Source organism: Zea mays, chromosome 9, assembly GCF_902167145.1.
Source record: "Zea mays cultivar B73 chromosome 9, Zm-B73-REFERENCE-NAM-5.0, whole genome shotgun sequence".
In the NCBI taxonomy this organism is placed as follows: Eukaryota; Viridiplantae; Streptophyta; class Magnoliopsida; order Poales; family Poaceae; genus Zea; species Zea mays.
Genome location: NC_050104.1, coordinates 118,378,825 through 118,448,662, shown reverse-complemented (window position 1 = coordinate 118,448,662; position 69,838 = coordinate 118,378,825). Strand labels below are relative to the sequence as shown.

At 50.1% G+C, this 69,838-nt stretch overlaps 5 protein-coding genes across 6 annotated transcripts; all 5 read left to right on the top strand.

Moving 5' to 3' along the window:
* The first annotated feature begins 10,759 nt into the window (after positions 1-10,759).
* LOC100857067 (NAC transcription factor) lies at positions 10,760-13,660 on the top strand. 2 transcript variants are annotated; one of them, XM_035962383.1, is made up of 5 exons: positions 10,760-11,506; positions 11,967-12,244; positions 12,353-12,571; positions 12,646-12,923; positions 13,040-13,589. In XM_035962383.1, exons 1-5 carry the CDS (start codon positions 11,350-11,352, stop codon positions 13,131-13,133), a joined length of 1,026 nt encoding a protein of 341 aa, XP_035818276.1. In that variant the 5' UTR covers positions 10,760-11,349; the 3' UTR covers positions 13,134-13,589. The 2 variants fall into 2 exon arrangements, with proteins under 2 accessions (XP_035818276.1, NP_001358358.1); NM_001371429.1 differs by having other exon boundaries at positions 10,782-11,430; positions 11,969-12,244; positions 13,040-13,660.
* Positions 13,661-17,943: 4,283 nt separating this feature from the next.
* Positions 17,944-20,152, top strand: LOC103640216 (probable inactive purple acid phosphatase 24). Its single transcript, XM_008662846.2, has 9 exons — positions 17,944-18,113; positions 18,312-18,405; positions 18,477-18,601; positions 18,707-18,893; positions 18,980-19,047; positions 19,211-19,304; positions 19,421-19,612; positions 19,805-19,885; positions 20,057-20,152. Exons 1-9 carry the CDS (start codon positions 17,944-17,946, stop codon positions 20,144-20,146), a joined length of 1,101 nt encoding a protein of 366 aa, XP_008661068.1. The 3' UTR covers positions 20,147-20,152.
* A 1,059-nt stretch (positions 20,153-21,211) lies between these two features.
* On the top strand, positions 21,212-21,890 carry LOC103640215 (putative transcription elongation factor SPT5 homolog 1). Its single transcript, XM_008662845.4, has 3 exons — positions 21,212-21,415; positions 21,509-21,664; positions 21,753-21,890. Exons 1-3 carry the CDS (start codon positions 21,242-21,244, stop codon positions 21,861-21,863), a joined length of 441 nt encoding a protein of 146 aa, XP_008661067.1. The 5' UTR covers positions 21,212-21,241; the 3' UTR covers positions 21,864-21,890.
* A 16,491-nt stretch (positions 21,891-38,381) lies between these two features.
* On the top strand, positions 38,382-41,380 carry LOC100191522 (uncharacterized). The gene is made up of 7 exons (NM_001349817.1): positions 38,382-38,748; positions 38,862-38,942; positions 39,081-39,228; positions 39,340-39,410; positions 39,721-39,817; positions 39,874-40,061; positions 40,601-41,380. The coding sequence occupies exons 1-7, from the start codon at positions 38,473-38,475 to the stop codon at positions 40,877-40,879; spliced, it is 1,140 nt and encodes a 379-aa protein (NP_001336746.1). The 5' UTR covers positions 38,382-38,472; the 3' UTR covers positions 40,880-41,380.
* Positions 41,381-43,787: 2,407 nt separating this feature from the next.
* On the top strand, positions 43,788-46,728 carry LOC109942247 (plant intracellular Ras-group-related LRR protein 5-like). The gene is made up of 3 exons (NM_001351093.1): positions 43,788-44,406; positions 45,342-46,255; positions 46,345-46,728. Exons 1-3 carry the CDS (start codon positions 43,860-43,862, stop codon positions 46,486-46,488), a joined length of 1,605 nt encoding a protein of 534 aa, NP_001338022.1. The 5' UTR covers positions 43,788-43,859; the 3' UTR covers positions 46,489-46,728.
* Positions 46,729-69,838: the final 23,110 nt, after the last annotated feature.

The following is a 69,838-nucleotide window of genomic DNA, read 5'->3' as shown; positions in this document are numbered from 1 at the left end:
ACAAGCTGGCCAACAGTCAAGGCGAGGTCTACGGCAACGCTTGGAACATCCAACAGCTACGTCGCTTCTACCCTTAAGATGTTTTCAAGTCGTTCATATACCTCGCACCCACACAAAGTTTAGTCATCAAGGAAGGGTCGGCCTCGCCTCGGCAAAGCCCGACCCTCCCTCGGGGGCTAAAAGGGGGGTAACCCCTCTGCGTCGAAATTTTCCTCGAAAAAAGGTCTCTTCTGCCAGAATATCTTTCGTGCTTTTTGACTACTTCGAAAAGTGGATCCTGAAAACGACGGAGTACACGTAAGCAGCCAAGGCTGACCGAGCCGAGGGACTCCTACGCCTCCGGGATACGGATACCTCACTCATCACCTTCTGCGATAAGTAACTCGCGTTCGGACAAAGTGATTCCGCGGACCGAACAAGTCTTCATGTTCGGAAGTTCTTCTGCCGAAGCAATCCTTCGAGCCTTCTCGACTGAGTCGGTGGCAGGGCCTCATGGACGGGTGAAAGTACGCGTAAGCGGCAAGGCCGACTGAGCCGAGGGACTCCCACGCCTCCGGGATACGGATACCTCACTCATCACCTTCCGCGAGAAGCAACTCCCACTCACACAAACATCCCTGTTACCGACAAAAAAGTCCAGATACTCGAAACAAGAGGAAAGGAGACGCAGCTTTACAACACAGCGAGGGCGTGTATTCTGGCCTCGGCGGCTGCAGAAGGCACACGCTACAAGACACTCTGACCCTGCAGGCTCGGGTCTTGACGCTGGAAGGGGGCAGCAACACCCTCGGCATCGACGACACCTTCGGCGAGGCCCGACCTAGCCTCGGACGGCGACGCGGTCCGAGGATCTCCGCTCCGAAGGACGACGTCATCACCACGCCCGGGCAATCGCTGCCAGGGACTTCTCCGGGAATCCGGCCCGAGCAGGCGGCTCGGCCGGTTGCCCCTGGGGCCTCGGCCGACCATCTCCCAAGTGCGCCAGCCCGACCTGAGGCCTCGGCTGATCAACTCCGACGTCGGTCCCGCCAACGGACAACCCGGCTAGGCTCCGGCCAACCAGGTTTCATTCTCGAGCCGACTCCGCCTCTGTTCATACTGATATCGCTACCCCTGGCCTCGGCTCATCGAAGAGCGGCCGAGGGGTCCCTTTAACTAAGCTAGAGGAGCCTCGGACAGCAAGGCCGACCGAGCCGAGGGACTCCTACGCCTTCGGGATACGGATACCTCACTCGTCACCTTGACACAGGGCGACTCATGCTTGGTGAAGCGGTTCAGATAATCAACAGACGAGTCTTAGCGCTCAAAAATGAGGAAAAAACACGGCTCCGTGCCGAAATTACATACATGTTCAGGCCCCAAAAGCCGAAATGAACAAAAAACACCGGCATTCGAAGTGCCGTCACAAACGGAACTCCGGTTCCCCCCTCCGCAGGTACGAACAGCCCCACTCGATAGGGGTGGGCCTGCGGAGCAACAGAAGACTGACGAGCGGCTCGCCGCCGCCCGCTCTGACTACGGCGACAACGGCCCCCGCTCCGGATGGCCGAGCTGCAGCAGCGCAGGCCTCGGGGTGGGCGCTGCTACGAGCTTGCCCCGCCCACGACGACGCTCGAGGGGCGAGGACAAGTACGAAGAACCGGAGGCCCGAAGCGTGGATGGTGGCGGCGATCCCGTCGGCGACGGGGACTTCTCGAGCCGTTTCCACCTCGGCACCGACGGCAGGGGCCATCAGCCCCCCGGCAGATCCCCACTCAAATCCTCCCGGATGAGTGGGGGACCGGCCTCTGCGCGAAGGCGCCATCCCGGTGCAAAGGCAGAACCACCCCAGAACACGAACGCCGCCCTAGCAGCGCGCGGCATCTGGGGCGGTCCTCCCGTGTGCACGGCGCGGCAGCCACCCCCCGGCAGAAGAGGTCGCCGGGAGCCAAGCCGGCAAGCCCGACACGCTGGGGATGACGACGTCCGCCGTCGACCAGCCCCGCGTTGTCGAAGTCCGGGCCGCCCGCAGGGCCAGTGAGCGCCCTCTCCCGCGAACACCGCAGGAGAGGGCGACCCACGATCCCGCGCGGGAGGTAGAGCGCCGGCTCAGCCCGGCCCCCACCTCAGCGAGGATGATGAACATCCTTGAAGCTGAGGGTGGGACCAAGATCGCAGCCCGGCTTGCTTCTCCCCACCCAGGAGCTGGTGGTCACTGTCTCGGGTGACCGCCGGTGGAGGGGTGCAGCCGGGCTGCATGATGAAAATCCTTGAAGCCGAACGATGGCTGAAAGGTACCAATTTCCACGGAGTTGCTTTCCTCCAACGATGAGGAGAAAAGACGGCGGGTATCCCCCATCCGGGGGCTTGGAAGCTGGAAAGACGCAGTGCATAAGGGAGCGAGAAGACATGGTCGCCTTTCGAAAGGGGTCACCCTCCTTTTAAAGGCAACTCTCCCTGCTCGCACCCCCAACCGTCACGGGCCGAGCCTTCTCCAACACGCTCCAAGGCCCTCCCCTGCGGCGCGGGGGCTGGGTCCCGCATGTCATGCAGACCGGCTCCGAGCAGAAGAAGCCAAACCGCCGCGCGTGGTGCACGTAACCACCCAGCGGTTACAAGTGACCCTCCACTTTTGCCCAGACCACCGGGCGAAAGAGGCGGGCAGCCATGTAGGTGGCATGCAACCGCGCCAAGTGGACGCGCTTCTCCGACTCCCGACACGCCAGCATGGAGGCCCAGGCCCACGCGTCGCGCAACCGGCGCGACCGGATGCTGCACGAAAGCAACTGCACCGCCACTTGCGCCACCACCGCGCCTCCTCGATTGCGGAACCAATACCGCGACTCGAGGCGACCCAGCGCGCGACCCAGCAGCGCCAGCCTGACGCGGCGGTCAACGCGGCCAAAAGTGGGCCGGCAGTAATGACGGTGGCAGGCGCGCGGGAGCAGCGGTCACGTCGCCAGCCAAGCTCACGTCCCATCCGGGGGCAGCAAGAGAACCCCCTCTCACGGCGTGAAGACAACGCGCCCGTGATCCGTTCCTCGAACGACTCGCGCACGCGCAACGGAAGCCCCGCCAACTACTCGCCCCGTCGCATTAACTCCGCGGCTGGACAAGCGGCGCTTCTGGCAGGAGCAGCGGGCGACGCTTCGCCTTCGCCGAAACAACCGCGCCAAAAAAGGTATGCCGCGACGTTCGGTTTCATATCCTTTTCCCTTTTTCCTCTTTCTCTATCTCTTGCGACAGGGACCGGGAAAGGGGGATACTCCGAAAGGGATCCTTCCCCGTGAAGGAACCAGGCTCCGAGCCTCCTTACTGATCAGAGGTTCGAAGGCTGGCCCCCCGAAGGGTTCAACAGCCGCCTCAGATCGCGTGGGCCCTACACCCACTACTGGTCAGAGGTTCGAAGGCCGGCCCCCCGAAGGGTTCCACGGCCGCCTCAGGCTACTCGGGCTCCGTGCCCATTACTGATCAGGGGTTCGAAGGCTGGCCCCCGAAGGGTTCACAGCCGCCTCAGACGCCGAGCGAGGGATGACCAGGGGTACGTTCGATACATAACCAAGGCTCGGGCTGCGCTCCCGAGGTACCCTAGGACATTTCCGAGACCAGCGGGAGCGATCTTGTAACGGAATCCCATCGGAGGGAGGCATCGAGCCCTCGGACCCCGTCGCCAGGGGACCGGGTCCGGCAGATCACCCGCAGGTACTTTTGGGCGTGCCTCTGGGCCCCTAGCCGACCCCTAACGAACGGGGCACGGACGTCCACTCGGATTACCCGCTTGCAGCTCACCGGAGAAACCATGTTCGGCGCCCATCGAGGGTAACATGGCGCTCTCCCCCCTCCTCCTTGCGGAAAGGCGACACAGGGGCGTATGTAAAAAAGTCGAGTCTGTCCCTGATCGCCCTCTTGCCCTGTGCAGAGGCTCGGGGGCTGCTCTCGCAAACCCGGCTCCGGCCAAACCGTTGACAGCGTCAACATACCAGCCCGAGAACTTGGGCCCCGACCGTACACCCGGGCTACGGCCAGCTCGCATGAGGGAACAACCAGACCAGCCAAAGCATTACGCAAGGCATTAAAACCTCGAAGGAGTGAAACCACTCCTCCGAGGCCTCGGGGGCTACACCGGCGGGTGCGCTCGCGCGCACCCACCGGAACAAAATGCAACCGAGAAAGGCTGGTCCCCTTGCAAAAAAGTGCGACGAAAGCCTCCAAGCGAGTGCAAACACTCCCTTCGAGGCTCGGGGGCTACTGTCGGGGACCATAATTAGGGGTACCCTCAAGACTCCTAATTCTCAGCTGGTAACCCCCATCAGCATAAAGCTGCAAAGGCCTGATGGGTGCGATTAAGTCAGGGATCAGTCCATTCGAGCGACTCGATCACGCCTCGCCCGAGCCTAGCCTCGGACAAGGGCAGCCGACCCCGGAGGATTTCCGTCTCGCCCGAGGCCCCCCTCCAACGGCGGACACATCTTCGGCTCGCCCGAGGCCCTGCCTTCGCTAAGAAGCAACCCTGACTAAATCGCCGCACCGACCGACCAAATCGCAGGAGCATTTAACGCAAAGGTGGCCTGACACCTTTATCCTGACGCGCGCCCTCCGGCAGAGCCGAAGTGACCGTCGTCACTTCGCCGCTCCACTGACCGGTCTGACAGAAGGACAGCGCCGCCTGCGCCACTCCGACTGCAGCGCCACTTGACGGAGTGATGCTGACAGGAAGCCAGGCCCTGCCAAAGGCACCATAGGAAGCTCCGCCCGACCCAGGGCTCGGACTCGGGCTCAGCCCCGGAAGACGGCGAACTCGGCTCTGCCCGACCCAGGGCTCGGACTCGGGCTAAGACCCGGAAGACGACGAACTCCGCTTCGCCCGACCCCAGGGCTCGGACTCGGGCTAAGACCCGGAAGACGGCGAACTCCGCTTCACCCGACCCCAGGGCTCGGGCTCGGGCTCAGCCCTAGAAGACGACGAACTCCGCTTCGCCCGACCCCAGGGCTCGGACACTGCCCTGGCCTCTACCGACGACCTCCGCCTCGCCCGACCCAGGGGCTCGGACTTGGCCTCGGCCATGGAAGACAGACTCGACCTCGGCTTCGGAGGAGCCTCCACGTCGCCCAACCTAGGGCGCAGGCCAGCCACGTCAACAGGAAGCGCCATCATCACCCTACCCCGAGCTGACTCGGGCCGCAGAGAACAAGACCGGTGTCCCATCTGGCTGTCTCCACCAGATAGGCAATGATGGCGCCCCGCATGCCCTGTGACGACGGCGGCTCTCAGCTCTCTTACGGAAGCAGGAGGGCGTCAACAAGGACACAACCGCTCCGACAGCTGTCCCTCCGCCAGGCTCCGTCGCTCCTCCGACGGCCACGACATCACACTAGTTGGGCTCCAAGATCTCTCCGGCTGCCACATTGGCATGTACTCAGGGCACTAGCTCTCCCTCGCTAGACACGTAGCACTCTGCTACACCCCCATTGTACACCTGGATCCTCTCCTTGCGTCTATAAAAGGAAGGACCAGGGCCCTCTTAGAGAGGGTTGGCCGCGCGGGACGAGGACGGGACAGGCGCTCTCTTGGGGCCGCTCGCTTCCCTCACCCGCGTGGACGCTTGTAACCCCCTACTGCAAGCGCACCCGACCTGGGCGCGGGACGAACACGAAGGCCGCGGGATTCCCACCTCTCTCGCGCCGGTCTCCGGCCGCCTCGCTCCTTTCCCCCCTTCGCGCTCGCCCACGCGCTCGACCCATCTGGGCTGGGGCACGCGGCACTCACTCGTCGGCCTGAGGGACCCCCCGGTCTCAAAACGCCGACAAATACTGCACCAAACATTTTGATTAACATGTGCTTGAAAAAAAATCCAGGTCAGAAATATGCCCATATATAAGAGAAGATAATCTGATGTTCAGGCTACCACCAATTCACCAGAGAACAGGAAATCATGAAAGCAAGGCACAACAGAATGCACACCGCGAGCATAAAAGCAGTTCTGTTATTTGGAGCCCACGTTACACTATATGCATGCTCTCATAACATAGGATCAATAGATGCTCATGGCCTCGAACGAAACCGGCAACGGACACGCACAATTGCAACAGCCCGAACTGAGTACTCGAGACACGATCACACGACACTGCATTTATTCCAACTGAATCATGTGTCTAGGCTACATATGTGACACCTATACACATACAGCCTGGAAATCATACAGCCGATAAAAATCTGAGATCTGAAAATGAAGTAACCTAAGGTAAACATATCAAAGGCTAGGTACTATGAGCACAAACTGAACATTATATTGCAAATTAGTAAACATTATGAGCGAGCTTCAGTTGCAAAGGCGCAAGTTTCAGTTCTAAAGGGAAAAAATGAGCGAGTTGACATACTTTTAGACCAACAAGTTATTTGGAAAAATCAATAAATCTGATTCGAACTATTTGGATCTAGGACATGTACGGATGGATAACAATAAGAACTATCGAAACTATTTAAATAACTGTATTTTTATCTATTAATTTTTTTTGCAATGATGTTATCTAAAAAAGCTTGCCTTAATTTACTTTCTTTGTGCACTACTACCATAATATAATAGATACCATTTAAGCAAAACTGTACCTATTATTTGACATTAGGAAGCAAACATTAGTTGTCCCCAATGAGCTAACCTGACTGCAGTCCAACACTGATTTAGAACAGTTAACCAAATGAAAAACTTGCATTGGAGGTGCAGCCCAAAACTTCCAGATTTATGTCAGATTTTAGAGAACATGTACAAATTTTTTCTCTGAGACAGTTAGTCGCAGATTACAATGGTTGGGTGTGCGATCCCATTTTCTATGCGCATTAGTGGACCCGTGCAAAAGGTGACGAGGAACCGGTTGCACTTCAAGCTGTTGAGTTCTGGAGCGCTATCTGTGATGAAGAGATTGCACTCCAAGATGAACATGAGGGATCTGAGGATGGCAACTCTGCTATACACTTCCGCTTTATTGAAAAGGCCCTCCCTTTACTTGTTCCGTTGCTGCTAGAAACTTTGTTGAAGCAAGAGGAAGATCAAGATCAAGATGATAATGCTTGGAATATTTCTCTGAGTGGTGGGACATGCCCTGGACTCATTTCTAGAACTGTTGGTGATGCAGTTGTCCCTCTTGTGATGCCATTTGTCGAGACCAACATCACAAAGCCTGATTGGCATTGTCGTGGGGCAGCTAGCTTTGCATTTGGTTCTATCCTTGAAGGCCCTTCTGTTGGGAAACTTGCTCCACTGGTCCAGGCTGGTCTTGATTTTTTGCTCAACACGATGAATGATGCAAATAGCCAGGTAAAAGATACTACTGCTTGGACTCTTGAGAGAGTATTTGAGCTCTTGCATTCTCCAGCCGGTATAAACTCAATCATAAATGGTTCAAACCTTCCTCGTATAAACTCAATCATAAAGCCGCGTCGCTGTTGCCACGCAATTATTTGGCTCGTTGTGTTGTGCTGTCCTGCAAGTCCTTGTTGGCTGGGGACGGGAACATGTTTATTACTGGCGGCTAATGAGACGCTGTCTGCAGCCCAGAATCCACTAACGCTGGCGAAACGCATACGCAAACTCTAGCTCCGACCATAAGTGGATGGATCTTTGTAGGGCGAAGGTTGTACCGTCGGAGATCCTGATCTTCCGGTGAGTGAGACACGTCCACTTTGCTAATCACGTGCAGGTTGTACCGTCAAAGTTATGTTTAAATTAGTGAACAGATCAATGTATTACGTATTCCTTTTAATGAAAGCACTAAAAATTCAATCAGTAAAATTAAACAAAGCCAACCAGGAGACAGTTTCAACAGCAGAGGCTAGGAAACAGCTTGATACCTTCACCGTAAGGGGACACACGAGTGGTGATGTGGAGAACCTTAGTAGGGATCCTGACAGGCCCCTTAACCCTCAAATGCTTGTCCTTGGCTCCCTTTACCAAATCCGCACAATCTGAAATGTACCAGAAATCGCACAAATTTGTCACTTCAATAATTCATTGAAAATAACTCTGCAACGACAGTCCAATACTATGGTGTAGCCATCCAACTGGGCAATACAAATCCGTCATACGCAATCATGCATGCCATCCACCTCTGCATGAGCCGCAGACTCGTGAACGACAAGCCTTAATCACAGTCACACCTACAGTCTAAAATAAGTGCTCAACCAACCAACCCACATTGCTCCTATGTCGTGCTATATCAATGCATTGGACCATTTTACAATTTAGTTTAAAATATTTTCAAATGATAAAAGGTTTTGATGGAGCCAGCTGTATTGAACCGTACAAGAGTTGCATTGGACAAGAAAAACATGATGCCTATGTAAGTTATATTATAAACAATAGTTAACACAAGATTTCGCTATCAAATTTATGAACGTTATTTAGTCGTATGTTGAATATAGCTTCAGGTTGTTCGACGACTATAGTGATGAAGATTTTTATGGGCTACAACGGAAGTATAGTATTGTCGCTCGAGTTGAAGTTAAATTCCCGATTGGCTTAAAAGGGTATTTTCTCAACACTATGTTCTCAACAGTTTAAATTTTTTCTATGATAACCATTGTATATAATATAGTTAGCCAAACATTATTCTGTAGGGTTAATATCAACTACTTCGTTCTATAAGTTATGGTCATGTGGGGGAGTGCTAGACGAATGGAATTTGATAGGGTGAGTGGAGTACGTTTGTTTCATGTTAAAACATATATTTCAGTTACATAATATAAATTTTTGATGTTTTGTTCTCTTATGTCTTTGTGTGTAGGATGCAAAGATTCTTCGAAGGAACTTTGTAATTGATCTATTAAGTTACGAGGACAATTCATGCCGCTATGCCATCCCGCCAAACATACAACAACGACTTATCAATATCGCTAAAAAAGATTAGATTAATGTACGGTTGTCGATATATTTGCCTATTATTAAAAATTGTAAGACATCACATTTTTAATTGATGTTGCATCAATAAACAGGTTGATGTAGACCAATATGGTTTGTGTGTGGTTTACATGTTTTAAATATAAATATATGTGAGCAGCTAGCACATCTAAATGTCAAACAAATCCCTTTTGATCTTTGAGCTTACAAGTTTCTTCGATAAAAAAGTAATTTGATTACCAAGCAACTACTATAACTTTATGTATGCCAGACCTCTGAACTGAATGTTGTTTAAGTCTTTTGTGTGCATTGAGATATTAAGTTTATACAATTTGTATGCCTATATTCTACTATACTTGATTACATGTTCATGTCATACATCTTAGGACCTGGCAATCTATTTTGACCTGTATTGCTCTTCTTGTTTATAGGCACATGATGTTTCGGCGATTTTGAATTTTAGTGAGAATTGTACACCAGAATTTTTGACGCCTTACCTGGACAGAATCGTGAATAAATTACTTGTTATTCTTCATGTACGCAATTACTTGTGTTGAATTAGGTTTCAGGTTGCTTCAAATATATTTGTTATCATGGTTAGTAAACAATGCTAACTGCTCATGTTCATATTCTAGAATGGCAAGCAAATGGTGCACGGGGGAGCATTGACAGCTCTAGCGTCAGTAGCAGATTCATCACATGCGTTGTTCACTTGGGAGTTTTATGCATAGTGGATCTCTGTTATTGTGCATCATGGCCTCATGGGGTTGTCGTATTGTTGTAGCGCTTTCTAACTTACTCGTAATAACAACTTTATATATCATTTACATTGTTTTTTTGTTTGTCTATCTGATCATAAGTTTGTAGCAATAACATTTTTGTTTGTCCATTTACGTGGGGCAGCAGGCTGCTGCGCTCTTGGGAGAGCAGCCCGTCTACCACGTCGTACAATGTTCCATTGGCTGCGGGGCCGTCATGCCCCCAGTGGCGCTGCCCGGCAAGGAGGTTGGGTATTTGGGGGATTATCGGCCAAACATCATGGCTCCCGACGAAGCAGGGGCTACGACCAGCACGCTGGACGTTGCTGGGGGGCCGCCTGATGCTGGCGGCGGCTGCTGCCTGGAGGCAGCGGCAGAGCTCATGATCGTCGAGACCTTTGATACCAGATTGGTAGGAGCTGCGTTCTCTATGCTGATGATATGTTTCCGTTGCAACGCACGGGCACCCACCTATACATATATATGTCACCATTCTTTTTAAAAAGGTCCTCCAAGTCATTGCGTCAGCACTTCAGTCGCATATATAACCCATGACGTTAGAACCATTGATAGCGTTTGGTTTCCAAAGCTATATAGTTGGAAATAGAGCGGATCCATCCCTGACGGCGAGAAACTTGAATAGATTACGACAAAGGCGCAGGAGCGGTACACACACAGCAGCACATGACATTGCACACCGCACGCGTGCTTTCTCCTTTCATGTGACCTGGCGTCCTGCTTCGGCTTCCTAGTCGGCGATTCAGAACACTGCCTTCAACGTCTGAATGAATGAATTGGAAATGAAACACCAAGGCACGTGCTGCTGAGCACGTTGCCTGCACTGCTGGATGCACGCACACGTACGACACGAGGGCTTGACACGTTGCGTGCGTTGGTTAGCTAACCGAATCCCAGCCAGCGGTTTTGCCGCCATAAACGTGTGAAACAGGAGGCGTACGTCTGCTGCTTGGCGGCGCGACAACAACGACGACGAGGACGACGACAAGGGCGAAGTTTGGAATTGCTTCGCTCGGACGACCGTCGCCCTCGCTTTCCATTTCCAGTTTCCGACCTCCGTGTCCGTGTCCGTGTCTATATAAACGGCATCGCCCCGCGGCTTCTCACCCCCCTCCTCCTCCTTTCTCCCTCTCCTCGCCTCCTCTTCAACTTGAAGCAGCATCGTCAACCCTCAACAGCCCTTAATCTGGCTGGCTGGTAGCTTAATCTAGCTAGCTAGGCGGTGAACCTGATAATGTTCTTGGACTCCGGCAGCTTCTTCTTCAAGTTCAACACCGCCCCCGCGCAAGCGCTTCTCCTCCTCCACAGTAGGAAGAGCTTCTATTTCTGGATCTTCCACGTCTTCAACAGACACCCCCTCCTCCTGCTCCATTGCCATTAATCCAAACAATCGCCGCTAGCTAGCTAGCTCTAGTACTGTCGTCTACGCACACCAGCTGCTCCTAATCACCTGCCTGAAATATTTACCTGGCAGTTGACATTATATTCCAGGTCCGTTATTAGTGTTGGCCTGTTGGGTCGTCGTCGGCGGCAGCATTATTATGTTTGCTGCTGCTGCGGCCGCCGCCGCTTCTTCTTCCTCCTCTTCCTGTCCGTGATCGCGTCCCACATATAAGTACTCATCTTTCAGCTCTTTCTTACCATCCATATCCTGGCTAGCTGTTGCTGCCTGAACCAAAACACACACACACACAAAACACGCAATGGGCGCCATGACTCTGCCGCCCGGCTTCCGCTTCCACCCGACCGACGACGAGCTCGTGGGCTACTACCTCAAGAGGAAGGTGGACAACCTCAAGATCGATCTCGAGGTCATCCCCGTCGTCCATCTCTACAAATCCGAGCCATGGGAGCTACCAGGTGTGTCCTGTTGTTGATCTCGTTCCCAGAAACAAGCTAGTGAAAACACGAGATGCATGGTTGAAATGAACACAAAGGAACATGTTCGACGAATGTCACTTGGATTGAATCAGCTAGCACTAGCAGAATAGAAAGTAAAAAAGACCACCTCTCTCCCGGGCATCTGCCCCTTTTTTCTCTAGGCCGGTTTCAGATAAGAGTCGCCTTTTCAAAAGAAAGAAGCATGTTGCTCAGAGCAGAAAAAACGATACTCCTATATATATAAAAAAAGTGTTTTTTAATAAAGCTTCCTTTTTATCGAAAAAGGAAAATGATACTCCTATATATAAAAATGAGAGGACAATTATACTAGTTTTTACTCAAAGTTTGTACTGTGCGGTAGCAATTGATTACTGTAATTTGTATTACATTTACATGGATGATATATAATTATATTGCCGCCGCGTGTGCGTGCGTGCAGAGAAGTCGCTTCTGCCGAGGCGTGACCTGGAGTGGTTCTTCTTCTGCCCGCGCGACCGCAAGTACCCGAACGGGTCGCGAACCAACCGCGCCACGTCCACGGGGTACTGGAAGGCCACGGGCAAGGACCGCCGCATCGCCTGCGACGGCGGCGTCTACGGCCTCCGCAAGACGCTCGTCTTCTACCGCGGCCGCGCCCCGGGCGGCGAGCGCACCGCCTGGGTCATGCACGAGTACCGCCTCTGCCAGGACCTCGCCCACGGCACTTGCAACTTCATCGTTACGTCTTGTTTTCTTCTTTTTCTTTTCTTTTCTTCTCTTTTGTTATACATGCATGCATATATATATACCTATAACCGTTACGTTGTGTATCCTTTCGCTCTGCAGGGTGCTTACGCGCTTTGCCGCGTGATCAAGCGGCACGAGGGCGGGCTGCCGCAGGGCGAGAGCTACGCGAAAGGAGCCGCCGGCAGCGCGAGATCAGGGCAGATGAGCAAGGTCTCCAGCAGCTCGTCCCTCGTCAGCAACGACCAGCTCAGCGCGTCGTTCACCCCTCCTCCTACACTGGACGTGGGCACCATGGCTGGATCCGGCAACGCGTTCCAGGTACCACAAGGATCAAGAACCTCTCCCTAGTATATAGTAGAATGAAATGAATTGCACCTGATACGATTCTGCAGAGCCCCGTTGGGTACGGGTACGGCGTGACGACGACGGCGACGGCGACGGCCACCACTGCGGGGCTGCCGTCGAGCGCACTGGCCACGCCCCTGCTCATCGTGCCGTCTCCCCACGACACGTTTTCCATCGGCGGCGACGGCGACTTCCTCCCCGCCGCGGCCGAGTCGCGCGCGTTCGCACGCGCACCTGTTCGACACCGTGGGAATGGGGATGGGCGGCGTCTCGGAGCAGGAGCTGAAATGGGACAGCTTCGCCTGCCCAAGCACGTTCTCGAGTGGTAGGTGTACTACTCATCCTAGCCTGAAATGAAATCGCCTGTTTGTTGGTTACTCGATCGGTCGTGACCTCGACGGCGGCCCGGCCGGCCGTGCGTGTATGGACGTCTCTCTGCAGGTGCCGACATGGCGGCGGCGAGTCCGGCGACGCTGTGCCGGCAGGCGAGCGACGGCTTCGACGACCTGCTGGCGGCCTTCTTCTTCTCGGATGACAACAGGATCGTCTTCTGAACCCAATGCACAGCACAGGGGTAAATGCTGCTCTGATCAACTCAAGATGTTCATACTGGGAAATAAAAAGTGACCTCTGCTCTCCCAGAAATGGCGATTATATTTTTCACAGCCAGGGAAAGGGAGATACTACGTACTGGGGAGTTCACTCGTGTTGGCTACAGACAGAGTGATGGCATTTTATTTACCGTGCGGTCTTCTCTGTAGCACTGGTGCTGTGTACGACGGCCGTGTGTCACTTCTTCCTGAATTCTCATGCGTGTGTCATTTGCACCACCACCTACTACTAGTTACATGTACTAGCAGTAGTACTTGTGTGATTGACCTGCCCTGTTCTGTATACGACAGAGCTAATGCAGTATTGCCATGCTTTGTAGCCTTACTAACCATTCTTAATTCCATGGCATATCGTGTTAAAGCACACATGCTGTTCCCAATTGCCATGTATCTTGTATCACGCCTAAAAAAAAGGCATGGGATGCATCAGGACAAGCAACGCAAAATAAACTGCCAATTGGCACATGAACTGATCTCCCCACTCCACCCAGTACGCTCACAATTGGAAGAAAAAAAACTTGTGGAAAAGGAGAAACTATATATAAATGCAAGTAGTAAGGTGGTAGAGAATAGATTACAGTGTAATTCAGTATCAACGATTCCCGAAGCAGTGCGCTGTGCCTCGCCGTCGCCGGCCGGCCGGTCAGGAAAGCTGCGAGCTGCTTTCTGAACACTTTGTTATTCCGTATTCATGACACAAAGGGGATTGGGAGAGTTTTTTTTTGTTGAAGAAATTGGAGGGCGGGACGGGGGTGAGAAAATATGAATAAAAGCAGGGAAGGGGGAAAATTGGTCACCGTCCCTCTGCGAATCTGACGGCGAAAAGACACAAAGGGCGGCGAGCAGCCCTCGTCAGCAAGTGATTGCCAATCGCAAGTGGCGCGCTCCCCATTTCATCAGTCTCCGGCTCTCCGCACCAACTTGGAGAAGGAATCCCTGTTGGCTGTTGGTTTTGGCCCCTGTATATTTTCTATCGAGGTCGAGGCCTGACGGTGATGCTGATGCTGATGCCTAGTCTATTCTCTACTACTATATAAGAGGAGAGTGTAGACGTCCACACCCGGATAGTGCACGGTTCTGCCTCCCAGCCTCCCACGTCGGGCCCAATGCGCAGCTCTGCTCCCTCGCCCTCCCAACGCATGCAACCCAGCAGATCCATTTCCTTGCCAAGCAAAACAAATATCTACAACATTACCTAAATCGTTCTCTACCAACGCCATTGAGCCGCTAGCAAGTTAACATTTGGGGCTGCACCAACGCTTATAAGCCGTTCTCTGCCTGTTTCACTAGCCGGTATGGCACTAACCACAATAGTAAAGAAAGCACCACAAACAATGCTGGTGTCCTGGGCTAAAATCTTCATGTGGCCCATATTCCAGCGATGTTTGGTGCGGCCCAGATAGCGAATCGGTACAGTGTGCCCTCGCTTGTCACTTGCTCGTGATGCACCCGCCCGCCTCCGCCGCCGCGACAGTCGCTCCTCGTCCTCATCGCGCGTCTGCCCCATCCTCGACGTCCTCATCGCCACACAGTCGCCTCTGCTTTCCCAGCGTCGATCGTGGTCGCCACCTCTGCCAACAAATGCCTCCATCGCGTCGAGCTCTCCGCGTGGCCACGCCATGAATTCCTCAACTTGCCATGGGTTCGCGCGCGGGAGCTCCTCAACCAACTCCGCCATCCCACCGTTCCCATTGCGATCCGCCAACCTAGCTCGATCCAACGCGTCCCCCTTAAAAGCGGCGGCGCACACCCGTGTCTCCCTCTCGCCCAACCACCCCCGCCCCCGCCCTAGCCCCGAACCCTCCTGGCGTCGGCCCCACGCGTGCAGGCGCGCGACATCCTATCGGGAGGCGAGGGGGCTCCGATAACCATCCGCCTCACCGCCCCCTCCCCGTCGTGATGCTCTCCGCCGACCACCATCTGGCCTTGGAGCACCGCCACCCCGCGTGACATGATCCTCTGCTCCAACCGACCTCAACCAGTGGGTGAGCAACAGATTCTCCCTTCCCCCACATTCCATTTACTAGACCCCGATCCGATCCAACAAGATCTCACGGTGGACACTACCGCGCACGTCAGGTGAGCCATAGATTCTTCCTTCCTCGCGCTCCATTTACTGGACCATTATCCGATCCAGCATCATCTCATGGCAGATTCTCTGGTTATTGGTTTGTTTCATGCAGAACTGGAAGGACGTCAAGGGGTCGCTGTTTGTTGTCAGGAGGTGAGGGTTTGTGTTGGGGTTTTTTTGGCTTGCACTCCTATGCGGTCTGGTTCTGTAATAAATGTGCTCGATTGGTCCAGGAACTCTGGGTCCCGCTTCCAGTTCATTGTCATGAATACGCGCAACACTGTTGCATCGGCAATCACTAATCGGATCGGTCACCCGTGGTGCCCAGACAGGGATCCAAATCACCACGCATATTGTCAAACTGCTATTATTATTTCTTAAGGTGGCGAATGGATGGAAGGAGAAGATAGCTTCTGGTTTGACAATATGCGTGGTGATTTGAATCCCTATCTTTCACAGGTTTTTTGTTTTGTCAGTACACTAGAGGTCCTGCAATGGGTCACAGCCATAGTCTAAGATATTGCAGGGCAATGACATCTTGGGTTGAGATCTGTAAGCAGACATCTATGCCCGATAACTTTTTACTAACATACTAATTACTGGTGAATAGCTGTTTTGGGGAAATTTCATTTTGCACTTGTATTAGTTAGTCTTTCTACTTTGTTGGACTTCTCAGTAGTTAGTCTTACATTTACTATGCCTTATACCATTGATCCGGTGACATAAGTTTTCGAACGCAGGTCGGTGCTCATGATATTGAAGATGCATTGGCATGGAAAAAGAAAATAGAGCTCCTCATTGATCAGGTGCACAAGTCTCTGTTTCAGCCTCTTTTTTTACAGCTATGGCACAATCGCTACAAGCATGTCTTGAAAAAGCTTGGATTTCATATACCCTTTTCCATATATTATTTAGGTCGGTTAACAAGTTGACAACAACTTATTACTTTGGTAATTAAATACACCCTTCGTATTAGCAGAGCATCAACTTCAGGCACAACTACAAGAGCAGCACTTGAAGGGGTAAAATTCAGTGCCACCTACGTAAATCATGAAAAAAATTATTTGTTTGAATTCAAGTGTTTTGGGGGTTCAATAATGATTCTATGTAGCTATAATTTTTTTGTTGATTTCATGTCATATTTTTGGATGTTGCAAGGAAGGCATTCCTTCACAGTGTATGTGATAGTTCTCTTTATACATGTAAGACATTGTACAAGGGCAAAACTTTGTATGAAATTACTCCGTACTGGTTTACAATGATTACAGGGCATACTTGTAGTGTTTGAAGAGCAAGAGACAAAAGTCTACATTTTAGAAGTACAAAACTCTACATTCTAATAATCATATAATGCTCATGTACCTCAATAACTGCTTCAGTTAATCACATCTTTTAGTTTAGCACTATGCTATGATAGTTTACAAAGTACATTGTCAGCTTATTTTCCCCATAGGTTCTTTAATCATATCTATTGTGCTAGATTTACTCTGTCCCATTAGGAGACAAACAAGTTCATTCAATAGCATATGACACTTGTATGCTGGTAAAATGATTGAATATTTTGTTTGACACCTATTTTTTGAAGGATGTAAGCAATCTCATGCACCTGTTGTTGCTCGCAAGGTTCATCCCTCACAAGTACAAGATCAAAGACTCGAAAGCTTAGGTATGAACCCATAAAGCTGAATACATAATATGGGCACATAGTGATGTTTTTACTGGATTGCATTACCCACCCCCTGAGAGTACTATTGAAGAAAAGTAAACCAAGGATTTTTAAAGGCATATGTTGTTGGCAAAGAAAATGCTCCTAGAATTATGGTTTTGCAGGAGTGGTGGGGAGTTGACTATGAGATAAAGAATCATGCGATCAACATTTCCCAACATGGTGGAGGATACAGAGCACTCATTCCGGGGTATAATCTTGTCTTGTGTTGCCACCATTTATCACTTGAGCATATACAATGAATGTTTCTTAAGATGTCAATATTTTCTTATAATATAGTGACTTCCCAGTTTATGTTTCAGTTTTGTTTCTTGCTTAGTGACTAGAACAAAAAAAGCAAGTGTTTTATTGGTTTAATTAATCTAAACTGCACTGTTCAAGCAATAATTGAGTTTATTCCCGTCCCTCGTCGCTTGGTGGATCACCCCCAAGGAACCAGCCTAGCCAAAGACAGGTATGTGCATGATGTCATTCTTGGTAGCCTATCATCATCTTTGGCTCAGAGTGCTTCTATAGTTAAATGGATGTAGTGCAAGTTTTATTTTTATTTTCTGCTCCAGTTGTTTTCTATGCTACTTCCTTGGTATTAGTTCACCGTGCATAAGTGATCTGCAGCAAATGCCTTGACCCTCCTCCGACGCTCGCCCCGCTGTGGGACCTCCGCTGGCGAGCCCCTCACCGCCGAGGAACGTCCGCTGGCGAGCCGACCAGGTCCATCGTTTCTCTCTCAGAGTCCCAGTTCCGGCTGGCGCAGCGGCATACCAGATCTTGGCGAAGAGTATGCTTGGAGCACCTCTATCCCCTCCAAGCCTCCATGATGGAGGCCGGGGACTCGACAACCATGGCCTGATTCGCCACCCGCGTGACTGGGGATGATGACGCCCTTGAGTGCCCTTCCGTTGCCTCCTCATTCATCACGGTAAGCCTCCGCAACATCATGCTCGCGTCCCTCGCTCTCCAGCGGAGGTCCATGCCCCACTCACGGAGTTCAACCTCCTTCAACAGGCCACCAGATCGTAGCGATGAGGATGCCCTCTTCCCTGACCACCAGATCGCAGCGATGGAGCCGGATCCAGTCGCCGCTGGGGCATCCTCCTCGCCAGCCAGGTTGGCTCTACATCTGATTTATTCTTCGTCTTTTTTCCCTGCTGGCTTCCTGCTCTGCGAGAAGAAGCAAGTGACACAGGTGCATGCTTTTGCTTGTTGTCGCAGATGTCCTTGATGGCAAGCTTAAGCAATCGTCAAGTACAAAGACATCCTCCCATGCGAAATTCAATTTGCCTAATCCTAATCCCTTCTATATAGCCTCATAGATCGCAGTGATGGAGCCGGATCTGGTCGCTGCTGGGGCATCCTCCTCGCTGCCGCCTTCACCAGTGCCGGCCACGTCCCCGCCATGGCAAACGCGAGGTACTGTTTCTTAGTTCTTAGGCTAGGAGCAGGGTTTCTTTATTATTGGGGTGTATCCAGCTGGCGTGGTGTGCGTCTTCGCCTCAAATGACCTGGCGTTTGGTTGAATGGGATTTCTTCCTAAACCTCATAGCACCGGTCGCTTCTCGAGTTCCCTACATGACCGCTATTGGTAATCATGAAAGGTAATTGATACTTTTAAAATCTTATGTTTGCAGTGTAATCTGAACAGTTGAATTGCATTGTGAAATGCACCATCATTGACCATGAACTTGCATTGTCTTCCTCAGGGATTATGTCGAGTCTGGTTCTGTATATGTGACCCCAGATTTAGGTGGCGAATGTGGAGTTGCATATGAGTCATATTTCTGCATGCCAGCTATTAGTAAGGATAAGCCATGGTATTCAATTGAGCAAGGGAGCGTTCACTTTGTCGTGATGTCAACTGAGCATAAGTGGTCAGAGATGTCGGAGCAGGTATATAATCAATTGGAACTTTTCATGTATTGTTCAGACTTCAAAATATATGTATTGTTTCTCTGAAAAGTTTATTGTTTGAATAGTACAAATGGATGAATCAAGATTTGTCATCAGTCAATAGATCGAGGACACCGTGGATAATTTTCATTGGGTGAGTTTTGTTACATAAGTATGTTTTCAAGTAGCTTGTCTATGGACAGATCATGCGGACCGAACAAGAGTCCTTTCATTTTATACTTTGTTTCTCTTAAACCTGTAATATGTGCTATTCAGATCCAAGAAACATAATCACCATACTTCAATGAAAATTGCAGGCATAGACCGATGTACTCATCCCATGTCGGAATACCAGTTAATGTAGATCTAACATTTGTAGCCTCCGTTGAGCCACTCTTGCTCAAGCACCAGGTAAGAAATCACGCTTGGAACTGAAACTTAACTACCTCAGGCTGGTATGAAAAGAAATGACCAGCTGACCACAATACACTAACCATAGTAGCATGTTTTGGTTTTTGGTTGAGTAGGTGGATTTGGTTTTCTTTGGCCATGTACACAACTATGAGAGGACTTGTGTAGTATACAAGAATAGATGCAAAGGCAAGCCAAAGAAGGATGCAAGTGGAATTGATACTTATGACAACAACAAATATACTGCACCTGTTCATGCCACTGTTAGAGCTGGAGGATTTAGCTTGGACAAGTTCCCTAGGATTGTGGTAAGAACTATAGTAACAAGTCTTTTGTAGTCCAAAGCAAGTAGTGCTTGATCTTTAAGATGGTATACATGAGATTTCTTGTAATAATTATTCAATGAACATTCAGATTTGAGATATACTTTTAAGTTCATAACCTTAAATTGATATCCAATACTGTACATGCTCGTTAACAAAATCTTGCCTTGATATCAGTTGAACAAGTGGAGCTTATCAAGAGTTTCAGAATTCGGGTATGCCAGGGTGCATGCCACAAGAGGTGATATGCTGGTTCAGGTCAGTTTTTGTATTTCCTTTCCTTTTCGCAATATTTTCTCTCCTTTCACATGTTTGAATTAGTACTTTGGAGATTGATGTGGGGCATTGAATAACGAAAATTCTAGAAAATTCAGAAAGAGGGTCATTTGGGCATTTCACTCTGAACAATTGTTAATCTCTCTTCTTCAGTTTGTAAGCTCAAGTACGATGGAGGTTTTGGACCAATTTAGAATTGTGAAGCCTGATCCGGCAAGGAGGCTATGGAACAAGCCAGTTTAACCATAGTTGTAGTGCATGCAAAAGATGGAGCTGGAGCTACTTGCTTATATTATTGTTATGCTATATAAAAGATGGCGTTGAATTACACATTAGTGTGTTGTCTAAGTTCTATACTTATCTGTGTGGTGTATGGTTCTTTATGACATTTCCACATGATAGTTCTTTCTCCCTCTGTGAAGTATATTGATCCACAAGTGTCATTTTGTAGTTGTAGCTAACAGCCTAACAAGGGCTCCTGAACTTGAGTTATAACTAGGTGAGTGCCTGTGCGTTGCAACGGAACCGTATAATAACACGATAACTTATGTACATATGAAACCAGTAGTACTTACACATTAACTTTTTTCAGATTTTGAATCTCCGCTTCTTTAGCTTTGATTTGAAGATCTTTCTTTGTTCTGTCCTTTTTTAGCGCAGTGCATTAATTTTTCTGCAAACAAGATTACAGAGAATCATCACCTGCTGATCATACTGAGTTATCTAAAAACAATCCCCACTAACCAGTAAAAGAAAGAGTTGGTCAACAGCACCAGTTTTAGTAGTAGTAGATCAGACCTCATCTCAATTTAGATTCAAACAAGATCGGTAATAATTAACTCAAAGTGTTTTTCTTGAGTTTTGTTCCGAGTAATTTGAAGCATCTATTTCACTCGTGTCGTTACAAGTTTACCTACAACACAAGAGAAACACAGTTTTTGTTTGGTCTCTGACATTATTATTCTGAACCTTATGCCTGGAGCTATAACAGCATCGGGTTTGGCCTGTTGGGTTCTCGCTTTAGCATCATAGATGGATAAAATTCTACTGCACATTGTCGCTTATTGTTGATGGCATGATGAGCCCCAATTCACACGCCTGGCTAACTGCCCAATCTATTTGCATGCGAACGAATCTATTTACCTGTATTGTAGGCTACTTATTGAATAGTTTATGGTTGATCATCCTAACTATTGAGGATTGAACAAGATGTTGAAACTTCAGATGAAACAGATCACATTCCTAGATCTGTTTAGCCAACTTGTGCTTCCATCCTACTCTGTTCTGAAATAATGAACTTTTGATGAAATTGAGAAGTTTAAGAAGCCTGGTGATGACATGAATGGCGACATGGCTAGCTTGTCCACTCTGCTTGCAAACAGGAAAAAAGGACACTTTATGAAGGGTGATGCCGTCATTGTTATTAAAGGCGATTTGAAAAATCTAGAGGGTTGGGTTGAGAAAGTAGAGGATGAAACCGTTCACATCAGGCCAAAAATATCTGATCTCCCGGTAACTAACTGCAATTACAACTAATTAATATGAAATTTATGGTGGAGGAATGGCTTACAGTATTGTCTATTGTTAACGCATGTATAACTGCAGAAAACATTAGCCTTCAATGAAAAGGAGCTTTGCAAATATTTCAAGCCTGGTGACCATGTCAAGGTGATCTTAGGAGTTCAAGAAGGCGCTACTGGCATGGTTGTTAAAGTGGAAGGGCATGTCTTGATCATTTTGTCTGACACAACTAAAGAACATGTGAGTAATTGTTTTATCAAGATTATGTAGAAACATTTAAACTGATCTATCTAAAATATCCTTAACGTGCTCTTGTTGGATGACACAGATCCGTGTGTTTGTTGATCATGTCGTTGAAAGCTCTGAAATTACCACAGGAATCACCAGAATAGGTGATTATGAACTGCATGATCTTGTCCTACTCTGTTCTAAAATGTAGTAGCTGTTGTTAGATGAGCTATGCAAGATGTCTTTCCTTTAGCCAATCAGGTAAATCAGGAACCACTCAATCAGTTGACAGTTGGGTTCAGGATGTCCATATGCATGGGTCTACGACCATACAAGGCATTGGAGAATGAAGCAAACTACATTGGTATATTTAAGGCACACTCACACAACAAACTTCGGAGAATGAAAGCACTACAATACAGTTACGAAAACACGCCACTGACACGCTTAAACGTTTAAGACAACACAGAGCAACAAAACCCTTGTATAAAAAAGGCCAGCATCGAGCAAGAAACTACCAACGTGAAATTCTACTGCGAGACACTGGTCTGAAGTGGCAAAGCACTTTCAACCCCAGCTTCCTTCGCTTCTGCCGCGGATTTCTCTGCAACAGCCTTCGACATCCCAAACATCTGCGCAACAATTCATGGATAACAGAAGCCTTGAGCACCAAATGCATGACAACCATAGAAAGACCAAAGCGATAAAAGAAATTTCAGTGTAGTAGTGCAACTGACCTTCTGGATCGTCTTCTTAAAGCAGGTCTTGTGCTCGTCCATGGAGGCATGGACAAACTCATCGATGTGGTCTTTCAGATCTTCGAGGAAGGTAGCATTATTATTTAATAATGTATTATCTTTTTTCTTCCATACTATTCATGTGCTTATACTTATGAAGCATTACTAAGCAAAGAAGGGAGTAGGAGATGTGCAGAAACAATCATGCTAACCTTTGATAGTAGAATAGAGCACCTCTAAAATGCTTCAGTGGATCCAAGAATGGGAGAGCCTCTAATTGTCGACAAGCTGGGAAATTATCAACAAAAGTCCTACATACAGGCAAATTATAAGCGATGGAACAGATTCCACAGACAGTGAAGGACTTGAAGCGAATGATAATATTGTATGCACTCAATACTATGTGAAAATATAATGCCAGATTCGTTGACTTGAAAAATTGTAGACTGGTTAGTTAACCTTAAAACATTGTAAAAAGCAAGGAAGGACGCTATATATGAGATCGAGTACAACAAGAGCACATGCATAGACATATAACACAGTGAACTGGTGTACATTCATGCTAGCAGGCAAAAAAAACTTCATTTGGTTCCAGGTTAATATGAAGTTAGGATATTTGGAAAGCAAACTCTTTTTATAAGGATTAAATTAGTTGGCACTCTCATCTTGAAGTTACAGAATAACAGGAGCACCATTTTTTTTGTTAAGGCAACAACGTTAAGATATTTTCTCAAAACTGCTTTCTTTGTGGTTCTCTTTCTAAACTGGAGAGCTTTCTACAGTTGAGATTGTCTGACAACAGTATTCATTGAATGTTCTGTCTCTAGCTTTCTGTGCTGGCTGGTGATTTCCTTCTGTCTAGAGCATGTGTGGCCCTTGCAGCACTTGGGAACACAGAGGTAAATCGACATGTCTTATTCATTTGTTTTTAGCAACTTCGAGAATATGCAATATGTTTACTTTATTTGATCTTCTGAAGGGAAATTACAGTTGTTATATGCCATATCAGTTGCTTCTGTGGATGCCATTAGACTCATTTCATGGATCTCATTCATGCACTTGCTCTGGTCTTAAATTCCATTTCCTCGGTATTCAGTAGCATAACAAGCTTATCCTGTGCTATAATTCTACATCTAGATCTATCCTTGTGGTTACAGTGCCCATGTGCTCTTTTCTTGCAAGCTGTCTATATCATCACCGACTGGTTTCTACCTTGTCTATACAGGTGGTTTCTCTAATGGCAACTGCTGTAGAACATCTAGTTACTGGTGAAACTATGCAGATCTCAACAAGCAGTGGGTAGTGTGTGAAGGAGCAAACATTTATTGTCTGTTGCTTTTATCCGTATGGGCCTATGGGGTTTACATGATTAAATCTGTGGCATCAAAAGTATCCATATGGAAATCCTGGTTTGAAAAAGGTGATCTTTAACTATTATTCAACCCATATTGCAGGAAACAAGCGTGTTTTTAAGAGGACTGTCTCTGGCCTAGTTGGTGCTTTATTCAACATTATACTACACCTTCAGAGTCCATATTATACTGCTTGAGTATTTGCAGGGGCAAATCTGAAAAGACACACTTAAAAAAGGACAACCAGTATGAAGGGTGAGTATCTGTATAGTACAACATATCTGGCCAATTATTATTATTATTTGTTTCTTATATTCAAGGAAATTTGGTTGCAGCTATCAAAAAGGCCTAATTGTGGCCTTCAATTTGGAGAAGCAGGTAGCAGATAACTCACAAAAGGAAAGCAGGTTATTATTTTGATCACTGGTAAACTAATGTTTATGTTATCAGGTATCCATGGCCAATTAAATTTTGATGTGGTAGGTATGGTTACAAAGAAACCAAGTGCGTGGAACATGTTTTAATTATCTGACATCAAAACTAAAAAAACAAAGCAGTTACAGGGAGTTTGCTCACATATGGAGTCTCAAACTCTCTTAACAATTACCATGGTCCAAAGAAAAATGCACATCCATGAGTAGGCAGCAGCATAAATACAAGCAGAGGCAACACACACAAAAGAAAACGACAATGCAGTTGGTAGTAGTAATATAGATATGACTACCTACACTCTCTGCATAAATACAAGCAGAGGCTTCATTTCTACTACATCTAGTAAAAATGGTGAGGAAAACATTCGGTCCTAGGAAGCGTTCAACTCAATCTTACAGTTTCTGCACCTTGTGCTTGTCCGACTTCCAGAAGCTAGAAGAAATGATGCTCTGAGCACGAGCTGCATGTATGGAGGATTTCTGCATAGAGGAAAACATTAGGGAAGGGAGACGATCAGGAGCGAAAGCAAATCAACAAAATCTGATGCACGTGCCAGGTTTTGCTGGAACGCCACCCAGCAAAATCTGATGCACCCAACAAAATCTGATGCAAATCAATAAAAGAAAGTAGAATACCAAATTTGACAATTATAACTTTCTTTTATTTTCTGAGCATCTTTGAATTGGAAAATCTACCATCTTCCTTGTACACAACCTGCTCCTCCCTCCAAGGTCTCGCCTTTGTCTCTCTTCATGGCAAGAGTTTGCAGAGGAGCAAGACTGGTGCAGGCAGTGAAGGACATTAAGATGACGCTGGAGGAGCAGCTTGTGAACTCTAAATTGCATAAAAATGCTCCCTCTGAGCTCTACAAAGTCCATGCTAAACAATAGTGGAAGTTGTCTTAATTATTGGTGTGTGAAAGGGAATTAGGCTTACACCTAGTTCCCAAATAATTTTGGTGGTTGAATTGCCCAACACAAACAATCGGACTAACTAGTTTGCCCCAGTGTATAGAGTATACAGGTGTAAAGGTTCACATTCAGTCAATAAAAAGACCAAGTGTTGGATTCAACAAAGGAGCAATGAGGCAACCGAGGGCACCTCTGGCTGGAGGCACCGGACTGTCCGGTGTGCACCGGACAGTGTCCGGTGCGCCCAGAGGACACCAACTCAAACTCTTCGCCCTCGGGAATTCTCGGAAGCCGGCGCGCTATAATTCACCGGACTGTCCGGTGTGCACCGGACATGTCCGGTGCTCCAAGGAAGCGCGGTCTCCAGAACTCGCCAGCCTCGGGTTCGCGCGGCAGCCGCTCCGCTAAAATTCACCGGACTGTCCGGTGTGCACCGGACTGTCCGGTGTGCCAGCGAAGCAACGGCTCCCTGCGGCGCCAACGGCTCCCTGCGGTGCATTTAATGCGCGCGCAGCGCGCGCAGACGTCAGGCACGCCCATACCGGTGCACCGGACATCAAACAGTACATGTCCGGTGTGCACCGGACACCCAGGCGGGCCCACAAGTCAGAAGCTCCAACGGCTAGAATCCAACGGCAGTGATGACGTGGCAGGGGGCACCGGACTGTCCGGTGTGCACCGGACTGTCCGGTGCGCCATCGAACAGACAGCCTTCCAACGGCCACTTTTGGTGGTTGGGGCTATAAATACCCCAACCACCCCACCATTCATTGCATCCAAGTTTTCCCACTTCTCAACCACTTACAAGAGCTAGGCATTCAATTCTAGACACATTCAAAGAGATCAAATCCTCTCCAATTCCACACAAAACCCTAGTGACTAGTGAGAGTGATTTGCCGTGTTCATTTGAGCTCTTGCGCTTGGATTGCTTCTTTTCTTTCTCACTTGTTCTTGTGATCAAAACTCCATTGTAATCAAGGCAAGAGGCACCAATTGTGTGGTGGCCCTTGCGGGGAAGTTTTGTTCCCGGCTTTGATTTGAGAAGAGAAGCTCACTCGGTCCGAGGGACCGTTTGAGAGAGGGAAGGGTTGAAAGAGACCCGGCCTTTGTGGCCTCCTCAACGGGGAGTAGGTTTGAGAGAACCGAACCTCGGTAAAACAAATCCGTGTGTCACACTTCATTATTTGCTCGCGATTTGTGTTGCGCCCTCTCTCGCGGACTCGTTTATATTTCTAACGCTAACCCGGCTTGTAGTTGTGTTTATATTTGTAAATTTTAGTTTCGCCCTATTCACCCCCCCCCCCTCTAGGCGACTATCAATTGGTATCGGAGCCCGGTGCTTCATTAGAGCCTAACCGCTCGAAGTGATGTCGGGAGATCACGCCAAGAAGGAGATGGAGACCGGCGAAAAGCCCACTACAAGCCACGGGAGCACTTCATCGGAAGAGTCCCGCACCAAAAGGAGGGAGAAGAAGAAGAGCTCCTCCAACAAAGGGAAGGAGAAATATTCTTCTCACCACAAAGAGAAGAAGGAAAAATCTTCTTCCCACAAGCCACATCGGAAAGGCGACAAGCACAAGAGGATGAGGAAGGTGGTCTACTACGAGACCGACACTTCATCAACATCGACCTCCGACTCCGATGCGCCCTCCGTCACTTCTAAGCGCCAAGAGCGCAAGAAGTATAGTAAGATCCCCCTACGCTACCCTCGCATTTCCAAACATACACCTTTACTTTCCGTCCCATTAGGCAAACCACCAACTTTTGATGGTGAAGATTACGCTAGGTGGAGCGATTTAATGCGATTTCATCTAACCTCGCTCCACAAAAGTATATGGGATGTTGTTGAGTTTGGTGCACAGGTACCGTCGGTAGGGGATGAAAACTATGATGAGGATGAGGTGGCCCAAATCGAGCACTTCAACTCTCAAGCAACAACAATACTCCTAGCCTCTTTAAGTAGAGAGGAGTATAACAAAGTTCAAGGGTTGAAGAATGCAAAGGAGATTTGGGATTTACTCAAGACCGCGCATGAAGGTGATGAGCTCACCAAGATCACCAAGCGGGAAACGATTGAGGGGGAGCTCGGTCGGTTCCGGCTTCGCAAAGGGGAGGAGCCACAACACATGTACAATCGGCTCAAGACCTTGGTGAACCAAGCGCGCAACCTCGGGAGCGTAAAGTGGGATGACCACGAGGTGGTTAAGGTTATTCTAAGATCACTTATTTTCCTTAACCCTACTCAAGTTCAATTGATCCGTGGTAATCCTAGATATACCAAAATGACCCCCGAGGAAGTTATCGGGAATTTTGTGAGTTTTGAGTGCATGATCGAAGGCTCGAGGAAGATCAACGAGCTTGATGATGCCACCACATCCGAAGCTCAACCCGTTGCATTCAAGGCAACGGAGGAGAAGAAGGAGGAGTCTACACCAAGTCGACAACCAATAGACGCCTCCAAGCTCGACAATGAGGAAATGGCGCTCGTCATCAAGAGCTTCCGCCAAATCCTCAAGCAAAGGAGGGGGAAGGATTACAAGTCCCGCTCCAAGAAGGTTTGCTACAAGTGTGGTAAGCCCGGTCATTTTATTGCTAAATGTCCTATATCAAGTGACAGTGACCGAGGCGACGACAAGAAGGGGAGAAGAAAGGAGAAGAAGAGGTACTACAGGAAGAAGGGCGGCGATGCCCATGTTTGTCGCGAGTGGGACTCCGACGAGAGCTCAAGCGACTCCTCCGACGACGAGGACGCCGCCAACATCGCCGTCACCAAGGGACTCCTCTTCCCCAACGTCGGCCACAAGTGCCTCATGGCAAAGGACGGCAAAAAGAAGGTTAAATCTAAATCCTCCACTAAATATGAATCCTCTAGTGATGACAATGCTAGTGATGAGGAAGATAATTTGCGTTCCCTTTTTGCCAACCTTAACATAGCTCAAAAGGAAAAATTGAATGAATTGGTTAGTGCTATTCATGAAAAGGATGACCTTTTGGATTCCCAAGAGGATTGTCTAATTAAAGAAAACAAAAAACATGTTAAGGTTAAAAAGGCTTATGCTCTTGAAATTGAAAAATGTGAAAAGTTATCTAGTGAGCTAAGCACTTGCCGTGAGATGATTGACAACCTTAGGAATGAAAATGCTAGTTTAAATGCTAAGGTTGATTCACATGTTTGTAATGTTTCAATTCCCAATCCTAGAGATAATAATGATGATTTGCTTGCTAGGATTGAAGAATTAAACATTTCTCTTGCTAGCCTTAGATTAGATAATGAAAATTTGATTGCTAAGGCTAAAGATTTTGATGTTTGCAAAGTTACAATTGCCGATCTTAGAGATAAGAATGATATACTTCGTGCTAAGATTGTGGAACTTAATTCTTGCAAACCATCTACATCTACCATTGAGCATGTCACTATTTGTACTAGATGTAGAGATGTTGATATTAATGCTATTCATGATCATATGACTTTAATTAAACAACAAAATGATCATATAGCAAAACTAGATGCCAAAATTGCCGAGCACAACCTAGAGAATGAGAAATTTAAATTTGCTCGTAGCATGCTTTATAATGGGAGACGCCCTGGCATTAAGGATGGCATTGGCTTCCAAAGGGGAGACAATGTCAAAATTAGTGCCCCTCCTAAAAGATTGTCAAATTTTGTTAAGGGCAAGGCTCCCATGCCTCAGGATAACGAGGGTTACATTTTATACCCTGCCGGTTATCCCGAGGACAAAATTAGGAAAATTCATTCTAGGAAGTCTCACTCTGGCCCTAATCATGCTTTTATGTATAAGGGTGAGACATCTAGCTCTAGGCAACCAACCCGTGCCACGTTGCCTAGAAAGAAAACTCCTAATGCATCAAATGATCATGCCATTTCATTTAAAACTTTTGATGCATCTTATGTGCTTACTAGCAAATCCGGCAAGGTAGTTGCCAAATTTGTTGGGGGCAAACACAAGGGCTCCAAGACTTGTGTTTGGGTACCCAAAGTTCTTGTGTCTAATGCCAAAGGACCCAAAACCGTTTGGGTACCTAAAATCAAGAACTAAAATTGTTTTGTAGGTTTATGCATCCGGGGGCTCAAGTTGGATACTCGACAGCGGGTGCACAAACCACATGACCGGGGAGAAAAGGATGTTCTCCTCATATGAGAAAAACCAAGATCCCCAACGAGCTATCACATTCGGGGATGGAAATCAAGGTTTGGTCAAAGGACTTGGTAAAATTGCTATATCTCCTGACCATTCTATTTCCAATGTTTTTCTTGTTGATTCTTTAGATTACAACTTGCTTTCTGTTTCCCAATTATGTCAAATGGGCTACAACTGTCTTTTTACTGATACAGGTGTCACTGTCTTTAGAAGAAATGATGATTCAATAGCATTCAAGGGTGTGTTAGAGGGTCAGCTATACTTAGTAGATTTTGATAAAGCTGAACTTGACACATGCTTAATTGCTAAGACTAACATGGGTTGGCTCTGGCACCGCCGACTAGCCCATGTTGGGATGAAGAATCTTCATAAGCTTCTAAAGGGAGAGCACATTTTAGGATTAACAAATGTTCATTTTGAGAAAGACAGGATTTGTAGCGCATGTCAAGCGGGGAAGCAAGTTGGAGCCCATCATCCACACAAGAATATCATGACGACCGACAGGCCGCTTGAGCTACTCCACATGGATCTTTTCGGCCCGATTGCTTACATAAGCATCGGCGGGAGTAAGTATTGTCTTGTAATAGTGGATGATTATTCTCGCTTCACTTGGGTATTCTTTTTACAGGAAAAATCTCAAACCCAAGAGACCTTAAAGGGATTCTTGAGACGGGCTCAAAATGAGTTCGGCTTAAGGATCAAGAAAATAAGAAGCGACAACGGGACGGAGTTCAAGAACTCACAAATTGAAGGCTTCCTTGAGGAGGAGGGCATCAAGCATGAATTCTCTTCTCCCTACACACCTCAACAAAATGGTGTAGTGGAGAGGAAGAATCGAACTCTATTGGACATGGCAAGAACCATGCTTGATGAGTACAAGACACCGGACCGGTTTTGGGCCGAAGCAGTCAACACCGCCTGCTACGCCATCAACCGGTTATATCTTCACCGAATCCTCAAGAAGACATCCTATGAACTCCTAATCGGTAAAAAGCCCAACATTTCATACTTTAGAGTTTTTGGTAGCAAATGCTTTATTCTTATTAAAAGAGGTAGAAAATCTAAATTTGCTCCTAAAACTGTAGAAGGCTTTTTACTTGGTTATGACTCAAACACAAGGGCATATAGGGTCTTTAACAAGTCCACTGGACTAGTTGAAGTCTCATGTGACGTTGTGTTTGATGAAACTAACGGCTCTCAAGTAGAGCAAGTTGATCTTGATGAGATAGGTAATGAAGAGGCTCCATGCATCGCGCTAAGGAACATGTCCGTTGGGGATGTGTGTCCTAAGGAATCCGAAGAGCCTCCAAATGCACAAGATCAACCATCCTCCTCCACGCAAGCATCTCCACCGACTCAAAATGAGGATGAAGCTCAAGTTGATGAAGTAGAAGATCAAGCAAATGAGCCACCTCAAGATGACGGCAATGATCAAGGGGGAGATGAAAATAATCAAGAAAAGGAGGATGAGGAAGAACCAAGACCGCCACACCCAAGAGTCCACCAAGCAATACAACGAGATCACCCCGTCGACACCATCCTCGGCGACATTCATAAGGGGGTAACCACTCGATCTCGTGTTGCACATTTTTGTGAACATTACTCTTTTGTTTCCTCTATTGAGCCACACAGGGTAGAGGAAGCACTTCAAGATTCGGATTGGGTGATGGCAATGCAAGAGGAGCTCAACAATTTCACGAGGAACGAGGTATGGCATTTAGTTCCACGTCCTAACCAAAATGTTGTAGGAACCAAATGGGTCTTCCGCAACAAGCAAGATGAGCATGGTGTGGTGACAAGGAACAAAGCTCGACTCGTGGCCAAAGGGTATTCACAAGTCGAAGGTTTGGATTTCGGTGAAACCTATGCACCCGTAGCTAGGCTTGAGTCAATTCGCATATTATTGGCCTATGCTACTTACCATGGCTTTAAGCTCTATCAAATGGACGTGAAAAGTGCCTTCCTCAACGGACCAATCAAGGAAGAGGTCTATGTTGAGCAACCTCCCGGCTTTGAAGACAGTGAGTATCCTAACCATGTTTATAGGCTCTCTAAGGCGCTTTATGGGCTCAAGCAAGCCCCAAGAGCATGGTATGAATGTCTTAGAGATTTCCTTATTGCAAATGGCTTCAAAGTCGGCAAGGCCGATCCTACACTCTTTACTAAAACTCTTGAAAATGACTTGTTTGTATGCCAAATTTATGTTGATGATATTATATTTGGGTCTACTAACGAGTCTACATGTGAAGAGTTTAGTAGGATCATGACACAGAAATTCGAGATGTCGATGATGGGGGAGTTGAAGTATTTCTTAGGATTTCAAGTGAAGCAACTCCAAGAAGGCACCTTCATTAGCCAAACGAAGTACACTCAAGACATTCTTGCTAAGTTTGGGATGAAGGATGCCAAACCCATCAAGACACCCATGGGAACAAATGGGCATCTCGACCTCGACACGGGAGGTAAGTCCGTGGATCAAAAGGTATACCGGTCGATGATTGGTTCATTGCTTTATTTATGTGCATCTCGACCGGACATTATGCTTTCCGTCTGCATGTGTGCAAGATTCCAAGCCGACCCTAAGGAATCACACCTTACGGCCGTAAAACGAATCTTGAGATATTTGGCTTATACACCTAAGTTTGGGCTTTGGTACCCTCGGGGGTCCACTTTTGATTTGATTGGTTATTCGGATGCCGATTGGGCAGGGTGCAAAATTAATAGAAAGAGCACATCGGGGACTTGCCAGTTCTTGGGAAGATCCTTGGTGTCTTGGGCTTCAAAGAAGCAAAATTCAGTCGCTCTTTCCACCGCCGAAGCCGAGTACATTGCCGCAGGCCATTGTTGCGCGCAATTGCTTTGGATGAGGCAAACCCTGCGGGACTATGGTTACAAATTAACCAAAGTCCCTTTGCTATGTGATAATGAGAGTGCAATCAAAATGGCCGACAATCCCGTCGAGCACAGCCGCACTAAGCACATAGCCATTCGGTATCATTTTCTTAGGGATCACCAACAAAAGGGAGATATCGAGATTTCTTATATTAACACTAAAGATCAATTAGCCGATATCTTTACCAAGCCTCTTGATGAACAAACTTTTACCAAACTTAGGCATGAGCTCAATATTCTTGATTCTCGCAACTTCTTTTGCTAGATTGCGCACATAGCTCATTTATATACTTTTGATCATATCTCTTTTATATGCTATGACTAATGTGTTTTCAAGTCTATTTCAAACCAAGTCATAGGTGTATAGAAAGGGAATTGGAGTCTTCGGCGAAGACAAAAGGCTTCCACTCCGTAACTCATACTTCGCCATCACTCCAAGCAACTCTCTATTCTTTGGGGAGAAATGAGCATCAAAGAAAAGGACTTCTCCTTTGGTATAATCTTAACCCATTTATTTATGACCAAAGAGGAAGATAGCACTTCGAGGGCTCTAATGATTCCGTTTTTGGCGATTCATGCCAAAAAGGGGGAGAAATGAGCCCAAAGCAAAAGGACCGCACCACCACCAATTTCAAAAAAACTTAGTGCTTTCCAAAAGTATTTATCAATGGGTATCCTATTGTGTTCAAAAGGGGGAGAAAGTAGTATTTCAAAAATGGTATATCAAAACCCTCTTGAACACTAAGAGGTGGATCTCTTTTAGGGGGAGTTTTGTTTAGTCAAAGGAAAAGCATTTGAAACAGGGGGAGAAAATTTCAAATCTTAAAAATGCTTTTGCAAACTCTTATTCATTTACCTTTGACTATTTGCAAAAGATCTTTGAAATGGATTTACAAAAGGATTTGCAAAAACAAAACATGTGGTGCAAACGTGGTCCAAAATGCTAAATAAGAAAGAAACATTCCATGCATATCTTGTAAGTAGTTTTATTGGCTCAATTCCAAGCAACCTTTACACTTACATTATGCAAATTAGTTCAATTATGCACTTCTATATTTGCTTTGGTTTGTGTTGGCATCAATCACCAAAAAGGGGGAGATTGAAAGGGAATTAGGCTTACACCTAGTTCCCAAATAATTTTGGTGGTTGAATTGCCCAACACAAACAATCGGACTAACTAGTTTGCCCCAGTGTATAGAGTATACAGGTGTAAAGGTTCACATTCAGTCAATAAAAAGACCAAGTGTTGGATTCAACAAAGGAGCAATGAGGCAACCGAGGGCACCTCTGGCTGGAGGCACCGGACTGTCCGGTGTGCACCGGACAGTGTCCGGTGCGCCCAGAGGACACCAACTCAAACTCTTCGCCCTCGGGAATTCTCGGAAGCCGGCGCGCTATAATTCACCGGACTGTCCGGTGTGCACCGGACATGTCCGGTGCTCCAAGGAAGCGCGGTCTCCAGAACTCGCCAGCCTCGGGTTCGCGCGGCAGCCGCTCCGCTAAAATTCACCGGACTGTCCGGTGTGCACCGGACTGTCCGGTGTGCCAGCGAAGCAACGGCTCCCTGCGGCGCCAACGGCTCCCTGCGGTGCATTTAATGCGCGCGCAGCGCGCGCAGACGTCAGGCACGCCCATACCGGTGCACCGGACATCAAACAGTACATGTCCGGTGTGCACCGGACACCCAGGCGGGCCCACAAGTCAGAAGCTCCAACGGCTAGAATCCAACGGCAGTGATGACGTGGCAGGGGGCACCGGACTGTCCGGTGTGCACCGGACTGTCCGGTGCGCCATCGAACAGACAGCCTTCCAACGGCCACTTTTGGTGGTTGGGGCTATAAATACCCCAACCACCCCACCATTCATTGCATCCAAGTTTTCCCACTTCTCAACCACTTACAAGAGCTAGGCATTCAATTCTAGACACATTCAAAGAGATCAAATCCTCTCCAATTCCACACAAAACCCTAGTGACTAGTGAGAGTGATTTGCCGTGTTCATTTGAGCTCTTGCGCTTGGATTGCTTCTTTTCTTTCTCACTTGTTCTTGTGATCAAAACTCCATTATAATCAAGGCAAGAGGCACCAATTGTGTGGTGGCCCTTGCGGGGAAGTTTTGTTCCCGGCTTTGATTTGAGAAGAGAAGCTCACTCGGTCCGAGGGACCGTTTGAGAGAGGGAAGGGTTGAAAGAGACCCGGCCTTTGTGGCCTCCTCAACGGGGAGTAGGTTTGAGAGAACCGAACCTCGGTAAAACAAATCCGTGTGTCACACTTCATTATTTGCTCGCGATTTGTGTTGCGCCCTCTCTCGCGGACTCGTTTATATTTCTAACGCTAACCCGGCTTGTAGTTGTGTTTATATTTGTAAATTTCAGTTTCGCCCTATTCACCCCCCTCTAGGCGACTATCAGTGTGAGAGTTGGCGTATAAATGTGGAAATTTAACAATGCCTTTATGATCGATTCTTGGTGTGTGAAGGAGGTGTTATTTGACCTCTTACAGACTTTATCATGACATGAGGATCCATGGTTATATTATGCAATTTAGTTCCATTTCTTAATTGGGTCTGCTTGCTCAATTTTGTAGTTGCACAAATTTAGGGGGTTTGTGTGTATGATGTCATAATTTTGGTCCATAGGCTGAGTTCTTGTGCATGCCTTTGTTTCCATACTGGGCCAGCCCCTGCTTACAATTGTTCTAGCCTATGATACTGAGCTGATGTTGCAGCATCCACATTTATGATACTGAGCTGATGTTGCAGTAGATCATAAAATTGTTTGTCTTTCAAGGTCTGTTGTAGAATGAATATTTCAATTGGTGATTTTTAGGCTAATTTTCTTTAGTTGATTTAGTTGTGTTTTATCTCTCTTTTTAGAATTGCATGGGAATTGTCCTGTGATTGAAATACATGTTTGGGCATGCTCCAAGGAGGAGCAACAACTCCAAGTACTATGAGGTCCTTGGCATGACATCTCCAATACTGCAAGCTAGGATGAGCTAAAAAGGCATACCAGATGCTATAAAGAGCCACCCTGAGAAGCTAGGGGTGGAGACCTAGAAAAGGTATGAGGATACACAATGCTTACTTGATTGAACTTGGACCATTTTATTTCAGATGATTTTTTTTCATGGATAAGAACATGCTACGAATGTCATGGTGTAGGAATGAGGACTATAACAAGGCAGATAGGATTAGACATGATCCAACAGATTAACATTTTTTTGCCCTGAATGTAGTGGGTCAGGTATGCTACTCGAATTCCACTTGTGTCTATCTTCCAGCAAACTTGTTCAGGAGAGGACGGATCTTGAGGTTCATATTGAGAAAGGAATGCACTATGGCCAAAAGATTGTGTTCCAGGGTGAAGCTGCGAGCTCAATTGACCACATGTGATAGCATCCACAATATGATAACAGAGAGTAGTCTATGCGACGATCCACCAGCGCCTACGGCAGCCCCGCCATCGTCTGCGTGAAGGATCCAGCGGCAGCTCGGGGGCCGAGTGAATTGAAGATGGGATTTGGAATTATAGAGAATTGAATAGACAGTCATCTGTGCTGCGTGCATACGATTCTGTACATGTAGTGTCGGGATGGTGCATTGCCAGATCATCAGGTTCGCCGTCCCGTCGGGCAGCGACTTTGGCTTCGCGACGAATCCCTGCGCTAGCACCACAGCAACAGACCTGACACCCCGGCCGCCTAGCGAGGCGAGAGCAGAGCGGAACCATAGCGAGAGCACAGCAGAGCGGAACCAAGGCAGGGAGCGAATGTATCGAGCCGTACCTAGACCTCGCGGACCCGAGACTCACGCCTTTGTATTACCGTGGCTGCCCCACGTCATCTCCCTCGTCCTCCGCTCCCCACACGACAACCTCGTCGTCGACCTCCGTGTCCGCTCGAGCGCAGCACAGGCCTGCGCCACGAACTCGTCTCGTTGCATGACCAAGCTCTTGACGATGTTCTTGTCCGGGCGCAGTGGCACAAAATGGCCCCGGAATGCCTTGGCGAAAGCAGTAGCACATGGAATGGCGACGCTGGTCGGGGTCAACACGGCGGATTCGGGGATGAGCGAGGTGGCGGCAAGCTTGGCTTCAGTCTTCGGGTCGGAGATGGCGACGAGGGCGTACTTGCAGGCTGCCATGCGCAGATCTCGACGACACGGAGGGCGAGGAGGAGGAGCATGGGGAGGAGACGGCGCCGCCGCAGGAGGGGCGGGTCAACGAAGGAGGAGGAAAAGGTCTGGGAAAGGGTGAAAGCGGCAGCGCACGTGGAGTGGTGGCGGAGGTATACATGTCCATATTGGGCTGGCCCGTTGGGCGGCACGAGGCCCGACACGACCCAAACCCGGCCCAGCACGACAATATCCGTGCCCGTGCCAGCCCGGCACGACCCCCGTGTCGTGCTTGGGCCAATAGGTCGGCCCACAGTGCAGGCACGAGCACGAGCCCGTTAAACGGACAGGCCCGACTCGGGCACGACTGAAGTGGAGAAAACCCTATCCTCCCGGCCTCCCCTGGCGATTTAGAAAACCCTCCACTCCTCCAGAAACGTCTAGCGGTTGTTCTCTACTCCATCGCCTCGCGCTCACGGCGATTCTAGAAAACCCTAGAGTACATCGCCGCCGCCTGGTCTCTGCTCCATCGCCGCCGCCTGGTCTCTGCTCCATCGGCGCGTCTCCCTCCCGCTCCCGGTTCCCCTCGGCTTCCAGTCTCTGCTCCATCGCCGCGTCTGTGCTCCGCCTCCACGGGCCTCAGCCCTCAGGTATTTCACCTCGTCTCCCTCCCGGTCCCGGCTCCCCTCGTCTTCCGGTCTGTGTTCCATCGCCGACGAGGTGTGAGTTTTTACCTAGGAAGGTTTTTAATGAGGCAGCATTGCACTAAGGCTCCGATTTTATATTACCTATTTGTCTTATGTTCTGTGATGTTCTGAGTTCTGTGATGTTTTGAATATGTTTTTATGTGAATTGTGATTTATGTATAATATTCAATATATGTGTATTCAAGATGTTTTTTATGTGATCTATGTATAAGATTCTATGTATTTCTGGCACGGGCCCGACACGAACTGATGGGCCTACCGTGCTTTAAGCCCGGCCCGGCCCATCTAATATCTGGCGTGCCGGGTCTGGGCAACCCCAACAGCCCACGGGCCAGCCCGGCCCGGCACGATGGGTGAACCGTGCCGGGCTTGGACTAGTGCCTCCCGTGCCGGGCCCAGCCGTGCCCGGGCCGGGCCAGCCCGGCACGAACCGTTGGACATGTATAGGTGGAGGTGGAGGAGAAGAGGTGGTCAAAGGTGGAGGCAACAGAGGCATAGGGGGGCGGCGATCTCGGCACTCAGCGCTCGGTGCTGGGGGCGAGGTATAGGGGGGACGATGGCGATCTCGGCGTTGGGGGCGCCGAGGTCGGGCGCGAGGCTGTCGCAGGCGAGATTTAGGTAGATGCGCGGGGATGGCGGGAGCAGACTTTCCTTGCTTGGAGCAGCCGCACGGGCGGCGGACTGGAGCGGCGGGGATGGCGGACTGGAGCGAATTAGCGGCTTTGGCGGTGGGGGCGCAGAGAGCGCGGGCGCGAGAGAGAGAGCGGGCGACTGCAGGCAGAACCGTGCACCAAAATGTGTGTACGTCTACACTATCATCTTATAGAGCAGTAGAGATTTACAGTTTTGTCAGTTCTAAATTTCTGAAACTACCGGAAGTAAAACCAACGTTCCAAACAGGGTTCCTGGACTTAAGATATCTCTATCTCTACTACTCCTTAAGGCCTTAGTGTAGTCGTCCACAACATACCGTGGTGCACAGTTCTGCCTCAATACTTTAAGCATGAATAGAAAGTAACATATGAGCATTTCTATATCCCCGCCTCATTAAATATGACTGTATGCCATCGCAACACACGGGTATTGTACTATGTAGAGGTGAAATAGCAAGATTAAGATAATAAAATTTATACATGGCTAGGATCACAAATGGATTACGAAACAATTTAATAACAGTATAAAACACATATATATAACTTGCCATGATATTATATATTTCTGTTGCAACGCACGGGCACTCACCTATTCTTGGTGAAAACATGGCTGTATACGTGTTGCATCCCATGCCTGCTGTTATTCTTGGTGAAAAACATGGTCTATTCTTGTCAAAACGAACGTCCCAAACCGAAACCGTCCATCCATGGGCCGGAAGCCTGCCTGTTATCCTGGCCCAGATTACGTGCTGCATCTTGCGCACCTTGGCCCATCACCACCCTCAGTCGAAGCCCCCCTGCGGCCCTGCCACACTGGAGATCTCGCCACACTGCGGCCCCGCCTCCTCGCCGTCTCTACAACAATGACGACACCGGCGGCGGAGGCCGTGTCGCGCCGCCTGGGAGCGGCCGTGCGTGGCCTCTCCGGCGCGTGGTACGGGCGCCACATGGCCTCGGCCGAGCGCGCCATCCGCGCGCGCCTCCCCCTCGTCGACCTCGTCCTCGAGGTCCGCGACGCCCGCGCGCCCGCCTCCTCATCGTTCGAGCCTCTCCTCCGCCGCCGCGGGCCTCTGGAGCCAGACCGCCGCGCGGTCGTCCTCCTTAACAAGGCGGACCTGGCGGACCCGTCCGAAACCGAGGTAACCAGGCCCCTCCTCCTCAGCCCTGCGCTGTCTGTGCGCTGCGCACTGGGTGGGGAGAGTTGACGGCTGCTTCTGAATCCCGGTGCCCGAGGGTGCTCGTGCTGCTGCAGGGGTGGGTGGCGTACATCAAGAAGCAGAGGAGATGCTCTTGCGTCGCGGTAAACTCGCACAGCAGGGAAAGCATCAAGGAGGTAGGCCAGGCCACGGCCAGCAGTGCTGTTTCTAGTGATTTGGCAATCGTGTAGGTGATTCTGGGATCTGCTATACTTGGAGATGATGCATGTCTAATACGGGCGTTTTTTTCTCTCTGAAATCTATCTACCATGTAGGTGCTGAAAGTCGTGCAAGCAAGAATGAGGGAGATCAAGCATGGCGACAGCAATTGCACGGGAACTGCCCTCCTGGTCGGGATCCCAAACGTTGGGAAATCGGCCATCGTTAATGCGATACATCAAATTGGGAGGATTGCGGCAGCAGGTGATGTGCGCTGGTCATTTGTTGCTGCTCTGCTATTTGTGCTTGCGTCTGTTTTGGTTCGCTTCTTATATATTCTCAATTCTCAAATCCCAATGGCCCTTGTCTTTCCAGAGAAGGGGAAGCTCAAGCATGCGATTGTGAGCAGCCATCCTGGAGAAACCAGGGACATACGTGGATACAAGGTAAGCTCGTATGCTCTGGGACGCATGACACGAAGTGCTGCTTTTCCAGATCACCTTGTAATAGTAGCGCTATTACAGGTCGGTATATATGCTGCAGTGCTGTCTGCATCAACCAAAAGTTCAATTTATCATTTAATGGACAACAAAACTGAAGAGTGCTTTTTTATATAGAAATGTCAGTAATGCATGTTTTCCTCCCATTTTCTAGTGTGTGCTCCTAGCAGCTAGTTCCACATGTTTTTTTTGGCTCAGCAACTGTCAATCAGATTCTCAAATGCCAAGTACGTTATCAAGGCTTATTGGTCTGCAGATTGCTAGTCATCCGAATATATACGTGTTGGACACTCCTGGTGTGCTTTCGCCGAGATTTGCAGATGATGGTTCTGGCCCCAGGCTAGCCTTGACAGGTATCAGTTACTTTACTTCAAAGTTTATGGCTTCACTTAACTACATGCTTTTGCAGGAGCCATCAAGGATTCCTTGTTAGAGGATTACGATACTGCACAGCTCCTTCTTGCGATAGTGAACTCAGGGAAGGAATATAGGAAGTGGGAGAAGCTGAATAAAGCAGGAGATTCCTTTTCTTGTGGCAACACAATCACGCCCAGGGGCCACAACAGTAAAGAGCAATATGCTTCAGATCACACTCAGGTAATAAGTGCAGCAAAACGAGTTTAGAGCTCAGTGTTCCCTAGCAGTTGCAGCCTAGCTAGTTTCACTTCCATGCAATTTCTCACTGCTGATACAAGGGGCCTGTTTGTTTCGGCTTCTGGCAGCTTCTGGCCACCAAAAGCTGCTGCGGACTGTCAAACGCTCAGCTTTTCAGCCAGCTTCTATAAAGTTCGTTGGGCCAAAAACCATCCAAAATCAACATAAACACATAATCGGTTGAGTCGTTGTAATAGTAGGAATCCGTCACTTTCTAGATCCTAAGCCCTATGAACAACTTTATTTTCCTCCACACGTAATCGTAATGATACTCAAATTCTTCCCACAGTCAGATTCTCCTCACAGCTAGATTTTTAGAAAAGCTGGTCAGAAAAAAGCTGAACCAAACAGGCCCAAGAAAATTTATGTTTATTTATCGAGTTTTTTTCTGAGAAAGATTTACGGTTTTATCAGGAGTTTTTTTTTTTTGAAAAAAAAAATCAAATGTATGCAGTGCTAGCAGCTTTGTTGCCTTTGTGCAGGATTCCGTCGTGAAAGCAGTCCGCCAGGTGCTTTTTGAGACCATATCTAGTTTTAACGGGGATCTAGGGCAGGTGGATGAGCTAAGGAGATTGATCGGCCACCAACTTGTAAACTTGCAGCAGGTTTTCAAAGTCTTGACTGAACCAAGTGAGAATATCTGTAAACCTATAGCTACTAAACTGGTCAATCTATATCGGACAGGAAGGCTTGGCCGATATACCTTAGAACATGTCCCAGATGTTAGGCAGGAAGTTGTCGCAGAATTACCTACCGCCTAAAGCATGCCCTGTTTTTTTTACCTTAAAACAAGGATTATGCATTGGTTTGGCCAGGATACAGTACAGCCCCTCCTAGCTGTAGGTTGCCCATGGAGCATGAAGCGCCTCCGGTGTTCCATTAGAGGCCAAAAACTGAATCAACCACAGTGTACTATGTAAGTCTTGCGGATTGACTACTCGGGTGCATTAGTTTGGCAGATAATCTTAAAGAAGGCTATCATGTGGGTGCAAGAAACATTCACATTCATATACATCAGCTGCGGATTACCGCGTACCGCGATGGGTTCAGGACTCAGGGAGAATGCTCATTGTGACCAATCTCCAGCAACGTCATATATATCCGTTCTTTACAGTTTTCTCTAAAAGTTTTTGTCCTCTATATCTCTTCTCTCTTCAACAATGTTCTCTATCTCGTTCTCTATACATAAATACATATGTTCTATATACATAAATGCATATGTTAGAGATATATTTTGCTTTAATTTTTTTGTACGTGTGTATTTGTCACTCTCTCAAATATATTATATATATTTTAGTTTTGTTGTATTGTATAGATTTTAGATTTGCTAAATCTATTGTTTAAAGTATTAAAATCGATAGAGAAGAGAGAATATATATATATATAAATTAGCAATGTCATATATATTTAGATTAGAGTACCGTTTAGATGGCGTTTGTTGGAGACGTAGAGGAGGCTCCCTGTTGGAGTGAGTGGCAAGTAGGCTTTCTTCTGTATGACAATTCCTTGCGTAGCACGGGAACACATGGGACGATCTTGGGCACCAACGCAGTGCACGACCGCTGCTGCCTGATAGACCTCAGATGGGCTAGCATGATGAGGAGAGCCACACCCCGGATAAGACGCAAAAAAAGAAGAAGGAAAGTAGGAGAGCCACAACTTTGTATCTTGCGACGCTGTCTGTGATTACGGTGATGGCGATGAGAACATATATCACAACATTGCGCTGACACAAGCCGAACGGGCTTAAAAATGTTGTCGAGACATCGATGGCAGAGAGAGATATATAGAAGGGTAAGATGTAAAAAGAAAAGGACCGGTAGTTTATTGGTTTCATCGATTGCAATTCTGCTTGTGCTCCATCATTGTTTGGTATATCAACATCAAGTTCTCCGCCACATACGGTCCGTCGCTTCTAAAGCCTCTGACCTGTCCTTTATACTTAACCGCCTCATCGTAGCTAAGCCATGCTATTATGGCTTGTTTGGTTCAGTTTTTTCTAATGGGAAAAAAATTTGGCTGTAGGATAGATCTAGGTACCGTGAAGATTACGTGCAAATGAAGATAATTGTACGCATAGAGTTCAAGATATAGAAAGTGACAGATTCATACTATTACATCGACTTGACCGATTATGTGTTTATGTTGGTTTTTGGATGGTTTTTTACTAAATCGATTTTTATAGAAACGAGTTGAAAAGCTAAGCGTTTAACAGTTTAAAATAGCTTTTGTTGGCCAGAAGCTAAAAAAAACCTAAAACAAACAGGACCTTAATTTTTCCACCTAGTCACATGACACTATGTCGGTGTCCTCCTATATGCAATGAGCTTCTTTATTGACACACAATTGAGCATTTGAACAACTCCAATCCATTTCCTACTACATGTATCTAGAGTTCGTGCTAGCTAGCGTGCGTATGTGTGTCTCCGTCTAAGCTCGTATTAGTCCACCTAATTTTTTGAAGTAAAGTCTAACTAATTCGGTACCCAACTACCAAAATGAAACAAGGACTCCTCAACCAGCTCGTCGCCCATCCAGTAGACGGCATGCGGGCTGGACCGAAGCAAAGAGGCTCTAGTTTAGCTGAGAGAGCAAACAACGGCGCATTGGATCCGGTAAAAGCGTGTCTAGGCAGCCGGCCGTTGACGAAGGAAAACATGCATGGGAGAGCTCGGTTTGCTTTTGTTTCTATCGACCGTCCAATGCAACGGCCAGCATTGGCGCCCATCTCGATCGACGAAGTCGGAGGGAGTTGCGTCTTTTCTCGTCCTCGGATAGGGCCATCGGCAGGTTCTTCCATACGCACGGGTGTAGATACGAGCTCTTCGCATCTCTATCTCTTTTGTTTTTTTAATTAGTATTTATATATCGCTTAATAGACATCATTTAATAAATGATGTTGTAAATTTTAGATCCACGGTTGAGCTGGAGTACTTGGTAATCTGGTTTTCTGGAGCCGGAGCGCTCTCGGACAGGCTCATATACTACCATCGGCCGTCCGGTACGCACGAGGTCGCCAGGAATGGGCAGCCTGGGTACGTACGTCCAAAACCGGGGCGGCGGCGGCCTCCCATTCTGTCCGTTGAAAAATTCTTGCTGTACTGTCATCGAGTGGACCGAAGCGAACGAAACAATAATCTAGTCGCAGTGTTAGCAGGCATTACCTGTCGCTCATCACGCGATGCTCTGGGTCCCCCCTCAAATCAAATTTAAACAAGTGCAGCAAATAAAAAAAACACGCAGCAGAGCAGGTCTGGCGAGCAGAAGACGTTCGGCTCTAAATCCAGCTATAATTATATATGAAGTGGCGATAATTGTCAAATCTTTGTGACAGGACTAATAAAGGCAGAAGGGTCACACAAATGGCAGTTGCCCCTGGGGGCTGAGTCACCTCGTTCCAGATCCTACTGGACACGCCCGGTCCTCTGCCAGCTAAGCGCTGGCATCCCGCCGGCTGGAGCCGCCACTTCCCTCTTTCTTTCGCGTTGAGCTCCCTCGCATCCATTCTAATCCCGACCCCGTCCCGTCTCCACTCCAGACATTTGGATTCACAGTCACAATTACGCCCTCCTGTTCCGCACCTTCTTTATACACGCCCACGGCCCACCCGTCTACGCCGAACCATCATTACCAGCCGGCGGCCGCTCCACTCTTTCGCTCTCCATCTCCATCTCCATCTACCTACGCTCTCGCGAGTCGCGACGACATCCTCCGCGGAGCTTGCGCGGGTACGGCACGGAGATGGCCGCGGCCGGGCCGACGACGTCCCCGGCCACGGCGGGCGCCGTGGAGGAGCTCACGCGGCTGTACCGGGAGCTGCCGCCGCGCCCGGCCGTGGAGGAGGTGGAGGCGGCGGCGGCGGTGCTGGCGTCGGCGGCCGCGGAGGAGGAGGCGCGCCTCGCCGAGATCGACAGGGAGGAGGCGCTGGCGCGCGGGGGCGCGCCGCCCGAGCTCCTCGACGTGCTGTGGGAGGCCCGGCGCAGCTCCGTGCGCCTCCGCGCGCTGCAGCAGCGCAAGGAGGCCGCGCACGTCCTCGAGCTCGAGAGGCGGTTCAGGCTCTTCGACGACCTCATCCAGCGGGCGTCGCGTCTTCTGTCCCCCGGCGGTGGTGCCGGGGCCAGGAGCGGCACGGGTGGTGCCGCGGTGGACCACGACGAGGTCGTCGAGGTCGACGCCACCCGGAACACGGAGCTGGACGCCGCGCCAGCCGAGATTGGTCGCGGGAGCAAGGGCGGCTTGGGACTGGAACCCAAGTCCGTCTCGTCGCTGCGTCGTGCTGCTTCGGCAGGTACTACTACTCCTTCCTAATCGGTCTCTCGGTATCTGTATTTCCCCTGCAAATTTAGGTGAGCTTTCGCTCCGCAGGCGCTACGCTATTCCGTTCGATTTCGTTGTCCAAACCTGAGTTGATTAGCTGTTACAAACCAAGTTGATCGTTTGATTGGTGTGGTTTATGTTGACTTGTCCTTGTTTTGTGTTGTCAATTTTTCTTGTCACCCAGATTTATTTCCTCTTACCATATCTTCAGTCCGTAGTTCCATTACACTGACTATTTTTTTAAGGAATACTTTACTAGGACTTGTTAGTTGAATCAATGTAAGGTTTTTTTTTCTACAACTATAGTAACATATTGTTTCGCCCCATGATAATTTGTTTATGATTGACTTTTTCATAGGATGCCATCATAATGGTACCTCAGCTATAGTAATGGCCGCATTTCTTATCAGTACCTGTACTTTACTAGTGCTGGTAATTGGACACGATGATGGGCTGTGCGCTTTGTGATGTTTCTGTGTGTTAACTGTGGACTGTTCCGTTATGGAACATTGCACCAGAATCAAATAGCTAATTTGATTTTACAGGCAAGCACAAATTTCTGAATGCCCCCCCCCCCCCCCCCCCCCCCCCCAAATATATTATTTGCTTATTTGATTGGTTTCAACTGGATGAATCGTTTATTCATTAGCACAGACCCTACGATTGTGATAATTCTGTGTGTAAGTGTGAAGTGTATTAGCTATATGCATTCTGCAATCCAAGTTTTCTGGACATAAATGACTCGCACTGTCGCACACATATCAATTACATGTAAGGAACCTCGAACTATCTTTTGTTGGTCGCCACTGCACCCCACTATTAGGATATTTTTCTCTACTTGTATCGTTTTCCATTACAATGCACGGGCATATTTGCTAGTAAAGTCTAATATGTCAATTTTTGCAGGTACTGACACAGAAAAGCTGGGCCTTATCCAAGTGGCAAGCCTTATAGAGTCATCGGCAAAGAAGGGGACTACAGAGCTCAATCTCCGGGGTAAGCTGGTGGACCAAGTTGAATGGCTCCCTGTCTCGCTTGGGAAGTTACAGGATGTGACTGAGCTTGATCTATCTGAGAATAGGATCATGGCACTCCCATCAACAATTGGTAGCCTTAGATACTTGACAAAGCTCGACCTCCACTCAAACCAGCTGATCAATCTGCCTGATACCTTCGGGGAACTTTCCAGCCTGATTGATCTTGACTTGCGTGCAAACCAGCTAAAGTCTCTTCCTACATCATTTGGAAATCTCACGAGCCTCGCCAATCTTGACCTGAGCTCGAATCTGTTGAAGGTCCTTCCTGATTGTTTAGGAAAGTTGAAAAACTTGAGAAGGTTAATTGCTGAGACGAATGAGCTTGAGGAGCTACCCTATACTATTGGATCGTGCACCTCTCTCGTGGAGCTTAGACTGGATTTTAATCAGCTCAAAGCCCTCCCAGAAGCCATTGGGAAGTTGGAAAACCTGGAAATCCTGACGTTACACTACAACAGAATCAAAGGCCTGCCTACAACAATTGGCCATCTTACCAGGTTGAGGGAGCTGGATGTCAGTTTCAACGAAGTTGAGACTATACCTGAGAACATTTGCTTTGCAGCCAGCCTTGTGAAGTTGAATGTCAGCAGGAACTTTGCCGACTTAAGAGCCCTGCCAAAATCAATAGGGGAACTTGAGATGCTAGAGGAGCTGGACATCAGTAGCAACCAGATACGAGTGCTTCCAGACTCTTTTGGGCATCTCTCAAAGCTACGTGTGTTTCATGCTGATGAAACTCCACTGGAAGTACCGCCCAAAGAAGTTGTAAAGCTAGGGGCTCAGGTATTCATTGAGGGTGTTATTCTCCGATATTTATTACTGTTTTTTTTTTTGCCTTCACTGACTGAAATGATGTTTCTTCTGCATGTCAGGAGCTGGTTAATTATATGAAGAATATGGTTGCTGCAAGGGAAGTGAGCCAGAATCAAACAGATAAGAGGAGCTTCTGGACCTGGCTCCGCTCACTGTTTGGTTGTTACAAAAAGAATCAAGGATTGGGACCAGTTCCAGCCTAGCTGAACCATATCGTCCGCATGTATTGTCATGAATTATTCAGTTTTGCTCCATCTCTCAAGTCAGCGACGAAATGAGGCATGACTACTATTATTATTTCAACTTTATGTTTGTGTATACAATGGATAAATATTGTAGCGCTTTCTTGTACATAAGATTAGGTTATGTGTAAGTTCATCTGTACGAAACACTATCATGTTAATCCATGAAACACGAGCTGCCGAATATTACTAGCAAGTACTACATCCGTTCAGAAAAGAATTCAATTCTAATAGAAATATTCTCTGTACACATGAAGGTAGTAAGTATGATTAATTAGATTTACCATAAGATAAATGTTATAATATGCGTATTTAGCTTGGTAAATATAGTTTTAAACATATAATTAGTTAAACTGTAGACACTTTAATAATTATCTATAATCAAGATGGCCTTTAGACTAGTGGTTATGGGCTTTCGAGTAGCAGCCACTTCCAAGTTTTGGGTTCGATCCACCTCGGGGGCGAGTTTTCAGGCTTGATTAAAAAAAATCGTCTCATTGTACCATCCGTTCGCGGGGTTACGATGTGCGTCGGCCGGAACCATTGTTTCGGTCTTTTTAAAATGATACTAGGAGGATGGTTTTTTTCTCTTTGGCCGAGTTTTTTTTAAGAATGTTGCTAGAATTTATGCTTTTTGGACGGAGGTAGTATGTTAAATTTAAGTTAAGACAAGCTGTTGACTTCCATATAGAAATTGCTATTCTTCCACTGCCTACAACTAAAATCTACACCTAAAAACATCTCGAGATGTATCATCCACCCGCAGTGGTGGATCTATGATTCTATAAATTTTATCATCCACTGTGCAAAAAAATTCATATATAATTAAAAAATTATGATTTTATTTAAGGGTATGATGTGAAAAAAATTCATAAATTAACTATTGTCGGGGGACCATAATTAGGGGTACCCCCAAGACTCCTAATCTCAGCCGGTAACCCCCATCAGCACAAAGCTGCAAAGGCCTGATGGGTGCGATTAAGTCAAGGCTCGGTCCACTCAAGGGACACGATCTCGCCTCGCCCGAGCCCAGCCTCGGGCAAGGGCAGCCGACCCCGGAGGATTCACGTCTCGCCGAGGGCCCCCTTAAGCAACGGACACACCTTCGGCTCGCCCGAGGCCCAGTCTTCGCCAAGAAGCAACCTTGGCCCGATCGCCACGCCGACCGACCGTATCGCAGGAGCATTTAATGCAAAGGTGGCCTGACACCTTTATCCTGACACGCGCCCTTCAGTCAACAGAGCCGAAGTGACCGCAGTCACTTCGCCGCTCCACTGACCGGCCTAACAAAAGGACAGCGCCGTCTGCACCGCTCCGTCTGCTGCGCCACTCGGCAGAGTGAGGCTGACAGCAGCCAAGTCCGGCCTCGAGCACCATAGGAAGCTCCGCCTCGCCCGACCCGGGCTCGGACTCGGGCTCAGCCCCGGAAGACGACGAACTCCGCCTCGCCCGACCCCAGGGCTCGGACTCGGGCTCAGCCCCAGAAGACGACGAACTCCGCCTCGCCCGACCCAGGGCTCGGACTCGGGCTCAGCCCCGGAAGACGACGGACTCCGCCTCGCCCGACCCCAGGGCTCGGACTCGGGCTCAGCCCCGGAAGACGACGAACTCTGCCTCGCCCGACCCCAGGGCTCGGACTCGGGCTTAGCCCCGGAAGACGACGAACTCCGCCTCGCCCGACCCAGGGCTCGGACTCGGCCCTGGCCTCAGCCGACGGTCTCTGCCTCGCCCGACCCAGGGGCTCGGACTCGACCTCGGCCTCGGAGGAGCCTCCGCCTCGCCCAACCCAGGGCTCGGACCGACCACGTCACAGGAGGGGCCATCATTACCCTACCCCTAGCTAGCTCTGGCTACGGGGAACAAGACCGGCGTCCCATCTGGCTCGCCCCGGTAAACAAGTAATGATGGCGCCCCGCATGCTCCATGACGACGACGGCTCTTAGCCCCCTTACAGAAGCAAGGAGACGTCAGCAAGGACTCGACAGCCCCGACAGTTGTCCTTCCGCCAGGCTCCAGCGCTCCTCCGACGGCTACGACATCGCACGAACAGGGTGCCAAAACCTCTCCGGCTGCCACGACGGCATGTACTTAGGGCACTAGCTCCTCTCTGCTAGACACGTTAGCACACTACTACACCTCCCGTTGTACACCTGGATCCTCTCCTTACGCCTATAAAAGGAAGGTCCAGGGCCCTCTTACAGAGGGTTGGCCGCGCGGGGAAGGACGGGACGGCGCTCGCGCAAGCCTCTCGCTCCCTCCCGCGTTGACGCTTGTAACCCCCTACTGCAAGCGCACCCGACCTGGGCACGGGACAAACACTAAGGCCGCGGGTTTCCCCTTTTGTGCCTATCTCCCTCCGGCTTCTCTCCCCCCTTCGCGCTCCGTCTCGCGCCGACCCATCTGGGCTGGGGCACGCGGCGACAATTTACTCGTCGGTCCAGGGACCCCCCGGGTTCGAAACGCCGACAGTTGGCGCGCTAGGTAGGGGCCTGCTGCGTGTTGACGAACAGCTTCCTGTCAAGCTCCAGATGGGTAGTCTCCAGCAACCTTTCCAGCCCGGGACGGTGCTCCGTTCCGGGAGTCTTGAGTTCATGTCCCTCGACGACAGCTGCGACATGATACTCCTTCCCCCGCCGCGCGATAGCGACAATGGCGGCCGACAACCCGCCCGCCGGCGGCGGAATCGACGATGTCTTCCCCACATGGCGGAAGAACAACATTCGGGTTTATCTCGTCGCCTCCCCCGTCGACGGAGGAGGAGGCGGGGCAACCAAGGCCAAGCAGGAGACGACACCTCGTCGGCTGTCGAGCGAGTCGACGGCACCGGCGCTCCAACGGGGGACACGTCGGGCATCGACCTCGCGTCTGAGACGAAGACGAGCGTCGTTTCCCAGCAACACGCCAACTCCAAGCGGACGGACGACGCCAGCATGCTCGCAAGGGACTTGCTGGACGTCACCCTCGTACCTCAGACGACGGTGCAGTCTACCCCTGACGTGACTTCGTCACCGCCCGTCGACCAAGAGGTACCGACCGATTCCATCTCGTGCCTTTCGGATTCAGCCTCGACCCACCAAGCGACTTCGCTTTGGTGGACGCTCTCGTAGAGGTGAGTCCAAACCCTCCGGGGTATCGTATGCGGTCACCCTGGGACCGGCTGACAGCCGTCTCGACCTACGGGCCCTCGGGTTCCGAGGAAGATGACGAGCCCGACTTTTGTTGGGATTTCTCCGGACTTGGCAACCCTAGTGCCATGCGGGACTTCATGACCGCATGCGACTACTGCCTTTCCGACTGTTCCGACGGTAGCCGCAGCCTCGGCGACGAGGACTGCGGCCCAAGTCGTGAATGTTTCCACGTCGATCTAGGGGGTCCCGGCGAAGACAACCATCTTGGTATACCGGAGAACAGTGATCCCCTAGGCCTGCGCCTCGCGTTGACATCCTTTGGGAGCTAGTTGTGGTCCCCGTCCCGGCGGGGGGTCATGACCCACAGCTCGAGCAAATCCGCGAGATGCAGGCCAGGCTCGACGAGGGAGCAGGAACACTTGAGCCGTTCTGCCGGGACATCGGGTAGGAATGGGCGGCCCAACCTCCGGCCGGAGAAGCGCGTCATCTACCCTAGGGCATCCAGCACTGCATCGCCGATGATGTCAGGGCAAGGCCGGCACCGACTTCCAGTGGGGTCGGCCAGAACCTGGCTGCAGCGGCAATACTTCTCCGCGCGATGCCGGAGCCATCAACCACCGAGGGGCGGCGTATCCAGGGAGAGCTCAAGAATCTCCTGGAGGACGCCGCGGTCCGACGGGCCGAGAGCTCTGTCTCCCGAAGGCAGGGGTACCCCTCGGAACATCGTGCCGCGACTTCTCGATTCATGCGGGAAGCCTCGGTCCATACCGGGCGCACGCGCAACACGGCGCCTGCGGCCCCGGGTCGCCTCGGCAACGAGCACCACCACCGCAACCGTCGAACCCACCAGGACGAGAAGGTGCGCCGAGGCTACCACCCCAGGCGTGGGGGACGCTACGACAACGGGGAGGATCGGAGTCCCTCGCCCGAACCACCCGGTCCGCAGGCTTTCAGCCGGGCCATACTAAAAGGGAAATGAGCCCTTGGGCCATTTCTAAGTATTTTGGTGATTTAGTGTCCAACACAAGTGCCTAAGTGTAAAATGGTGGACAAAGTACGAATCAAGGATAAAGGTATGTTTCTCAGACTTAGTACATTGTTTTATGGACTAATGTATTGTGTCTAAGTGCTGGAAACAGGAAAAATCCAATTGGAAATGTCTTGACTCGAGCAGCCAAGACTCTGCTCAGTCTGGAATCACCGGACTGTCCGGTGGTGCACCGGACAGTGTCCGGTGCGCCAGGCTGGCTCGAGCGAACTGGCCGCTCTCGGGAATTCATCGGCGACGTACGGCTGTAATTCACCGGACTATTCGGTGTGCACCGGACTGTCCGGTGAGCCAACGGTCGGCCGGGCCAACGGTCGGCCGCGCGATCTGCGCAGGACACGTGGCCGAGCCAACGGCTAGAAGGGGGCACCAGACTGTCCGGTGTGCACCGGACATGTCCGGTGTGCCAACGGCTCTCAGGCTGCCAACGGTCGACTGCGCCACTTCTAGAAGGAAATCGGGCACCGGACAGTGTCCGGTGTGCACCGGACTGTCTGGTGTGCACCAGACTGTCCGGTGCGCCAGTCGACAGAAGGCAAGATCAGCCTTGCTAGAATGCTCTCAACGGCTCCTAGCTGCCTTGGGGCTATAAAAGGGACCCCTAGGCGCATGGAGGAATAAACCAAGCATCCTTTGAGCATTGTTGATCACTCACACATCATTCTTGCGCACTTGTTCGACATTCTAGTGATTTGAGCTCCGTTCTAGTGTGATAGTCATTTGAGCTTAAGTCTGGGTCTTGTGTGTGCGTATTTGCTGTGATCTTAGTGTCTTGTGTGAGTTGCTAATCCCTCCCTTGCTCCGTGATTCTTTGTGAACTTCAAGTGTAAGGGCGAGAGGCTCCAAGTTGTGGAGATTCCTCGCAAACAAGATTAAGAAAAGCAAAGCAAAACACCGTGGTATTCAAGTGGGTCTTTGGACCGCTTGAAAGGGGTTGATTGCAACCCTCGTCCGTTGGACGCCACAACGTGGAGTAGGCAAGCGTTGGTCTTGGCCGAACCACGGGATAACCACCGTGTCATCTCTGTGATTGATAACTTTTTGGTTATTGTGTTTTGTTGAAACTCCTTTCTTGCCACTTGGCAATTAGTGTGCTAACGCTTAACCAAGTTTTGTGGCATTAAGTTTAAGTTTCACAGGATCACCTATTCACCCCCTCTAGGTGCTCTCAATTGGTATCAGAGTCGTTCTCTTCAAGAAGGGACTAATCGCCCGAAGAGATGGATCCTAAGGGAAAGGGGATGGTGGTCAACAACAACGAGAAGGAGTCTATCTTCAACGAGCCGAAGGATGACAAGCCTACCGACTCGGGCTCGGGCCACAAGCGCAAAGATGGGAAGAAGAAGACAAGACGCATCAAGGAGATCGTCTACTACGACGACAGCGATGAGTCCTCTTCTTCCCAAAAGGACGACGACGACTACGAGAAAAAGAAAACGGTCAATTCGAACTTTTCTTTTGATTACTCTCGTATTCCTCAAAGTACAAATGCTCATTTATTATCTATTCCACTTGGTAAACCTCCTCATTTTGATGGAGAGGACTACGGATTTTGGAGTCACAAAATGCGTAGTCGCTTGTTCTCTCTCCATCCTAGTATATGGGAGATTGTAGAGAGTGGAATGCACTTTGATAGTACGGATAGTCCCATGTTCATTAATGAGCAAATTCATAAAAATGCACAAGCTACTACTGTTCTTCTAGCTTCATTGTGCAGGGATGAATACCACAAAGTGAGTGGCTTGGATAACGCCAAGCAAATTTGGGACACTCTCAAGATCTCTCATGAGGGGAACGACGTCACAATGCTCACCAAGATGGAGTTGGTGGAGGGCGAACTCGGGAGATTCGCAATGATAAGGGGAGAAGAGCCAACCCAAACGTACAACCGGCTCAAGACCCTTGTCAACAAGATAAGAAGCTATGGAAGCACGCGATGGACGGACCACGACGTCGTCCGCCTAATGCTAAGGTCTTTTACTGTCCTTGATCCTCATCTTGTGAACAATATTCGTGAGAATCCTAGGTACACCAAGATGGCGCCCGAGGAGATACTTGGAAAGTTCGTGAGCGGGCGAATGATGATCAAGGAAGCAAGATACGTGGACGACACATTGAATGGTCCAATCAATGAGCCTCAACCTCTTGCTCTCAAGGCAACAAGAGGCAAGGAGACGCTATCTAGCAAGGTGGCACAAATTGAGGCAGCCGGACTTAATGATGAAGAGATGGCCCTCATCATCAAGAGATTCAAGACGGCGCTAAAAGGTCGCAAGGAGCACCCTAACAAGAACAAGATGAAGGGGAAGCGCTCCTGCTTCAAATGTGGTAAGATTGGTCATTTTATAGCTAATTGTACCGACAATGATAGTGACCAGGAAAAGAAGAATGGAAAGTGGGAAAAGAAGAAAAACTACAAGAAGGCGAAGGGCGAGGCACATCTTGGAAAGGAGTGGGATTCGGATTGCTCCTCGTCCGACTCCGACAATGAAGGACTCGCCGCCACCGCCTTCAACAAATCATCCCTCTTCCCCAACGAGCGTCACACATGCCTTATGGCAAGGGAGAAGAAGGTATGTACTCGAAACTCTACTTATGCTTCTTTAAGTGAGGACGAATCTAGTGATGAGGATGAAATAGATTATTCATGTTTATTTAAGGGCCTAGATAGAACCAAGGTAGATAAAATTAATGAATTGATTGATGCCTTGAATGATAAGAATAGGCTTTTAGAAAAACAATAGGATTTGTTGTATGAAGAACATGACAAATTTGTAGAAGCACAAAAATCTCATGCTTTAGAAGTTAAAAGAAATGAAATGCTTTCTTGTGAATTATCTTCTTGCCATGAGACAATTTCTAGCTTAAGGAGCATTCATGATGATCTAAATGCTAAGTTAGAAAAAGCTAGTAAATCAACAACCTGTGTAGAAAATGTTGTTATTTGCAATAGATGTAAAGATATTGATATTGATGCTTGTAGTGAACACATAGCTTCTATTGTTAAATTAAGTGACGAAGTGGCTAGTCTTAATGCCCAACTTAAGACTAGCAAGAGTGATTTTGACAAACTAAAATTTGCTAGGGATGCCTACACGGTTGGTAGACACCCCTCAATTAAGGATGGGCTTGGTTTCAAGAGGGAAGCCAAGAACTTGACAAGCCATAAGGCTCCCATCTCCGCCAAGGAGAAAGGGAAGGCCCCTATGGCAAGTAGTACTAAAAAGAACCATGCTTTTATGTACAATGATAGAAGATAGTCTCATAGGAGTTGTAATGCTTTTGATTCACATGCCTATGATTCTTATGCTATGTTTGCTTCTAGTTCTTCCTATATGCATGGTAGAGATATGCCTAAGAAAAATATTCATCATGTGCCTAGAAAGAATATTGTTCATGTTCCTAGGAAAGTTATGAATGGACCCTCTACAATTTATCATGCTTTAAATGCTTCATTTGCTATTTGTAGAAAGGATAGGAAGATAGTTGCTAGGAAATTAGGGGCAAAATGCAAGGGTGATAAAACTTGCATTTGGGTCCCTAAGACAATTGTGACTAACCTTGTAGGACCCAACAAGAGTTGGGTACCTAAGACCCAAGCCTAAATTTGCCTTGCAGGTTTATGCATCCGGGGGTTCAAGCTGGATTATCGACAGCGGATGCACAAACCATATGACGAGGGAGAAGAAGATGTTCACCTCCTACGTTAAGAATAAGGATTCCCAAGATTCAATCATATTCGGTGATGGGAACCAAGGCAAGGTGAAAGGTTTAGGCAAGATTGCAATATCAAATGAGCACTCTATCTCTAATGTGTTTTTAGTTGAGTCTCTTGGATATAATTTACTATCTGTTAGTCACTTATGTAATATGGGATATAATTGTCTATTTACAAATATAGATGTGTCTGTCTTTAGAAGAAGTGATGGTTCATTAGCTTTTAAGGGTGTATTAGACGACAAACTTTATTTAGTTGATTTTGCAAAAGAGGAGGCCGGTCTAGATGCATGCTTAATTGCTAAGACTAGCATGGGTTGGTTGTGGCATCGCCGCTTAGCACATGTGGGGATGAAGAACCTTCACAAGCTTCTAAAGGGAGAACACGTGATAGGTTTGACTAACGTGCAATTCGAAAAAGATAGACCTTGTGCAGCTTGTCAAGCAGGTAAACAAGTGGGAGGAGCGCATCACAGCAAGAATGTGATGACCACATCAAGACCCCTGGAGCTGCTACATATGGACCTCTTCGGACCCGTCGCCTATCTGAGCATAGGAGGAAGTATGGACTAGTTATTGTTAATGACTTTTCCCGCTTCACTTGGGTATTCTTTTTGCAGGATAAGTCTGAAACCCAAGGGACCCTCAAGCGCTTCCTAAGGAGAGCTCAAAATGAGTTTGAGCTCAAGTTGAAGAAGATAAGGAGCGACAACGGGTCCGAATTCAAGAATCTTCAAGTGGAGGAGTTCCTTGAGGAGGAGGGGATCAAGCACGAGTTCTCCGCTCCCTACACACCTCAGCAAAATAGTGTGGTAGAGAGGAAGAACAGGACGCTCATCGATATGGCGAGGACTATGCTTGGAGAGTTCATGACCCCCGAGTGCTTTTGGTCGGAAGCCGTGAACACGGCTTGCCACGCCATCAATAGGGTCTACCTTCATCGCCTCCTCAAGAAGACGTCGTATGAGCTACTAACCGGTAACAAACCAAATGTTTCGTATTTTCGAGTTTTTGGGAGTAAATGCTACATTCTAGTGAAGAAGGGTAGGAATTCCAAATTTGCTCCCAAAGCCGTAGAAGGGTTTTTGTTAGGTTATGACTCAAATACAAAGGCGCATAGGGTCTTCAACAAATCATCGGGTTTGATTGAAGTCTCTAGCGACGTTGTATTTGATGAGACTAATGGCTCTCCAAGAGAGCAAGTTGTTGATCTTGATGATATAGATGAAGAAGACGTTCCAACGGCCGCAATGCGCACCATGGCGATTGGAGATGTGAGGCCACTGGACCAAAAGGAGCAAGATCAGCCGTCTTCCTCAACGATGGTGCATCCCCCGACTCAAGATGATGAACAAGTTCATCAAAAGGAGGCGTGTGATCAAGGGGGAGCACAAGATGATCATGTGATGGAGGAAGAAGCGCAACCGGCACCTCCAACCCAAGTTCGAGCGACGATTCAAAGGGATCATCCCGTCGACCAAATTCTGGGTGATATCAGCAAGGGAGTAACTACTCGATCTCGATTAGTTAATTTTTGTGAGCATTACTCTTTTGTCTCTTCTATTGAGCCTTTCAGGGTAGAAGAGGCCTTGCTAGATCCGGACTGGGTGTTGGCCATGCAGGAGGAGCTCAACAACTTCAAGAGGAATGAAGTTTGGACGTTGGTGCCTCGTCCTAAGCAAAATGTTGTGGGAACCAAGTGGGTGTTCCGCAACAAACAAGACAAGCACGGGGTGGTGACAAGAAACAAGGCTCGACTTGTGGCAAAAGGTTATGCCCAAGTCGCAGGTTTGGACTTTGAGGAGACTTTTGCTCCTGTGGCTAGGCTAGAGTCCATTCGTATCTTGCTAGCATATGCCGCTCAACATTCTTTCAGGTTGTTCCAAATGGATGTGAAGAGCGCCTTCCTCAACGGACCAATCAAGGAGGAGGTGTACGTTGAGCAACCCCCTGGCTTCGAGGATGAACGGTACCCCGACCACGTGTGTAAGCTCTCTAAGGCGCTCTATGGACTTAAGCAAGCCCCAAGAGCATGGTATGAATGCCTTAGAGATTTTTTTAATTGATAATGCTTTCAAGGTTGGGAAAGCCGATCCAACTCTTTTCACTAAGACTTGCGATGGTGATTTGTTTGTGTGCCAAATTTATGTCGATGACATAATATTTGGTTTTACTAACCAAAAGTCTTGTGAAGAGTTTAGCAGGGTGATGACGCAGAAATTCGAGATGTCGATGATGGGCGAGTTGAACTACTTCCTTGGGTTCCAAGTGAAGCAACTCAAGGACGGCATCTTCATCTCCCAAACGAAGTACACGCAAGACTTGCTAAAGCGGTTTGGGATGAAGGATGCCAAGCCCGCAAAGACTCCAATGGGGACCGACGGACACATCGACCTCAACAAAGGAGGTAAGTCCGTTGATCAAAAGTCATACCGGTCCATGATAGGGTCTTTACTTTATTTATGTGCTAGTAGACCGGATATTATGCTTAGCGTATGCATGTGTGCTAGATTTCAATCCGATCCTAAGGAATGTCACTTAGTGGCGGTGAAGCGAATTCTTAGATATTTAGTGGCTACGCCTTGCTTCGGGATCTGGTATCCAAAGGGGTCTACCTTTGACCTGATTGGATATTCAGATTCCGACTATGCTGGATGTAAGGTCGATAGGAAGGGTACATCGGGGACGTGTCAATTCTTAGGAAGGTCCCTGGTGTCATGGAATTCTAAGAAACAAACTTCCGTTGCCCTATCCACCGCTGAGGCCGAGTATGTTGCCGCATGACAGTGTTGCGTGCAACTACTTTGGATGAGGCAAACCCTCAGGGACTTTGGCTACAATCTGAGCAAAGTCCCACTCCTATGTGATAATGAGAGTGCTATCCGCATGGCGGAAAATCCTGTTGAGCACAGCCGCACAAAGCACATAGACATCCAGCATCACTTTTTGAGAGACCACCAGCAAAAGGGAGGTATCGAAGTGTTTCATGTTAGCACCGAGAACCAGCTAGTCGATATCTTTACCAAGCCTCTAGATGAGAATACCTTTTGCAGACTGCGTAGTGAGCTAAATGTCTTAGATTCGCGGAACTTGGATTGAATTGTAGCATACATGTGTTTATGCCTTTGATCATGTTTCTTCTGCATTTTGTTGCTTATTGTGGTGCTCAAGTTGTACAAGCACTCCCCGGATCTCACAAGTCCTTGTGCAAGTGATGCACATATTTAGGGGGAGGTGTGTTACAACTTGACCCTTTTGAGACTAACCATGTGCTTGAGTTTGTTTTAGCCTCAAAGGAGGATTGAAAGGAAAAAGGTGGACTTGGACCATGCAAGACTTCCACTGCACTCCGATGAAAAGAGTAACTTCTCCAAGTTCATCTTTATACTCTTATTGCCTATTTGCTCTTAGTTGAAGATTTTGGTGAGGCAATGGGGTTAAAGGGCCAAGATTGATCCCGTTTTGGTTCTTGATGCCAAAGGGGGAGAAAATAAAGGCCAAAGCGATAAATGGATCAGCTACCACTTGAGAGATTTTGAAAATAGTAGAATAGAGCTTTTGGTTTGTCAAAACTCTTTTATTGTCTCCCTTGTCAAAAGTTGGCTTCTTGTGGGGAGAAATGTTGATTATGGGAAAAAGTGGGAGTTTTTGAAATCTTGAATCAATTTCTCTTGTAATGACTCTCTTTATGTTTTAACAAGTATGTTTGACTTAGAGATAGAAATTTGAATTTGATTTGCAAAAACAAACCAAGTGGTGGCAAAGGATGATCCATATATGTCAAAATTGAATCAAAACAATTTTGAGTTCTATTTGAATTGATTTTGTACTTGTTCTACTTGCTTTATGTTGTGTTGGCATAAATCACCAAAAAGGGGGAGATTGAAAGGGAAATGAGCCCTTGGGCCATTTCTAAGTATTTTGGTGATTTAGTGTCCAACACAAGTGCCTAAGTGTAAAATGGTGGACAAAGTACGAATCAAGGATAAAGGTATGTTTCTCAGACTTAGTACATTGTTTTATGGACTAATGTATTGTGTCTAAGTGCTGGAAACAGGAAAAATCCAATTGGAAATGTCTTGGCTCGAGCAGCCAAGACTCTGCTCAGTCTGGGAACACCGGACTGTCCGGTGGTGCACCGGACAGTGTCCGGTGCGCCAGGCTGGCTCGAGCGAACTGGCCGCTCTCGGGAATTCATCGGCGACGTACGGCTATAATTCACCGGACTGTCCGGTGTGCACCAGACTGTCCGGTGAGCCAACGGTCGGCCGGGCCAACGGTCGGCCGTGCGATCTGCGCAGGACACGTGGCCGAGCCAACGGCTAGAAGGGGGCACCGGACTGTCCGGTGTGCACCGGACATGTCCGGTGTGCCAACGGCTCTCAGGCTGCCAACGGTCGACTGCGCCACTTCTGGAAGGAAATCGAGCACCGGACAGTGTCCGGTGTGCACCGGACTGTCCGGTGCGCCAGTCGACAGAAGGCAAGATCAGCCTTGCTAGAATGCTCTCAACGGCTCCTAGCTGCCTTGGGGCTATAAAAGGGACCCCTAGGCGCATGGAGGAATAAACCAAGCATCCTTTGAGCATTGTTGATCACTCACACATCATTCTTGCGCACTTGTTCGACATTCTAGTGATTTGAGCTCCATTCTAGTGTGATAGTCATTTGAGCTTAAGTCTGGGTCTTGTGTGTGCGTATTTGCTGTGATCTTAGTGTCTTGTGTGAGTTGCTAATCCCTCCCTTGCTCCGTGATTCTTTGTGAACTTCAAGTGTAAGAGCGAGAGGCTCCAAGTTGTGGAGATTCCTCGCAAACGGGATTAAGAAAAGCAAAGCAAAACACCGTGGTATTCAAGTGGGTCTTTGGACCGCTTGAAAGGGGTTGATTGCAACCCTCGTCCGTTGGACGCCACAACATGGAGTAGGCAAGCGTTGGTCTTGGCCGAACCACGGGATAACCACCGTGCCATCTCTGTGATTGATATCTTTTTGGTTATTGTGTTTTGTTGAAACTCCTTTCTTGCCACTTGGCAATTAGTGTGCTAACGCTTAACCAAGTTTTGTGGCATTAAGTTTAAGTTTCACAGGATCACCTATTCACCCCCCCTCTAGGTGCTCTCACATACGACGGGCGTCGTTCCCGACCCGGTTCCAAACCCCGACTACTATCACGAAGTACTCGGGGGAGACGAGGCCGAAACTGTGGCTCGCGGACTACCGGCTGGCCTGCCGCCTGGGTGGAACGGACGATGACAACCTCATCATCCGCAACCTCCCCCTGTTTCTCTCCGATACCGCTCGAGCCTGGCTGGAGCACCTGCCTCCGGGGCAGATCTCCAACTGGGACGACCTGGTCCAAGCCTTCGCCGGCAACTTCCAGGGCACGTATAGAGATGGCAACGGGTACAAACCCGCCGGGTTTTGCTATCCCAAACCCGTACCCGTGAAAAATATTTACACCCATTAAAAAACCCGTACCCGTGACGGGTTTGAAATTTTGCCCAAACCCGTACCCATCGGGTTAGCGGGTACCCACGGGTTACCCGCGGGTTTTATCTCCAATATACTTATTCTTTTTATAATCAATAAGTATCATAATGATTAATGAGATCATTGTCTAAAATATATGTAATGAACAATGAGTTCATGATTTGGTATAAAAAGTATTAGTAGAGAGAATTAAATACAAATAATAAGTTGTATAATCAAGTTACCTTGCACTAAGTTATACATCCACCACATATATAAAGCTAGTAATAACTATAATAGCAAGCAAGCAACACACTCACCAACTACTTATTACATTCACTATTTGATAAATAATAGGAAGTAAATAGGTAGATAACAAGTTTGTTGTTCGTTTATAAAATAAAATGACAATATACACTAGGTTTGGTCGGGTTTAAAAAACCCACGGGTTCACGGGTTTTGGTACTATAGGAACAAACCCGTACCCATGAACCCGTCGGGTATACATTTATGCCCATTAATAAACCCATGAGTATGAAAATTGACCCAAACCCGTACCCTAATGGGGTAAAAACCCATCGGGTTTCGGGTTTCGGGTACCCATTGCCATCTCTAGGCACGTACGTGCGCCCTGGGAACTCCTGGGATCTCCGAAGCTGCCGCCAGCAACCGGGAGAGTCTCTCTGGGACTGCATCCGGCGATTCTCGAAGCAGCGCACCGAGCTGCCCAACGTCACTGACTCGGATGTCATCGGCGCGTTCCTCGCCGGCACCACCTGCTGCGATCTGGTGAGCAAGCTGGGTCGCAAGACCCCCACCAGGGTGAGCGAGCTGATGGACATCGCCACCAAGTTCGCCTCTGGCCAGGAGGCGGTTGAGGCCATCTTCCGGAAGGACAAGCAGCCCCAGGGCCGCCCACCGGAAGATGTCCCCGAGGCGTCAACTCGGCGCGGCACCAAGAAGAAAGGCAAGAAGAAGTCGCAAGCGAAACGCGACGCCGCCGACGCGGACCTTGTCGCCGCTGCTGAGCACAAGAACCCTCGGAAACCTCCCGGGGGCGCCAATCTCTTCGACAAGATGCTCAAGGAGCTGTGCCCCTATCATCAGGGGCCCGTCAAGCACACCCTTGAGGAGTGTGCCATGCTTCGGCGTCACTTTCACAAGGCCGGGCCACCTGCGGAGGGTGGCAGGGCCCGCGACGACGATAAGAAGGAGGATCACAAGGCAGGAGAGTTCCTCGAGGTCCACGACTGCTTCATGATCTACGATGGGCAAGTGGCGAACGCCTCGGCTCGGCACCGCAAGCAAAAGCGTAGGGAGGTCTGCTCGGTAAAGGTAGCGGCGCCAGTCTACCTAGACTGGTCCGACAAGCCCATCACCTTTGACTAGGGCAACCATCCCGACCGCGTGCCGAGCCCGGGGAAATACCCGCTCGTTGTCGACCCCGTCATCGGCAACGTCAGGCTCACCAAGGTCCTCATGGACGGAGGCAGCAGCCTCAACATCATCTACGCCGAGACCCTCGGGCTCCTGTGGATCGATCTGTCCTCGGTCCGGGCAGGCGCTGCACCTTTTCACGTGATCATCCCCGGGAAACGTGTCCAGCCCCTCGGACAACTCGATCTACCCGTCTGCTTTGGAACGCCCTCCAACTTCCAAAGGGAGACCCTCACGTTCGAGGTGGTCGGTTTTCGAGGAACCTACCACGCAGTACTGGGGAGGCCATGCTACGCCAAGTTCATGGTCGTCCCCAACTACACCTACCTCAAGCTCAAGATGTCGGGCCCCAACGGGGTCATCACCGTCGGCCCCACGTACCGACACGCGTACGAATGCGACGTGGAGTGCGTGGTGCACGCCGAGGCCCTCGCCGAATCTGAGGCCCTCATCGCCGACCTGGAGAGCCTCTCCAAGGAGGCGCCAGACGTGAAGCGCCACGCCGGCAACTTCGAGCCAGCGGAGACGGTTAAGTCTGTCCCCCTCGACCCCAGCAGCGACACCTCCAAGCAGATCCGGATCGGCTCCGAGCTCGGCCCCAAATAAGAATCAGTGCTCGTCGACTTTCTCCGCGCAAACGCCGGCGTTTTCGCGTGGAGTCCCTCGGACATGCCCGGCATACCGAGGGATGTCGCCGAGCACTCGCTGGATATCCGAGCTGGAGCCCGACCCGTGAAGCAGCCTCTGCGTCGATTCGACGAAGAAAAGCGCAGAGCCATAGGCGAGGAGATCCATAAGCTAACGGCGACAGGGTTGATCAAAGAGGTATTCCATCCCGAATGGCTTGCCAACCCTGTGCTTGTGAGAAAGAAAGGAGGGAAATGGCGGATGTGTGTAGACTACACTGGTCTAAACAAAGCATGTCCGAAAGTTCCCTACCCTCTGCCTCGCATCGATCAAATCGTGGATTCCACTGCTGGGTGTGAAACCCTATCTTTCCTCGATGCCTACTCAGGGTATCACCAAATCAGGATGAAGGAGTCCGACCAGCTCGCGACTTCTTTCATCACACCCTTCGGCATGTACTGCTATGTTACCATGCCGTTCGGTTTGAGGAATGCGGGCGCGACATACCAAAGGTGCATGAACCACGTGTTCGGCGAACACATTGGTCGAACGGTCGAGGCCTACGTCGATGACATCGTAGTCAAGACGAGGAAAGCCTCCGACCTCCTTTCTGACCTTGAAACGACATTCCGGTGTCTCAAGGCGAAAGGCGTAAAGCTCAATCCTGAGAAATGTGTCTTCGGGGTCCCCCGAGGCATGCTCTTGGGGTTCATCGTCTCCAAGCGGGGCATCGAGGCCAACCCGGAGAAAATCGCGGCCATCACCAACATGGGGCCCATCAAGGACTTAAAAGGCGTACAGAGGGTCACGAGATGCCTTGCGGCTCTGAGCCGTTTCATCTCGCGCCTCGGCGAAAGAGGCCTGCCTCTGTACCGCCTCTTAAGGAAGGCCGAGTGCTTCACTTGGACCCCTGAGGCCGAGGAAGCCCTCGGGAACCTGAAAGCGCTCCTCACGAACGTGCCCATCTTGGTGCCCCCGCGACCAGAGAAGCCCTCTTGATCTACGTCGCCGCTACCACTCAGGTGGTCAGCGCCGCGATCGTGGTCGAGAGACAAGAAGAGGGGCATGCATTGCCCGTCCAGCGGCCAGTCTACTTCATCAGTGAGGTACTGTCCGAAACCAAGATCCGCTACCCACAAATTTAGAAGCTGCTGTACGCGGTGATCCTGACACTGTGGAAGTTGCGACACTACTTCGAGTCTCATCCGGTGACTGTGGTGTCATCCTTCCCCCTGGGGGAGATCATCCAGTGCCGAGAGGCCTCGGGTAGGATTGCAAAGTGGGCGGTGGAAATCATGGGCGAGACAATCTCGTTCGCCCCTCGGAAGGCCATCAAGTCCCAAGTCTTGGCGGACTTTGTGGCTAAATGGGTCGATACCCAACTCCCAACAGCTCTGATCCAACCGGAACTCTGGACCATGTTTTTCGATGGGTCGCTGATGAAGACAGGAGCAGGCGCGGGCCTGCTCTTCATCTCGCCCCTCGGGAAGCACCTACGCTACGTGCTACGCCTCCACTTCCCGACGTCCAACAATGTGGCTGAGTACGAGGCTCTGGTCAACGGGTTGCGCATCGCCATCGAGCTAGGGGTCCGACGCCTCGACGCTCGCGGCGACTCGCAGCTCGTCATCGACCAAGTCATGAAGAACTCCCACTGCCGCGACCCGAAGATGGAAGCCTACTGCGATGAGGTTCGGCGCCTGAAAGACAAGTTCTACGGGCTCGAGCTCAACCACAACGCCCGACGCTACAACGAGACTGCGGATGAGCTGGCTAAGATAGCCTCGGGGCGGACAACGGTTCCCCCGGACGTCTTCTCCTGAGACCTGCATCAACCCTCTGTCAAGACCGACGACGCGCCCGAGCCCGAGGCACCCTCGGCCCAGCCCGAGGCACCCTCGGCTCGGCTCGAGGCATCCTCGGCTCAGCCCAAGGCACCCTCGGCCCCCGAGGGTGAGGCACTGCACGTCGAGGAGGAGCGGAACGGGGTCACGCCTAATCGAAACTGGCAGACCCCATACCTGCAATATCTCCACCGAGGAGAGCTACCCCTCGACCGAGCCGAAGCTCGGCGGTTGGCGCGGCGCGCCAAGTCGTTCGTCTTGCTGGGGGACGGGAAGGAGCTCTACCACCGCAGCCCCTCAGGCATCCTCCAGCGGTGCATATCCATCGCTGAAGGCCAGGAGCTCTTGCAAGAAATACACTCGGGGGCTTGCGGTCATCACGCAGCGCCTCGAGCCCTTGTTGGAAACGCTTTCCGACAAGGTTTCTACTGGCCGACGGCGGTGGCCGACGCCACTAGAATTGCCCGCACCTGCGAAGGGTGTCAGTTCTATGCGAAGCAGACGCACTTGCCTGCTCAGGCTCTGCAGACCATACCCATCACCTGGTCGTTTGCTATGTGGGGTCTGGACCTCGTTGGCCCCTTACAGAAGGCACCCGGGGGCTACACGCACCTTCTGGTCGCCATCGACAAATTCTCCAAGTGGATCGAGGTTCGACCCCTAAACAGCATCAGGTCCGAACAGGCGGTGGCGTTCTTCACCAACATCATCCATCGCTTTGGGGTCCCGAACTCCATCATCACCGACAACGACACCCAGTTCACCGACAGAAAGTTCCTGGACTTCTGCGAGGGTCATCACATCCGGGTGGACTGGGCCGCCGTGGCTCACCCCATGACGAATGGGCAAGTAGAGCGTGCCAACGACATGATTCTACAAGGACTCAAGCCGCGGATCTACAACGACCTCAACAAGTTCGGCAAGCGATGGATGAAGGAACTCCCCTCGGTGGTCTGGAGTCTGAGGACGACGCCGAGCCGAGCCACGGGCTTCACACCGTTCTTTCTAGTCTATGGGGCCGAGGCCATCTTGCCCACAGACTTAGAATACGGTTCCCCGAGGACGAGGGCCTACGCCGACCAAAGCAATCGAGCTAATCGAGAAGACTCACTGGACCAGCTGGAAGAGGCTCGGGACATGGCCTTACTACACTCGGCGCGGTACCAGCAGTCCCTGCGACGCTACCACGCCTGAGGGGTTCGGTCCCGAGACCTCCAGGTGGGCGACTTGGTGCTTCGGCTACGGCAAGACGCCCGAGGGCGGCACAAGCTCATGCCTCCCTGGGAGGGGTCGTTCGTCATCGCCAAAGTTCTGAAGCCCGGGACGTACAAGCTGGCCAACAGTCAAGGCGAGGTCTACAGCAACGCTTGGAACATCCGACAGCTACGTCGCTTCTACCATTAAGATGCTTTCAAGTTGTTCGTACACCACGTTCACACACAAAGTCTAGTCATCAAGGAAGGGTCAGCCTTGCCTCAGCAAAGCCCGACCCTCCCTCGGGGGCTAGAAGGGGGGGACCCCCTCTGCGTCAAAATTTTCCTCGGAAAAGATCTTTTCTGCCAGAATGATCTTTCGTGCTTTTTGACTACTTTGAAAGTGGGATCTTGAAAACGACGGGGTACACGTAAGCAGCCAAGGCTGACCGAGCCGAGGGACTCCTACGCCTCCGGGATACGGATACCTCACTCATCACCTTCTGCGATAAGTAACTCACGTTCGGATAGGTGACTCCGTGGACCGAACAAGTCTTCACGCTCGAAAATTCTTCTGCCGAAACGATTTTTCGGGCCTTCTCGACTACATCGATAGCAGAATCCTACGGACGAGTAAGAGTACACGTAAGCGGCAAGGCCGACCGAGCCGAGGGATTCCTACGCCTCTGGGATACGGATACCTCACTCATCACCTTCTGTGAAAAGTAACTCTCGCTCGGACAAACAATTCTGTTACCGACAAATAAGTCCAGATACTCGAAACAAGAGGAAAAGAAACGCAACTTTACAACACGACGACAGTATGTTTGGGCCTCGGCGGCCGCAGAAAACATACGCACACTACAAGATAACTCGATCCTGCAGGCTCGGACCTTGACAGTTGAAGGGAGCAGCAGCACCCTCGGCGTCATCTACACCTTCGGCGAGGTCCGACCTAGCCTCGGACGGTGACGCGGTTGGAGGATCTCCACTCCGAAGGACGACATCAGCACCACGCCCGGGCCATCGCTGCCAGGGTCTTCTCCAGGAATCTGGCCCGAGCAGACAGCTCGGTCGGCCACCCCGAAGCCGCAGCCAGCCGTCCCCCGAGGACATCAGCCCGGCTCGTGGCCTCAACAACTCAACTCCGGCATCGGTCCCGCCAGCGGACGACCCGGCCAGGCTCCGGCCGACCAAATCTTCTTTTCGAGCCAACTCTGCCCCTGTCCATGCTGACACCTCTACCTCCGGCTTCGGCTCATCGAAGGGCGGCCGAGGGGTTCCTATAACTAAGCAAGAGAAGCCTCGGGCGGCAAGGCCGACCGAGCCGAGGGATTCCTACGCCTCCGGGATACGATACCTCACTCGTCACCTTCGCACGAGGCAACTCACACTTGGTTAAGCGGTTCAGTTAGCCGACAGGCGAGTCCTAGTGCTCGAAATGAGGAAAAAACATGGCTCCGTGCCGAAAATACATACATGTTCAGGCCCCGACAGCCACAATGAACAAGACACCGGCACTCAATGTGCCATTACAAACGGAACTCCGGTTCCGTCCCCGCGGGTATGAACAACCTCCACACCGGGGAGCCTGCGGGGCGACAAGCTCCGGGCGACTCGCCAGCGACCTCTGCAGCAGCAGCTATGGTCCCAGGACGGACGCGGCCACCGGAAGGATCTCGTTCGCGTCCCCGCTCAAGGGACGCGAACCAGACATTAAAGCCAAAGAGCCGGAGGCCGGTCCGTAGGTGGCGCTGACGGCCTCGACGGTGGGGAAGCATCCCCCAGCTGCCACCACGTCAGCACCAACGGCAGCGTCCGCCTCTCCACCAACGCCGCACCGGCGAACGCGGGCCGCTCCAAAGCGCACCGGCAGGTCCTCGCTCCCGTCCTCGCCACGAAAGCGAGGAGGAGGACGGAATGTTGCATCCTAGCTGGGCAGCAACAGTTCGCCTTCCCTGGCATGGCTGGAGGACGCCTCCTCCGCAGAGCTGGAGGATGGTTTCCACCACCAGAAGCTGGAAGAGGAGGTGGCCAGCCGACCCGCGCGGGAGGTAGAGCTCCGGCTCAGCCCGGCCTCCGCCCCAGCAAGGATGATGAAGATCCTTGAAGCTGAGGGCGGGACCAAGATCGCAGCCCGGCTTGCTTCTCTCCACCCAGGAGCTGGTGGTCACCGTCTTGGGTGACCACCGGCGAGGGGATGCGGCCGGGTTGCCTGATGAAAATCCTTGAAGCCAAACGATGGCTGAAAGGTACCAACTTCCGCGAAGTTGTGTTCCTCCAACGACAAGGCGTAAGGATCACGGGTGTTCCCCAATCGGGGGCTCGGAAGGTGGAAAGACGCGATGCATAAGGGAGCGCGAAGACATGGTTGTCTTTCAAGGGGGTCACCCTCCTTTTAAAGGCAACTCTCCCCACTTACGTCCTCAGCCATCGCAGGCTGAGTCTTCTCCAACACGCTCCAAGGTCCTCCCACTACGACCCGGGGGCTGGGTCCCACGCGTCATGCAAGCTGGCCCAGGGCAGAAGAAGCCAAACCGCCGTGCGCGGTGCACGCAACTGCCCAGCGGTTACAAGCATTCCTCCACTTTTGCCCAGACCAGCGGGTGAAAGGGCGGACAGCCATGCAGGCGACATGCGACCGCGCCAAGTGGGCGCACCCCTTCGACTCCAATGCGCCCAGCATGGAGGCCCAGGCCCACACGTCATGCAACCGGCGTGCCGGTTGCTACGTGCGAGCAACTGCACCACCACTCGCGCCACTACCGCGCCTCCTCGACTGCGGAACCAGTACCGTGACTCGAGGCAACCCTGCGTATGACCCAACAGTGCCAGCCAGGCGCATCGGTCACGGGTCAGTCAGCTGTGGGAGAAGGCACGACGGTCAATACGGCCAAAAATGAGCCGACAGTAATGGCGGTGGCAGGCGGGCGGAAGCAGCGGTCACGTCGTCAACCAAGCTCATGTCCCATCCAGGGACAACAAGGGAACCCTCTCTCACGGCGTGAAGACGGCGCGCCCGTGTCCCGTTCCTCGAATGGCTCGCATGCGCAACGGCTGCCCCGCGAACCACTCATCCCGTCGCATTAACTCTGCGGCAGGACAGGCGGCACCTTTGGCAGGACAAGCGGGCGACGCTTCGCCATCGCCATAATGACCGCGACAAAAAAGGTGTGCCACGTCATTCGATTTCGTATCCTTTTCCTCTTCCTCTCTCTTACAACAGGGACCGGGAAAGGGGATACCCCGAAAGGGATCCTTGTCCGCGAAGGAAACGGGCCCCGAGCCCCCCTACTGATCAGAGGTTCGAAGGCTAGCCCCTCGGAGGGGTTCAACAGCCGCCTCAGAGCGCTCGGGCTCTGCGCCCACTACTGGTCAGAGGTTCGAAGGCCGGCCCCTCGGAAGGGTTCAACGGCTGCCTCAGGCCACTCGGGCTCCGCGCCCACTACTGATCAGGGGTTCGTAGGCTGGCCCTCGAAGGGTTCACAGCCGCCTCAGACGCAGAGCGAGGGATGACCCTGGGTACGTTTGATACATAACCAAGGCTCGGGCTACGCTCCCGAGGTACCCTAGGACATTTCCGAGACCAGCGGGAACGATCTTGTAACGGAATCCCATCAGAGGGAGGCATCGAGCCCTCGGACCCCGTCAAAAGGGGACCGGGTCCGGCAGATCACCCGCAGGTACTTTTGGAGTGCGCCTCCGGGCCTCTAGCCGACCCCTAACAAATGGGGCACGGGCGTCCACTCGGATTACCCGTCAACAGCTCACTAGAGACACCATGTTTGGCGCCCTCCAAGGGCAACATGGCGCTTCTCCCCCCTCCTCCTTGCGGAAAGGCGACGCAGGTGCGTATGTAAAAAAGTTGAGTCTGACCTTGACCGTCCTCTCGCTCTATGGAGGGGCTCGAGGGCTGCTCTCGCAAACCCGGCTCCAGCCAAACCGTTGACAGCGGCAACATACCAGCCAGAAAACTTGGGACCCGACCGTGCACCCGGGCTACGGCCAGCTCGCATGAGGGAACAACCAGACCGGCCGAAGCATCGCGTAACGCATTAAGACCTCGAAGGAGTCAAACCACTCCTCCGAGGCCTCGGGGGCTACACCCGACGGGTGCGCTCGCGCGCACCCACCGGAACAAAATGCAACCGAGAAAGGCCGGTCCCCTTGCAAAAAAGTGCGACAAAAGCCTCCAAGCGAGTATTAACACTCCCTTCGAGGCTCGGGGGCTACTGTCGGGGACCATAATTAGGGGTACCCACAAGACTCCTAATCTCAGCTGGTAACCCCCATCAGCACAAAGCTGCAAAGGCCTGATGGGTGCGATTAAGTCAAGGCTCGGTCCACTCAAGGGACACGATCTCGCCTCGCCCGAGCCCAGCCTCGGGCAAGGGCAGCCGACCCCGGAGGATTCACGTCTCGCCCGAGGGCCCCCTCAAGCAACGGACACACCTTCGGCTCGCCCGAGGCCCAGTCTTCGCCAAGAAGCAACCTTGGCCCGATCGCCACGCCGACCGACCGTATCGCAGGAGCATTTAATACAAAGGTGGCCTGACACCTTTATCCTGACACGTGCCCTTCAGTCAACAGAGCCGAAGTGACCGCAGTCACTTCGCCGCTCCACTGACCGGCCTGACAAAAGGACAGCGCCGCCTGTGCCGCTCCGACTGCTGCGCCACTCGACAGAGTGAGGCTAACAGCAGCCAAGTCCGGCCTCGAGCACCATAGGAAGCTCCGCCTCGCCCGACCTAGGGCTCGGACTCGGGCTCAGCCCCGGAAGATGACGAACTCTGCCTCGCCCGACCCAGGGCTCGGACTCGGGCTCAGCCCCGGAAGACGATGAACTCCA

Coding starts and splice junctions, on each gene's coding strand:
- LOC100857067 (XM_035962383.1), top strand. CDS start 11,350: ATGGGCGCCATGACTCTGCCGCCCGGCTTCCGCTTCCACCCGACCGAC. Junction 11,507..11,966: donor CGAGCCATGGGAGCTACCAG/GTGTGTCCTGTT, acceptor GCGTGCGTGCAG/AGAAGTCGCTTCTGCCGAGG. Junction 12,245..12,352: donor ACGGCACTTGCAACTTCATC/GTTACGTCTTGT, acceptor TTCGCTCTGCAG/GGTGCTTACGCGCTTTGCCG.
- LOC103640216 (XM_008662846.2), top strand. CDS start 17,944: ATGCTCGCGTCCCTCGCTCTCCAGCGGAGGTCCATGCCCCACTCACGG. Junction 18,602..18,706: donor GCTATTGGTAATCATGAAAG/GTAATTGATACT, acceptor TGTCTTCCTCAG/GGATTATGTCGAGTCTGGTT. Junction 19,048..19,210: donor CCGTGGATAATTTTCATTGG/GTGAGTTTTGTT, acceptor TGAAAATTGCAG/GCATAGACCGATGTACTCAT.
- LOC103640215 (XM_008662845.4), top strand. CDS start 21,242: ATGAATGGCGACATGGCTAGCTTGTCCACTCTGCTTGCAAACAGGAAA. Junction 21,416..21,508: donor CAAAAATATCTGATCTCCCG/GTAACTAACTGC, acceptor GTATAACTGCAG/AAAACATTAGCCTTCAATGA. Junction 21,665..21,752: donor CTGACACAACTAAAGAACAT/GTGAGTAATTGT, acceptor TGGATGACACAG/ATCCGTGTGTTTGTTGATCA.
- LOC100191522 (NM_001349817.1), top strand. CDS start 38,473: ATGACGACACCGGCGGCGGAGGCCGTGTCGCGCCGCCTGGGAGCGGCC. Junction 38,749..38,861: donor CGGACCCGTCCGAAACCGAG/GTAACCAGGCCC, acceptor GTGCTGCTGCAG/GGGTGGGTGGCGTACATCAA. Junction 39,411..39,720: donor GGGACATACGTGGATACAAG/GTAAGCTCGTAT, acceptor ATTGGTCTGCAG/ATTGCTAGTCATCCGAATAT.
- LOC109942247 (NM_001351093.1), top strand. CDS start 43,860: ATGGCCGCGGCCGGGCCGACGACGTCCCCGGCCACGGCGGGCGCCGTG. Junction 44,407..45,341: donor GCGTCGTGCTGCTTCGGCAG/GTACTACTACTC, acceptor CAATTTTTGCAG/GTACTGACACAGAAAAGCTG. Junction 46,256..46,344: donor TTGTAAAGCTAGGGGCTCAG/GTATTCATTGAG, acceptor TCTGCATGTCAG/GAGCTGGTTAATTATATGAA.